Source organism: Serinus canaria, chromosome 3 (genome assembly GCF_022539315.1).
Source record: "Serinus canaria isolate serCan28SL12 chromosome 3, serCan2020, whole genome shotgun sequence".
Lineage (NCBI taxonomy): Eukaryota > Metazoa > Chordata > Aves > Passeriformes > Fringillidae > Serinus > Serinus canaria.
The window spans coordinates 9,853,714-9,911,764 of record NC_066316.1 but is presented as its reverse complement, the minus strand read 5'-3'; the positions used below and the strand labels follow the sequence as shown (position 1 = coordinate 9,911,764).

Genomic DNA, 58,051 nt, shown 5'->3' with positions numbered 1-58,051 from the left:
CGGGGTTCAAAGGCACGCTCATTCTTTTCAGGAACCTGGAAAGAGCCTGGCTGAGTCAGCCCCCAGTTGTGGCTCATCCAGCTTTTTTCCACCAGCTTTTCACGGAGAGCTTTCCCCCTGTCTTCCCAAACCCCAACAAATGCTTGTCATCCCAGTCAGCTAATGGGCTTCGCATTCCTTTCTTGAGCTCTCAGCTTCCACAAGTGCATCCCAACAACAGTGCATCCTGGTGGTGGTGCATCCCGACGTGCTGTGCATCCCAGAGCCAGGGAAAATGTGTCTTTTCCAGGGCAATACCTCCCATCTGCCCACCCTGAGTCTGCTTCCCATACCTGCATGGGAAGCAGACTCAGGCTGGGCAGCAAAATGGGAACAGGGAGATGTGGTGATGATGAGTTGAGCATAATGCAAGGAGGGAAAATGCCTCTCACAAGGATAAAGCCAGGGAGTGGGGTGTCTGCAGACCACCTGTGGTATCCTTTCCATTGCATTCCAGCAGCCCCCTCCAGAGACTGAACTGGGAAGCTGCTCAAGTGGCCAAACCCACCTGGCTGAAGCTTTCTGTGACCTGACAGAGACAATCCAAAATCCAAACAACTGGGCAAGAAGGGTGAGAGGCTGCTGCCACATCTCTTCACTGTTCACACAGCTGTTGGGTTTGGTCTCTTGTGAAAACCCCAGGGAGACACAGGGCATTGAGGGCCACCACCAGCAGTGACTGGTTCCTGGAAGAGGCTGGAGGAGCTCTGACTATGTGAAAGTTTTTGGAAGTCAGAGCCCATGTGAATTTGCTGGTGTCTAAAAAGGTGATATATTTTGAAGCACAGCAGAAACATTCAGAGGGATTAGCTTTCTGTCCATTATTTAACTACTCTTGCAGGATACTCCTGTGATTTCACTGCCCTTGGAACCTCTGCTGCTGGATCAGGCTGGTAGGAGCACACTGCAGTTCCCAGGGAGGAAACACTGGGCAGTAGGACTGCAGGAAACCAAGCAACAAAGAACCCCAAGCTAGACAGTGCAGGCAAAGCTCAGCATCAGAGCTCTCCAGACACTGATGCTCACACAATCACCTTTCCATGTCAGTCTGAGAGCTCAGGGCTCTGCTGGCCACCTTGTAAGAGTGGACATCTCTCCAAGGGGCAGAGATGCTCCCAGACTGCTCCCAGACTGGTGCTGGACCACGTGTAGGGCATATGAGGCACACAGGATCCTGCAGCAGCCCCTTCCCCCAAGCACAGGGCCATGGATACCAGTGGGGAGGATGCTCAGGGGATGCTGCAGTCCAACATCACTGCAGACCTCACAGGGGGACTTTTCCACAGGGAGTGGGACCTCTGGGCTCTGCTCAGGTGGGAACCTGTGGTGATGCTGGGTGCCCCGAGGGAGCGGAGCCACAGTGAATGGGCAGCCAGAGAGACGGGGCTGAGCCGCTGGGGAGAGTGGGAAGGAAGTGGAGCCATCGGTCGAGGAAGACAGGGAGACGCCGGGAGTGGCAGGGGCCGTGGGAGGCAGGGAGACAGGAGCCCGGTGAGTCAGCCTGGTGGGGTGCTTTGAAACGCGACAGCGAAGCACAGGCAGGGCAGGTTCTGCCGCAGCCTGGGGAGGCATCTCCCCCCAGCTGGCACCTTCTCCATCCCTCCCTGCTCAGTCAAGGAAAGCAGATCGCCCTCCAAACTGGGGCAGCCTGCAGAGCCGCTGCTCCCTCCTTCCAAGATAATGCTGGCCCGGAGCCGCTCTGGCTCCTGCCGCTGCGGTGGGGTGTTTCCTCATCTAAGCAGGAGAGCTGCCAAGACCTGGCTTGGAAGCAGGGCTTTCCAGTGGCCAGGCCCCAGAGCTGTCAGCACAGAGGGTGACCGGGGCAGCAGCTTTGCTCTGCCCAACAGGGCTCACATCCCCCTGCTCTCAGCGGGCTGGTGTTCACCCAAAGGCCGTGCTTTAGGTGGGAAGCTGCCCTCGGAGGCAGGAGCAGCCCCTGGGGCGAGGCGAGGCGCGGTGCGGGCGGGCGGGCGCTGCCGAAACCCGGCTGAGTCAGCCCCGCTGCCGCGGGCGGGCGGCGCAGCGCGGGCAGGACCGGAGCATCCCCGGCAGCGCCTCGGCTCTTCACAGACACATGCTGAGCCGCGGCACTCATCTCGGGTTTTGTGTTGCTGAAACGGCTCTCAAGGTATTAAAGAGTCTTTTTTTTCCCAGTCCGGCGACCGAAGAAGAAGTCGAGATTCCTCAGCTCTGGTTTTTATTTTATCTAATTTATTTTCTTTTATCTAATACATTCTTTTTTGGACCTGTGGAAATCTGTCCAGCAGGTCAGGTTGAGGCACACTGACTGCCCTTGGGGCGGTGTTAGTTTTTTATACTAGAAACTACGTGTACTTTATTTAGAATCATTTTCTAATACCTATTATTTACATTAGACAGTCTGTCTCTACCTTAAACCAGTCTAGAAGTGTCACCATCACAGCAGAAGATGGAGGACAAGAAGAAGATGAAGAAAGACAGGACACACCTAGATTCTTTCGTCTTGCCTCTTGAGCCCCTATTCTAAATCCTCAAAATTCTACTTTTTCACTTTGTGATAAACTATCATTCTATTCAGACTTTTGTGGTTTGTAAATCCTCACACAAAGCTGGTAATTTTTTTCCATAGGCTAAAATGGAAGGCACAGGTGTCTTTGGCTCTGTGCCAAGGTCTCTGAGCCCCCTGCCAGGGTCTCGAGCCCTCCAGGGCAGCCAGAGGAGTGTCCTGGGTTCCGACACACAGAGACAACCAGGTGGAAGGAAAGCCAGGGCTGGAAGCAGTGTGTGTCCAAGGAGAGGGTTTGGTGCTTTTCTGTGGGCTTTCAAGACAGTCCTCAGAGGTCCTCACAATCCTGCCTGAAAGACCCCATGGCATGCTTGACCTCCACTGGGTAATCCAAGGAGGCTGGAGGCTGGAAAAGGCTGCACAGGAGATGCTCTCCCTTGCTGTAATCTTGCCTTGGCTGAATGTTCTGTGAGCCTCGCTCTGTGACCCCAGGGCTCCTGGTGGCCTGGCAGTGCCCACTCCTGGGTGCTGCACTGTGCCTTGTGCTCACCATCCCGCCTTGGGGCGTTTCAGGGAACTGATGTCACACCAGGGTGTGTCCTGCAGAGGTCTGGGCAGTGCTTTGACACTCATACTCTTCCCCATCTCTCCCAAAATGCATCCTGAGAGCAGTGTGAGGGCTCACCAGCCAAGGGGGGTCAGCTGGGTTTTTGGGTGACTTGCAGCAGCCCAGGTGTCCCAGCCCTGGTGTGTCAAGGACACTACAGACCCTGAAGATGAAGGTTCATTTTCCCAAGGGTGTGAAGCTGTGGCCTCTCCTGCATGGTCAGTAAACTTGTATAAATCTCCTCACCCAAGTTCTGCTGGGAGCCAGAAACCAAAGGTTGCATGGCCAAACTGCTGTACCAGCCAGGTTCTCATCTCTGCCTGGCCTGGTGGGACTCAAAATAATGAGAAATGGCCAGAAAAGGGGTCCTGAGTGACTGCAGGGCAGAGCAGGTGGACCTGCTGGACTCCCTCCATTCCCATGCCAGAGGAGTGATGGCTGGGGACAAGATGTCACTGAGGGTTGAGCAGGAAGGTCCCTTGGCTGGATTCCATGCTGAAGGCATTGCCCTGGCACTGCTGAGGGACTGTGCCTTTCAACAACACTCAGCTCTGACGGGCTGTGCAATCAAACCCTCATCCCTCCCAGGCCATGTCCCTTTGCAGCCTCACCGTGCTGATCGTGGTGAAACATAGCCCAGGCAAGAAGAAAAACGGACAGGACTCCCTGGGATCACAGCTGAAATATTCCCTGTTCACAGACCAAACTGAGCTGTTGTCCCCTGAGCAGTGCCTTCCCTTCCTGGGCTCCTCTCAAGCCCAGCTCCTTCCCTGGCTCCCTACAGCCAGGTTCTTGCCCCCAGGCACACTGTCCCCACTCTCTCCTGGGTGCCACATCAACAGGGTGATGCTGGCAGTGACATGGGGTCCTCCAGAATGGGGGGCATGAGTCCCCCTGCCCCTTGCACATGGCCAACAATCCAACCCCACCCATGGTTAGTGTGGGAAGTGATTGAGACAGCGACACAGGGCTGGTTCTTTCTTTGATCCCATCTTTCCCTCCTCACTCCCAAGTGATTTGAGTGAAGTGAAACACATTTTAGTAGTCAAATCCATAAGGGTGGGTCCCACTGTGCTTTGACCCTAAGGCACATTTTGTACATTTAATTTGATTTACACCCGAAATATTAATTTAACGTGCTAGATTTTCTCCCACACCCAAGTAATGCTGAAAATTATACAAGATCCTACAGAAATGTTTGTGCCATTACCTCATTAGCATCATTATTTATCAAGTTTAATTACAGCGCTGAAGCTGTACATGCATTGCTCCAGTGGGAGCATGAAGAAGGACATGGCCATCCAGTGATGTGTCTGTGGGCTGCCTTGCTCACAACAAGGATCCCCAAAGATCCCCAAAAATCCCATTTCATGTGCCTCCCTGCAATGGTGGTGGTGGGGTCATGCTGTGAGCACGCTCCTCAGGCTCCTCCAGGTTAGCAAATACCAAGGAATGGTATTTGTAGGAAAGGCAGGATGGTTTTCCTATGGGCTCTGGCCAAGCAACACCAACCATCAACAGTCTGCATTTCCAGCTAGTGGCTCAGCATGTAGGCAGCCCACTACCCCTGGAATGCTCTCCTTCATGGAGCTGGTGCCTCTCCACACAGCTCCTCTTGCCTTGCCAGGGGCTGCAGGACTTTCTCTCCACTCTGTGTCTTCTGTGGTGCTGGGCACACCTCAGCCCTGACCACTCATGTCAAGGCTCCAGAGCTGATGATGATATTATTATTGTTATTGTTGTTACTGTTATTATTCCTGATTCAGCCATGCTTGTAACTGCACGTCTGACTTAGAGCACCCCGTGGAAGTGAAGTGTGTGCTCCAGGACCTCATTAAGTGAGAACCTCAAAGCAGGATTTGAGAAAGCCCAGATGACAGTGAAGTCATCGCAGCAAGCTCTTGGCTTGGGAGCACTCTGATTAATGTCATTTGCTACCTCTTTCGCCTTAAAAGACAAGGAGTCATTAAAATAAAAGAAACCTCAAAGCTGAAAGCACTGAAAAAAAAAATCAATTAAGCCCCACATAGCTGTATTTTGTCCTGGAGCAAAATCTCAGACATAACAGAGAAATTACATAGCCTGAAAGAGAAAGAGAGAAAGGGAAGGTTTTATGTGCGGTCTCGCTGAGGTATTGCCCGAAGCCATGCTGAGGTGCCTTCCCACCTGGTACCTGCGGAAAATGTAAACTCCCCACAGGAGTAGGGGGAGCAAGTAGGTGCTGGGATACCCTGGTGAAAATTCAGACTGCTGGAGGTGCTCTCTGACAGTGCATCACCTGATGTGGGGCTGGAGCTTTGCCCCTGGGGCTCCAGAACACTAACGGGGACATCGGCATCCAGCAGAGCTCTTTCATCTGGCCGTGATCTCGGAAGGCGTGCTCCTTTCAGAGGCTCCAGGTCCAGCCCCTGAAGTTAAATCCTGGTCTCAATGAAACCGACAATGAAACTCCCATCAACCCCCCCCGGTCCGTGCTCTGCCCTGTGGGAGGACAGCGGCTCCCCCAAAAGGAGTGACTCCGTTTGAAAGGCCTCTTCCTTCGCGTGGGGAAACAGGGAAACGGCTCCCGGTGCTCATCCCCGCAGCTGCCCCAGCCCGGTGCCGCCGCTGCCGCAGGGATGAGCTTGGGGACAGAGGCACCAAGTGCTTTCCACAAAAACTCATATTGAACCAGAGACTGGAGAAGGGATCCCTGAATGTTGTTAAATACCCAAGGCCACGCCAGGCGCAGGCTCTGCTCTGCTCGCAGACTTCTTGTGGGTTTTCTTCTGTTTCTTTTGCTTCCTTCCCCAATACCCTAACCTCTTGTCTTTGTTTCATTTCCACTTCGGGAAGAGGGGGAAGACGACAAGAGGCAAATAAAAGAAAAGAAAAAAAACAAGGAGGGGGGAGAGAAAAGGCTGTGACACGTTTTGAATTTTAAATCAATGACTGAAAAAGAATAAATTTATTTTTCCTTTTTCTCTTTTTCTTTCTGAGCAGAAGAAAGGCTAGTCATTAAGAAAAGTAATAAGAACTTTCTCTTCCTGCTGCTGCCCCCAGGACAGCTCGGCCTCTTTCCCGGCTCCTCGGCAAGTCTTCACCTCGACAGGCTGTCCCGGGGGGCTCTCTGCTCGGCCCCCCGTGGGCGGCGGGACCCGCACGAACGGGGAGCAACCTCGGCCCCCATTCCCAGCAGGGCATCCCGGTGCGGCGGCGGAGAGAGGGGCAGCGGGGTCCGGCCCGGCGGGGGCTCCGCTGGCGAGGAGGCGGCAGCGGCGGGGCTCCCTCCCCGCTTGGGTTTTTGGTTTGGTTTGGTTTTTGTTGTTCTTTTTCTTTTTTTTTTTTTTTCTTTTTTTAATTTTCAGACGTTAAATTCTTTTGCAAACATTCATGCCTTAGGAAGGGCTGGAACAAAGCTCAGCTGCTCCAACCGGTCGGACAGGTAAGCAGACTTGTTGACACCGTTATGTTTGCAGCACGCATGCTCCTTCCCAAGTTTCCTGGTGCATTTTTCTATTCCACCTTATGAAACTTTCCTCCCCCCCCCGCCCCCCCCACCCTCTCCCCTCTCCTCCCCTCCCCTTCCCCTCCCCGCGCCTCAGCGGCTCTGCCCGGTGCGTGCGGTCCCGTTCCCCCGGACGGCAGCGCAGCCCCGTCGGGCTGCGGGCGGGCGGCGGGGCTGAAGCGGCCGCTCCGCTCCGTGCCCAGCCGTGCCCCCTGCCCTCGCCATGCCCAGAGCCTTCCTGGTGAAGCGCCGGAGCCCGCAGCCGGCGGTGCGCAGCTGGGATGGGCTGCCCGACGAGGAGAGAGCCGACACCTACATCCCAGGTACGGCCCGGCAGCCGCCGCCCCGCGCCGGGCGCCGCCGGCAGGGACGGAGGGAGCGGGGTCCCGGCGGTCCGCGGAGGGGGCGACTTGGGGAGGGGGATTTGCCGGGCCGGGGGAGCCCCGAGGGGGCGGGCTGCGGCTTTAGAGAGAGCTGTACGAAAAGCGGTGGAGGGGACACGGACGACGCTCGGGGGAAAAGTGCCCGGGCAGCGGCGGGGGTGCCAGCCCCGCCAGGCCGTGCGCCCCCATGCCTGGCAGCGTCTCCCACGCCGGGGATGGCGGGGCGGGAAGCGGACCTGGGGGGGAATGGGTGCGAGTGTGTGTGTGTCCAGGAAGGTGGGAAACCTCGTTTGCATGAGAAAGGTGGCTGGGGGAGGAGAAGGAAGGACCCAGGGCGGAGGGGAGTGGGGGGGGTGATGTACTCCTGGCCTCCCCCTCTCCTCCTCTTCCCGCTCCTCCTGCCCTTGCCCGGGGTATAACGGGAAGGCGGTGGAGCTGGCTTGTTTGAACTTTGGGACCGTTCGTGTTTGAGTTTCCGATTGCAGCGTGAGCCGGGGATCCTCCCCCGCCGCCAGCGGCCCGCCCGCAGGTTAAACACCGGGGCCCGCCGGCTCCCTGCCCTGCCCGGGGTCCCCCCGCTTTATCGCATCCCCACCCCTTTGCAGGCGGGATCGGCTGCGTGCTGCTGGGCTATGAAGACAGCTGCAGCCTGGAGAGCAGCGGCAGCAGCGGGACCCGGGACGCCGAGCCCAGCGACCCCCCGACGCCCCAGCCTGCCCCCGGCGAGCTGGGCACGGGCGGGGCGATGCTGCTGGACCTGGCCGTCAAGCGGCCCATGGTCAGGTCAAAAATCAAGGTAAGCGCCCACAGCCCAGCCATCTCTTCTCTGGTAATGGGGTGACCCCTGTTCAAGGTCAAGGCCTGGCTGCTGCCCGGGGACACCAGGTGACAGGTCCCTCGGGCTCTCTGTGCTGGTGGTGACAGCACCTGTCCCGCACACCGAGGTGAGAGCAGCCAGCTGTAGGGTGGCAGCGGCAGGGAAAGCCTTGTAAGCGATGTGCCATAATCTTCCAGTGCCCTTTGCCTTCTCTTATCCTTGCCTAGGATGTGCTGCCCCTGACCTGCTTGGCTCGGGTCCCACAGGAGCTCTGAACCCAGCCAGGAAGGACCAGCCCTGGCAGCTAGGAGTCATGCCCCATGGTGCGTGGGTGGATCTTGTTCCTTAGCGTGGGGCCTCCTTCAAAGCTACCTTCTAGGCTGTACCCAAGCCTTCTCCAAGGAGGACTGGGGTGACCCTTCACACTGCCCCATTCCCACCATGGCCTATCAAGAAAGCAGCTAAAGGTTCTCCATAGCTGTGAAAGACCATTGCCACCTTGAGGTGGACCTGCGGGCTTGGTGAAATGAAGCAATCATCTCTCCTCTGACTTTGCTGAGGAGCGTCTCTGCTGCAAGGGCAGGAGCTCTGGCTGCTCCCTGGGCAGAGCCAGCAGAGCAGCGCAGAGGTTTCCCTCCCAAGGCTGGGAGAAGGCAAATGGTGCCTTAGGTCCTCTTGGTACCTGAGAATTCAACACCCAGCGAGCTCCCGATCTCTCTTTGAGCATGCAGGGTCCCCTCAGCAGAGGTAGAGCCAGGCCACCCCAGCGCTAGGCAGGAGATGTGTTTACCACTGGTAGTTAACACCTCGTTAAACCCTGGCTACTGCTGTGCTGGATGGAGCTGTAAAGATTACCATTGTCTGTGCCGGGCTGACAGCTTTTCAGTCACCGTGTTCTGAAGTCTCCTGATTAGGTTTCAGCCCGATTATATGCAGCTGCTTGAGGTGGAGTCATAGCCCTGTTGCCCAACAGATTCTTCGCAGATGGCTCCCCCTCCAGTTTCACACCTCGTGGTTTCACAGCTGCCGGATTTTTTTTTTTTAATCTTTCTTTACAATTTCGAGTAGCGTTGCTTCAGTAGTAAGCAGAGGAAGAGAACCGGGAAAAATAACTGGCTCTTCAGGAAAAAGAAACCCCAGACGTATTCCTGTCCTTGTGAAAAGCCTGCCCTGCTGCTGTTTGACTTTAACCCACTTTGTATAATTTAACCTGGGCTATTTGTGACTGTCACAGCAAAACCTTTCACCAGAGCTGGGCTTTTCAGCCCGTGGATGTGTGCACGTTGTCCTGTCTGCTCTGCTGGCTTTCCCTCATCCCTGACGTCTAAAAGGGGGCATGTCCGTGTGTTCCACCAGGAATAATTAAACCAGCAGTGCAGTATTTACATTTTCCAGACATTAAACCTTCCCTCTGAGGAATGTTCTTCCCAGGAGCTGAATCATCAGTGTCTTCTTTAGTCATGTCATGGTGTTGGCACAATGTTTTTGGTGCTAGGAGTGGGAATGAGATTACCCCCTAATGTCACTTTGCTGTTAATTAACAAGTGGGGGGACACCAACGGGGCGAGATTAGGGCCATTGTTTCAGTCTTTGCTGAGTCAGCACAACGTGCCTTGGGCTTATCTCACCAAAACCACTTTTTTTTATCACTGCTGGCTGGTTTTTGAGGGACCTGGGGCAGCTGGAGGTGTGACTGCTGAAGGCAGCACATAAAACAGCTCTGGCAGCAGAGAGGACTTCCCTTCTCCATCCAGGGTATCAGCTGAGTGCAGGAGCAAGAAAGGTGCACATAGCCTAAACCCTTGTGTTCACAGATGTAGCCACACAAGGGTTGCTATCCCTGAAAGGAAACCACTTCCCAGGATTTGTTTTAGCCCCTGAATCCAAGAATGCCTCAGTCCCAAACCGTGCACATGAAATCCCCCACTTGATCGCAAGGAAAGCACGAAGTTTTCATCCAGAGAGAAAATCTTGAATGCTTTCACTTTTCATTTTTAATATATTCCCCCCCCTTTTTTTTTTTTTTTTTAATGCCACAATAATCCCTGCTTGTTTTGCTTGATTCCTTCTGCTGGCTCATGCCAATGCTCACACAGTCCTCTCCCACTCCCCAGTTCACGACGGGCACCTGCAACGATGCTGCCCTGCATAGCTGCGAGCTGTGTGGCAAAGGCTTTCGCCTGCAGAGGATGCTCAACCGTCACATCAAGTGCCACAGCCAGGTGAAGAGACACTTGTGCACCTTCTGTGGAAAAGGCTTCAATGACACCTTTGATCTGAAGAGGCATGTCCGGACCCATACTGGTGAGAATGTGATCCCTGGGGACCGGCGGGAGGCTCCGGGGAGAAGGGGTGGGATGGGACAAGGAGAGGGTGAGGGTAACCTGGTGAGATCATAACACGAAGCCCTGGTTAACATTATTTGCCAAAAATAGTGGGGATGCAGTGGAGAAAAGGGGAAGACAGAGTAAGTGTGTTCTGGACAGAGAAAAGTCCTGGGAATGATGAAGTCTGAGGAGAACTATTGCAATCCCTGTGAAGCACTGAGGATGCAGGACCTGCCATCCACACCTGGTGTAGGCACAGCCCCCTGCTGCCATGCCTGGGGCAGCGAGGCTGCGATAACCCCCGGGATAACCTGCCAGGGATAACCACCCCGGGACAGCAAATCGCTGCAGTTATCCGTGCACAGCGATGTGGATGGAGGCAGGAGCTCTGTGAAAACGCTTTGCCCTCTAGAGGCAACGAGCAGCAGTTTCCTGGGGTTTTTGCTGTTGGGAGCCTTCCAGCTGATGGCTGTTCAGGATGGTTTTTGAGGGACCTGGGGCAGCTGGAGGTGTGACTAGTGAAGGCAGCACATAAAACAACTCTCTGGCAGCAGAGAGGACTTCCCTTCTCCATCCAGGGTATCAGCTGAGTGCAGGAGCAAGAAAGGTGCACATAGCCTAAACCCTTGTGTTCACAGATGTAGCCAGATAAGGGTTGCTATCCCTGGAAGGAAACCACTAAACAGAATTTGTTTTAACCCCTGAATCCAAGCTGGCCACAGATGCCTCAGTCCCAAACCATGCACGTGAAATCCCCCACTTGATTGCAAGGAGACTGTGAAGGTTTCACCCAGCAGGAAAATCTTGAATGCTTTCATTCTTGAATGCTTTCATCCCATCAGGATGGGATTCTGGCTTGATTTTGGAAATGTCGGAGGGAGCAGAGTGTGGTTCATGCTGTGCCTCCTCCAGGCTGCAGGATGTGCTGTCTGTGACCACTGCTGTGGGGTCAGTTCCTGAGTCCATCCCAAATCACAATGGTTGTGTTCCTGTTGCCCCAAATCCAACTCACTTTTCCCAAAACTTCTTACCCCAGCCTGGAGCAGGGAGAAGGCTGCCAGTTTGTTTGGCTTTCTTTTTTCCTTGGTGGAAGCAATGGCTTAAATAAACATCAACCCCATCCTCTCCAAGGGCGATAGTTCCTGGTAGCCAGGCTGGCTGTGCTCAGCAGGCTTTGACTTTGCACTGTTAGGCATCCAAAAGGTGCATCCACCACATCTCACAGGCGCTTCCCATCTTTCCAGAGGTGTGGTCACCCAATGGGAGCTAGAGATTATTTGGGCTTGCTCTGCAGAGCCCCAGTAACCAGGTGAACTGTTAGATGTGACACAAGGATGTTGGTAGGCAGGAGCTGTTTCTTAGTAGTAGAGCCCCCCAAAACAATGACACCTGTTTGGATGGGAAGGCACTGTCTGGAGTCAATGTTTTGGGCTGTTTGGGTTTGTTTGCAAAGCTTTTATGTGGGAAGGAGAGCTGCCACTGGGGTATGGCTGGAGTGTGGAGTCAGTGCTTCCAAAAGAAGTGATTTTTCAAGCTGTCTCCTCATCAGAGAGTCAAAAAATAAACCCAGGAGGGTCTCTGGTCAGAATAATTTAAAATGATTCCTAAATGATTTTAAATGATTCCTAAGTGATGAAGAGGTTCCCACAGCCCTAATGGGCTGTGCCATCCTGGCACTGCTCTTTCTGTGCTTGTGTTCCTGCCTGTGGAGGGCTGGAGCAGGCACCAAGGATGGTGGAGGTTTAAATTGCCTTCAAATGAGCACGAAACTGCTTTTTGTGTGTGAATTCTAATGAAGGTTTGGGCTTTCTCTCCAACTGCAGTTTAATGGAAATGAAGCAATTTCACAGCAGCAGGCATTAGGAAACCTCTGTCTTGATAGTTCTGTCTGGTGGGATAGAGCTATCTGGGATAACCTCTTTTAACTAAACAAAAATACAGTTGAGATGCTGCTTATTGGAACTTCTAATTGGCTTGGATTTCTGGTAGATAGATCAGGTCCTGACTGGTAACTTAATGCAATCACAAAGTTACAGCTGTCTGAGCAGACCAGTCTGGTTTACCCATTTCTGCCTGACTCACTGTAGGATCTTCCAGACCCTGGCATTCCACCTTCCCTGGGGAAAAAAGGGGATTAGGTGACTCCTTATATCAGTTTTAAGGGTGGTCTTTGCTTGGAAACTTGCTGATCTAGTCTAGTAAGCAGAATTCCTTCTGGTTAGGTTCTTTCAAGTGTTGCTAAATCCTCAGCTCTTTAAGCACTGGGGGAGTTGTTGTTAAATCAGTGTTGATTGGTGGTAAAATTGATTTTTGTGGTGTTGGTTGTCTGGGCTTTCAAATCACAAGCCAGTTTCTTCTCCCTCCTCTGGAAACACACAGTTATTTCTTTCATCTTCCTGCACTTCTCTAGAATTTGTAATCTCAGTCATCAAAACTGTGTGGTATGAAAGCATTTGGGATCCCTGGACATTCACTGCTGTTCACTGAAGCCTCATTAAACAAAAGAGAAAAATTAAAATCTTACCAAGACAGAAGTTTTCATTCATTGTAAAAGCTGAAACTGATAGTTTTACCTAATCACAGGATTTCAAACAGTCAGGGGTGTAAAATAAGTTTTGCAGGAGTTGATAATGGCTGCCTTAGGACCAAACCACTGATGGGCATCTGTTATCCTTAGCAGTTGCTGAGGATAACATTCCTAGGTTTTCTATGCCTAAATATATGAACCCATAGCCCGAAAGGAGGATGTTTTGTTTAGACAGGCAGCTCCTTGGGCTGCTGGATACCATCTCAGCAGCTGATGTGCCAGAGCCTTGCTCTTGGTTGGCTGTAGGAAACAAGACACAGGTGACACAACAGGTGACACAACCTATTGTATTTGCATGGACCCTCGTGGCAGGGAGGAATGATGCATCTGACCCCATGTTCTCAGAAGGATGATTTATTACTATATTCATATCATATCATATCATACTATATCCTATCATACTGCACTATACTGCACTACATTGCATTACATTATACAGAAAGGATATTTACTGAATGCTAAAAAGATAATAATAAAAACTTGTGACTCTCTCCAGAGTCCCGACACAGCTTGGCCCCAGCTGGCCAAAGAGTGGAAACAACTCACAGCAGAATCCAATGGAACACTCACCTGTGGGTAAACAATCCCCAAACACATTCCACAGTGAGGACAACACAAGAAAAGCAAATGAAACAATTGTTTTCTTTTTCTCTGAGGCTTCTCAGCTTCCTAGGAGAAAAATCCTGAGCGTGAATGCCACAGTAACCTCTGTTCTTTCCTCTCCCCCTGCAGGCATTCGTCCCTACAAGTGTGAGGTTTGCAACAAGGCCTTCACGCAGCGCTGCTCGCTGGAGTCTCACCTGAAGAAGATCCACGGTGTGCAGCAGCAGTACGCCTACAAGCAGAGGAGGGACAAGCTCTACGTGTGCGAGGACTGCGGCTACACAGGCCCCACGCAGGAGGACCTGTACCTGCACGTCAGCGGCGTCCACCCCGGCAGCGCCTTCCTGAAGAAAACCTCCAAAAAACTCGCAGCTGTTCTGCAAACCAAACTCAGCCCCGTCCTGCAGAGGAACTCCAAAGAGGAGGGCAAGGACGAGTGACGCTCACCGATGCTCGGTGCTCGGCAGGAATGAAGTTTACATGTAGGACTACATATCTAATTTTTTTAAGAACAATTTTGAAAGAAATTAAAGGGATGCTTTTGTTAACGGGACTCTCTTGATGTTGGTAAAGGCTCAGCTTGACAGAAATACTCCCGTTTGTGATGGAAACATCAGACTTTTTTTTTTTTTATCTGGCCAATAAAAACGGAATGCTTGCAAAGGCTGTCACCTCTCGGATGGAGTATTTACTGAACCGACATTTGGGCAACCTGTTTTCTGTCAGGTCTGAACACCCCTGACAAATGAGTTCACCTTTCCCCAGGTGTATTTGTATTTTGTAAAGTGAATAACTGCTACCTCCCATGCAAATTACTTATGAGAGGTTTGGGTGAAAAGTGTTGGGTAAGAGCGCTACTGGTACTGGGTTCTATGCAACGTTAATTGAAGTGCCTTAAGAACAGGAGTGCCTTGTATCATCCAATGAGTTACAAAGTGCAAACACCCTCAGCTCTGCCCCCCGTGCAGCCTGCTAACAATGTATGGAAGTGTGATCCAAGGCGAGTCGAAACTCTTCCCAAAGGATGGAGAATGTTTTCATCTCAAAGTTTCTCCACTAGCAAATGACATTATTCTATGGCAGACTTTTGGTTGTGTATTAAGTGCTCGAAGCCACGAACTTACTTTTATCATGTTGATATACAAGTGAAATCTTAGCTCTGGTGTTCCTGGACTTGCTGTGCTCACTTGGAGGATTATTACCACATCTTTTTAACATACACCAATAGCAACCCAGAAACCCAAAGAAAGCACTGTAATGACTTGAAATTAAGTATTTTCTGTCATGATGAAATGCAATTTTGTGCATATTTTATTGTGTGTGTGTGTGTTTGGTTTTTTGGGGTTTTTTTGTCTTTTGTATTCAAGTGCCTGTTCATTAATACAACAATGCAGTGGAAAGGGGGACTGAGTCTGTGTCTGCTTCAGGAGAACAGTGCAAAGCTGCAGGCACCAATCTGGCTCTCCTCTGTGACCACTGTAAGTGTAGAAGGCTCCTTCCACCAAAAATACAAAGTCAGGCTTAGCCAGGACTTTCACAGTCAGTGCTGCTAAAATGAAACATTTTGAGCAACTTTGCAAGAATTGTAAAAAAATCTTTTCAACTTGCTTCAGGTTTTTTACAGGCACCTGCTTGGGTTTTTGTGGGGAAAAGATTCTAGGGGTCTTAAAGCATTCCTAAGGATGTTAATGCTTCATTCAGCACAACTGTTGGTGCTCAAGACCTTGAAAATGAGGATAATAAAGTCATGCTACTGTGTTAAGAACAAACTAATCCTATGTAGCCGGAAGTTTGTAGAATACTTTAATAAATGGGAAGTTGGTGGGGGAAAAAAAAAAAATCATCTGAGATAAATGAGAAGATCCTGACTTTGCAGAAAGCTAAAGCTTCTATACACTGACCCCCAGGTCTTATAACTGAGCAGCGTAAAGGGAAGGTTGCTCTGCAATGGGATTAATGTTCACCTGACTGCAGGGGATTCATGTGCTCAGCTCTGCTGAAACCTCAGCCCTTCCCTTGCACAGCAGAGCTGGGGCTGAACCCTTCCTCTCCAGCCAGAGACATGTTTTGTTTGTGTACCTGCGTGCATGGGTTGTTTTTTTATCCTTCCAGCACCACATGTTGCTTTTGCTCTCCCTTCAGTGTCACTGTCACAGCACATCCCTGCTGACAGAACCACAGGCACGGTGAGCTGGGCACAGAAAGGATTCACAGCAAAAGAGAAAGGGAGCAGCTAGCAGGCTCCAGGGAAAAAGCCATCCTGGTTGGAGAGTGAAGCTCTGGATGTCAGAGCTAGGTAACTGCCCTGGCTGCCCAGCAAGTTTTTCTGCAGAGGACAGACAGTGCCTGTAGCAGTGCCCTGGGTGTATCACTTTAACAGTCTGGCAGCTTAATTGAAACTGGTCACAGAGTGTGTTTGGGTTTGTGTGACACTGGTGACAGCCACCTGCCAGTCCTGTTACAGGACAAACCAGCTTGTGCTGCTCCAGCAATGCTCCACAGCTCAGCCAGGGGTGCCCAAGGCAGCAGCCAGGCTTTCAGAAGTGCCAGACACAGTGACTCCCACCACTGCTGTCTTTTGAAGGCTGTCTGCCTCCTCCTGGCTCTCTGAGGTACAGACTCAGCTGGGACTTGTGTTTACAAACTGGCTTTGCTGGCAGCCTTCCCCAGGCAAGGGGTTCTGGCTGATTTTCTTGAAGCTCAGGGGTTGGTCAAAAATTTATTTGTAAGCTGCATTGTTATTGTGAAAACTCACACATACAAGTCATAGAAGACAAAGAGAATGAGGAAAAAAAATTTCCAGAACAATACTGCCTGACATGATCAAGGCTTATTCTCTGCTTTACAGACTTGATTTTATGTGCTTCAAAAGTAAAAATTCAGTTTCAAAACATTAATTCACAAACTTATTTGGAAAAAAAAACCCAAACCAAAAAACAAAGAGAAACCCATAAAAAACAGCCCCCAAAACCCAACCAGCAGCTCTTCACCCCTCAGAAGGCCCAGCTTCACAGCCACAGGCCTGCTTTGATACAGAAACTCATTCATGTGGCACTGAGGATTGTTCCACAGGGCGTGCTCAGGCCCACAGCAGAGTCAGGAGAGCTCCCAAGCCAAGGCACACAGCCCATCTCACAATGCTTTTCTGTGGGCTGGGCGCTAAAACACCTGCAGGAGGAGCCACCAGCAGCAGCCAACATTCCCACCTCTCAGAACACTCGCTGGAAATTTCTGGGAGTGTTGGCTCCAATTCTGCTCCTCTCTTGCTGAGCCACTTCTGCTAAGTGGCCACTTTGCTGTGCTGTTCTAAATGAGAACTAATGAGGACTTTCATTGTAGCTCTCAGCACAGGTTTTCCAGTTGTAGCTCTAAGAAAAACCACAAATTATAACATTTCAGTCAGTTCTTGCTCATGCCTGATGATGGCATGAGCAAGAACTGACTGAAACCCAGTCTACTATACCCACTTCTTTATCATTTGCATTTCTCTCAGCTCATACATCACAGATGGTTTTTTGCTTCAGTTCACAAACGTCATTTTTAAAGACTCAGTTCTGCAACTTTCATTTGTGATTTTTAAAGGGAAAAAAAAAGATTATTTGATCAAGCAGTTTTACTTGATAGTAGAAACTTTTCTATCAACCCCTGGCTGTATAAACTGTGTGGGATAAAAAAGAGAGGCCAAATAAGTTGGTTTTTTTCTGCCTGGACCACTGAGGTCACCTACAATATAAGGAAATAGAGGGGAGAGAAGGGAGCCCTGCTAGTAAGAAATTAGCCAAAGTTACTCAAAAAAAGAACATGAAAGTGGTACATTTAAACAAAAGGTTCTTCCTTTGTCTCTGGCCACTTGCTTGTGCTCAGCCTGGGTCAGTTTTTGTCCATGTACTCCTCCAGGCGCAAGAGCCACTTATTCCAGTACTGAGAGCACAGGTCAGGATCCATGAAATGCGGATGTGCTGGGGAGCCGTCCTTGTAGGCAACCACGACGAGCCCACAGCGAACCTGCAGCACAAACAGGGGCGGTCACAGACCCAACAGCTGTGTGCAAGCCTAAGAGCTAAACCTCACTGCAAAACATCTTCCCAACACACACATCTCACATGAGGAATGGGGAATAAAAAGGGGCAATAGCTCACCATAAAACACTTGGAGACTTAACATTCAAATCCTCCAAAAACCCCGAGCTCAAAGCTCTGGGTACCTCCAGTGAAAACCAGGGGACATGAACTCTGAGGATGAGTGATATTTAAACCCTGCAGATGCCAGGAAAATTGCCAGAGACTGAGGAGTTTTTGCCTGGGGCCATACAACCAGACTGATGCCACCCTCCAGCTTCAGTCTGGATAGAAATGGTTACTTAGGTATGTTCTGACATCTTTCATACCTGACAAATCCCAAATCCCAAACAGCCACTGGCAGTGGGGGGCAGGAAGCTACTAGCAGAATTCCAGCCCATATTTCACTCTGTCAGGATCATGTCTGTGGAGTGCTTGTGCTCACTGAACTCTACAGTATTCTAAAAGTCCTTGGCACAGCATACAAATTACCCTGCTCACTTCTGCTTCATATTTTCCCCCTTCAATATCTGTACTGAGGTAAAACTCCTTCAGGCCAAGCAGGCAGGCTAGAATTGCTTTTGGAGTCTTTAAAAACATTATTCCACAGTTTTCTGATAAAGTGACTCCCAACACACTACTTTTCCCAGAGGAAACACAGTACAGCTCCCAGACACCAAGTGCACCACTTAGTCCCTCATTTGCTAATGGGACACAGCAAGACAGGATGCAGACAAGACCCTCCCACACCATTTTCTTGTTTGCAGGTTATTTTGCTCTATTTCCTCTCCTGCCCCTTCCTACTCTTGACACAAACAAAAACCACACAGGAGATTGCCCCCATGCCAAGTACATGGGAGTTCATCTGAGCATCCCTTGGTCCCACTGAGCACTTGCTTAAAACCACTGAAAATTCACTACTGGCAGCCAAGGCCAGCAGGATTAGCAGGAGCAGTGGAATTATTTCACAGTATGACATCTTAACCTGATCTCAGACTGGGCTCCTTTGTTACAAATCCTGCCAACACTTCCACGGTGGGCAGCAGGTTCTAAAGGCAGGAAGAAATGAAGATCACACAGGCATTGCTACTTGTTTTGGCATGCAGCAGGCCTACTGACCTGGAAGTCATAATTGGCATCATGATTTATGGCTCCAATATATGCTGCAACCTGTAACGGGTTGTCATAAGTATTCTGCAGAAGTGGCTTTGGCTTCTCTGAAGTTTTCCAGTCTATCACACACAGTTGGCCCCTGCACAGGAGAACAAGACAGGACAATGGTTTAAACTTAAGTTTAGTCTCAAGTAAGAAATAAGGGAGACAGCACATAAAGACTTTTCACTCTCAGCCTGTTTCTCCCTGATGTCACGTTGCTCATTATTATGACTAAACAAGTCTTTTTCACACTGGCAGTTTAGATCCTAAAAACCAAACTAAAACTAACTTACTAAAACCTGCTGCAGTTCCTGGAAAATGCTGACAATTGCTTAAACCTGTCCCTTCTCCAGTAGGGAGCTCCTCACCAGGAAAACCAGCACTTCTGCCCTGAGGATCATCCAAGGGAGTTCCTTGAGCCTGTCAGTCCTAGAGATCTGTCCAGCTTCCCCCAACCACTCAATCACACCCTGGCCCCCATGGCATCACATGACAGGGGTTTTGGGGAAAGGGCACTCACTGATACTTGGCCACGCAGTCAACCAGGCCCAGGTACTGCAGGGTCTCATGGTGAACTCCACTCTCCAGAGCCTTCACCTCGCTGATGTCTTGCAAGACACGCTCCACACTGGATAAGTAGCCAGCCACGACATCATCCTCACCCTGGTCCCTAGCTGCTGTCTCTTCAGACAGGAATATCGATTCCAAAGCTGAATGGAAGAGCTCTCCTTGGAGAAAAAGATCTAAGAAAAATGGGAAAACCCCCTTATTGTATTTGCAGGGAATGCCCCAACAAAGGCAGGAATGATGCATCTGACTCCACGTTCTCAGAAGTCTAATTTATTACTTTATTATACTATATTACTATACTATATATTATACTAATTTATTACTATATTATATTAAAAAATACTACTAAACTATACTAAAGAATACAGAAAAGATACTCAATACTAAGATAATAATGAAAACTTGTGACTCTCTGGAGTCTCAACACAGCTTGGCCCCAATTGGCCAATGAGTCAGAACGACTCACACCAGAATCCAATCAAGCAATTACCTGTGGGTAAACAATCCCCAAACACATTCCACATGAGCAAAACAGAGGAGTAGCAAATGAGATAAGAATTGTTTTCCTTTTCTCTGAGGCTTCTCAGCTTCCCAGAAGAAAAATCCTGGGTGAAGGGGTTTTTTCAGAGAACGTGAATGCCACACCCCCTCACATTTTAGACTACTTTGGATTAGTGTCCTACATATTCCACAATGTAGCTCTTAAACCAGTCCCAATTTTTGTACTGAAAGTCTGAGGGTGTGGGGAGAAGGGAAAGAAACAGAAATAAATTGTCAGTAGTGAAATTGGTATCCCTTATAGTAATGCTTCCTTTACTTTTTTAGTCTCAGTGATTACTCATACATACACACACTGGACAAGCCAAACAGTTACTGAAAAACCTCACCATAAACAGCAGGACACATGGGGTTTTAAAGGCTCAGGACTATATGAGTTTAAAATGCCTATTTCCATCTTGTTACAAAGTAGCTTTGTAACTGCAAAGAGGCTCAGTAACATCATCTGTCAAATACCTATTTCTAATTAGATACTGGCAAATCAAGAACTAAAGGAAAAGTCAGACAGGATTGAGCGAAGTATGCCTACAGTATGACTCTCATTTTCCACAAATTTCTAAATCCATTTTAGTGGTCCCAGAATAAAGACCAGAGCTTAGGCTCACTGGTAACAGGTACACTCACAACATGCCCTCATAAAATAGAAACAACTTCATGGATTTCACTTGGCCCATTGTACCTGCCAGCAATCCAAACTACTGCTTCTACTCTGCAATCCCACTGTGGCTAGACTTACTTTTGGTATACTCTTCAAATCCCTCTTTTCCAAGCTCCTCTATCATTTTCTGCTTCCATCTTTCCAGATAGAAGACTTGCTGAGGAGAGAGGGTTTGCTGAAGGATGCGGGTAACGCTGGGCATCTTCGTTCTTTGCAACCTGATCTTCATGGGCACGTTGGAGTCACTCCTGACAGGAAGAATTCTCTTGCTGGGGTTTATTAAAGGAACCCAATTCCTGGGAGTTCTTGTCCCAGCTTTAATTGGAGGTGTGTGTTTAGTTGGTGGCCCATATAACAAATGGTCTTCCTCAAGTATTGTCTCTGGTGTTTGGGCGCTGGTTTTGTAAGATATAACAGAGTGGACCAAGTTCTTGTATTTTTCTTGGTCAACTTGGTCATAACTGTTTCCTTTTTTTTTTTGCTATAAACACATGCAGAGGTAGACAGACATGTGTATGGGAATTGCTTTTGGCAAAATGGTATTTGAAAAAGCACTTCCAGGCTCCCTGGTTTCCTGGACAGGATCTGTAGGAATTGCATCCCGACAAGAAGTGTTTGTGAGCAGTTAGAGTCTACTTCCTTCTGTCACCAAGAGTCTGTGGTTACCATATTTTTTTCCTCCTGTGGAAAAAGAAATTTGTGATTTACAGAGTCATAAAACTCTGCCAACTATCCCATTCTTGCCCTTTGCCAAACAAAGAATTGCTATGACCAAAGTGTCTTCATTTACCTTGTACCACCTTTATTCTTCAGATCAATAAAGTAAAAAAACAATGAGCAAGGAAAACAGGAAATGCTCCTGAAAAGAACAGCTGCCGGGCTGCTGAATATGAAATCTGAATCACTTGGAAGATTTGTTGCAAGTAGCCAAAGTTGCGTCACAGGACATCCCTACAGCAACGGTATCAGAACTGCCGTGGAGGTAGGGACAAAAACCAGATTTGCCATGAAAAACCCCCAACAGGGGGAGGGGGAAAAAAAAGCTACACAGAGGACATTGAAGCCAATCTACTGCTGTGAGGTATTAAAACTCTTAAGTTTATAGAGAATGACCAACTTAAGGGGATTGTGGGGTACCTCAGAGGGTATAAACACACCATTTTCTTTCGTATCACTAGGAGAAAACAGACAGCAGCAGTATATACAGTTGTGAGACTTGAGGCTAGAAAAGGTAGAGAGGAACCAGATGCACTGCAAAAAATATTTTCAGATTCAAAGAAATTTTTTTAAAGTTCAGAATAAAATATAAACACATTTTTCCAAACCAAGTTTCAAACATAGTCGTGCTCAAAGCCACTTAGGAAATTTAAAAGCAAGAACGGCATACATCAATACCAGGCTCAGCACATCTTCCAGAGCTGCAATGGAAGCCCTGGGAAGTTTCTTGCACATGGATAAATATAACACTTCCACAGTGGCACTTCCCATGAAGAGCTGAGGCCCTAGTCTCCTACTGGAGTTTACCATTCCAAAGCTCCCTCCATCCACTGCAAAGACAGAACCCCTGCTCACTGCCAGCCAACAGCAGCATCCTGTTCCTGACAATCCCTTTCATGCTGCTCTCCTCCTTCCCCAGTCTGATTGGAACAAGGCACCTTGAGCAGCAGGCTGAGACCTTGGACTGGGGATCCATAAGTGCTGTCCTTCACCAGAGCAGAAAAATGGATCCCTTCCCTCTTGGGGCTTCCCTCTTACTAGAGGTGCCAGAGCTGGGATTGAAAATAAAAGAGGAAAAATTTATTCTTATTCCTGTGTGACAGTATCCAAGCTTGTGGATTCCCAGGCTGCTGTTTGATGATTATTAACAGGCTCATTAATGGTCACTGTGGACATGCACTAATCAGAACAGAGCAAATTTTGGGCCAGTGGCTGTGGCTTTGTTACATAAAGCCACAGCACAAAAGAAAAAGTTTATTCTGGCTTTGAGCCACTGGAGGAAGCAAGAGGATGCCTGATTCAGCATAAATTCACTTGTAGTAAGCTGCTCCCTCAACACTTCCCAAGGAATAAAATTTATACCAGATCAGTGCTTTGAATCATGGAGCTATTGAGATATGGAATATTACGAGCTCCAGAGTTAAATTTAGTGCAACACAATGCTTCAGTGACTAGCAGGAATTTTGATTTAACAGCCTTTGTTGTGCTGGGGAATATACCTGTGGAATTTCCAGTACTTGTGGAAATGTTTGTGTGGTGTATGAACAGAACCACCAGGAAAGGAAGAGTTTGCCAGGTGCTGTCCTGTTTTACAAAAGGAAAGAGGTTCTAGGATTGCTAAGAAATAAGGAACCCTTGTGCCCTGCTGAATAAAGAATCATGTGGTTTTCAATAAATCACTAAAGTGGCATTTCTGTGCAGATAACTTACAAAAACAGAGTGGTCGGGATCTACTCTTGTACACAAAGAACAGAATTTAATTGAGATTTCCCTCTGGGGAAGTGTCTCCCTTCTCTCTAAAAGCATTTGTGGTTGAAGACTGGCAGAACTGCTCCAAGTGTTGCATGATGAGCCACAATGGAGAACTGAAAAAAATTAAAAAAACTTGGAGCTAAAAACAAAAAAAAAAAAACCCAAGAGGACTTTACTGTCCCAAGCAAGTTGACTTTGCAGCTCCAACAATAACTGAGCTAACACAACTGAGGAATTTTTTTTCCAGTATAGGAATGAGAGGCTTCTCAGAAAGAAATAGAAAGGATTACTTAAGGAAAAGTTCGCATTTATAAAAACCTACCTCCAGCTGTGTTTTTGCATAATAACCAGTATGGCTTTTTCTCCACAGAAACTAGCAAAAAAACCCCAAAACACTGGCTTATTTCAGAGATAACAAAAAAGAGCACTTCTAAACACACCTACAGACCTGTTGCCCCTTGTCCCTAATATGAGCAGAACAAATCCACGGAGGAAGGCATAACTGTGAGTTCCTCACAGTTTTCAAAATACATTAGTGAACCTATCCAAAATACATTATTGAACCTATTAAAAAAAAAGCCTCCCTCTTTTGGGATGTTTAGAGCACAAAAAGAGACAACTCAGCAAACCCGTTTAAAGCACAAGCCCACAGCTGTGAGCTTTACCTTTACCTCAGGGTAGCTTCAACAGGCATCAGTTCCCAGTTCAAGCTCCATTCCCAGATCAGCACTGGGAATTAGTGGGGAATAGGGCTGTAACACGAAGTCAGCGGTTTTTGCGATCTGTGAAAGAGCTGGGCCAACACCAGTGATCACCAAGTGCCCTCGGGCAAATAAACTTTCTGCATGTGCCTGAAAATCCCAGTTCCGGACAGCCCGCCCTTGTGCAGAGGGGGAAAACCCACTCTGGACAAGGAGCCCCGCCGGACGCGAGCATGCCCAGCCACGGCAGCCCGGCCATGCAGCCCGCTCGCTGACGGACCCGAGGGCAGCGTGGGCGAGGGGAGCACCAGCACCTTCCCTCTGTCCTCTTTCCCCTCCCTTGTCCGTCCCTCACCTTCAGGCCCGCCCGGCCCTCACGACCCGCGGCTCCGCGCTACCTCAGCCGCGCTTCCCGCCACCACCGCGGGCGCCACCGCGCAGGCGCGCCCCGCGAGCCGCCTCTGCCTCGCCTATCACGCATGGGCCGCCCGCTGCCTCATGGGACTTGTAGTTCCTCGGCACTGCCAGCGCCCAGCCCTTTCTCCTTCTCTGGAACGCCCCGAAAGGTGGCGAAAGGGGCGTCCGTGCTCCATATCGCTCTCTTTTGGTATTTTTTTAAAGGCTCTAAGGGAAGACAACCCAAATCTTTAAATGCAAGCCGAAAAATAAAGCGTTGCGGTGCCGTATTGGATGAAGGCAAGCAGCGCCCTGCCCTCACCAAAGATGGCGAGTGCCCCTCAGGGGGTGTGGCGGCGGCGGCTCCTCCCGGGTTATATGAGGAGGAGGTGGCGGGGAGGAGCAGAAAGAGAAAGGTGCAGGGTGGTTGTCTGCGCCCGGAGATATGGCTCTGCTCCATGGGGACTCGCAGGACAAGGTGAGGGTGGCGGCCCGAGTCCGGCTGGGGCGGGCGGTGAGGGCGCAGCCGAGCTGGCCCCGCGGCGTGAGAGGGAGCTCCCTGCTCCCTCTGCCCCCGGCAGCGCTGGGACAGTGACAGGGTTTGGCTTTTGCTCAGTTTAGGACTTTTTTAGAGAAGATAAATCGCCTTAGCCCTCGTTCCTTTGGCGCGCCGAGGTCCCCCGAGGGCAGGGGGTCAGAGTGGCCGGGGCAAGCGTGGGGAGCAGCCCTGGAAGGGAGAGGTGCTCGGGGAAAGGTGAGCGGGTGGGAGGATTAAAGCCGGAGTGGGAAGGAGGAAGAGGAGGGAAAGGCAGGGCTGTGCAGCCGCCGTGAGGCAGTGCGGGCTGCGCTCTGTGCCGAGGCGGGAGCAGGTGATAACGCGGCCCTGGAGCTGCGGGAGCCGGGCCTGGCAGGTGATGGATGCAGGAGCGGGACCTGGCCCCGGGCACTGCGGGCAAAGTGCTGCAGGGGGTTAAACTTGCTCTTCCCCGGTGGGCCAGCTGCCCTGCTGGGTCTGTGACCGGCCTTCCTGGGTGTGCTCCGCGTTAATTGGGCTGTCAGCTGTCACTTCACCTGCGGTGCCCCTTTGCCTTGGCTGTCACATCAGCAGCTCGCTTGGTTCTCCTTTCTCCGGAGAAGTGTTGAAGCTGTAAGTGCCAAGGAGCTTCATGTCTTCTCTTTAAAGCAGCACAGGGGATTTCCTAGTGTTAAGACTCTCAGCTTCTCAGAGGAAATGCAAGTGAAATGCTGAAGCAGGAACTTTGTGAATTAATGTTTATGTAGTGTAGACAGTGATTGGAATTCTCTCTTCTGCAGGACGAGCTGCTTGGGTTAACCTACCTAAACTCCCTGGTTTAATAACTACCCTCAACACACCTTGAGAAGAAGGCAAGGCAGTCCTGTAAGAGTCAGCAAGTTGCCTATTTGCCTTTCATATTGTCACAGCTGCATGTGGTTTTGCATTGTGACTAAGCTTCACTGGCAGGAAGATGACTTTGCTTTAAGCTGTTAGGTGTGCTGAAAGCCTCTCCAGTCTGTGTTTTCTCCAGCTTTTTGGAGCATATATATTAACTAACTTGGGGGCTAGAAATACACCAGCCTTTATTGACTTCTGGATAATTTCCTTTTCTCTGCTTCTTTTCCATATGAATCTAGTTTTGAAATAATCCTGAGTCAGTAAGACAGGCAAGAGTTTGTAGAAGAAGCATTTTCAAGTAGCTTGCTGTGAGCTGGCCAGTGCTTTCTTTTCTGCTGCTTGTAAAACTCTTTTGTATTAAAGTGTCTGCCCTTGGAGAATGCTGGAGGGGAAGGTCAAATATCAACTCTCTTGCAACATTTGGTAACTTTTGAGTGTTTATGTGCCTTTCTAACTCAGAGAGGAATACTGGGGGGAGGGGAAAATGGGGGCTGGAGTAGCTTTAAACTCTGATGCTCAATGGACAAAGATTAGCTTGTTTTAGGTTGTAGGGCTGCCTCGGGATTCCAGCAGCCTGGGGGAGGATAGAAATGCTCCTATCTTGTCTGCTCCTGTTTAGGCAAAGAAACAGCAACATGGAACTGGTGTGTGACCAGTAGATAAAACTCATGAAACTCATGCCTGTAAAGGAAACTTCATTAGGAATTAAACTAAATAGGAGCCACTGTTAAGTATAAACTAAAAACTGACCCTGAGGTGGCAAAGCAGGAGAGGATCAGGATATGTAGGAAGAGGAAGGGAGGGTAGGATAAAGGTGATTGAAAGTGCAGTGGAAAATAAGGTGTAATCTGTCATGGGGGAGGAAAAGGCACTTCAAAGGTTGAAGTGAGTGGTGGGCCTTCCAAGCTAAGCTTGAGTAAATACCTTGGTATTTCGTAATGTCAGTGGCTTCATGCTGTTTGAAGGCTTCAGTCTGCAGCTGAAATGCTCTAGATCAAAATGCTGAGAGCATGTATTGTAGCACCCCTTTCACAAAGCAATCAGTGGAAGACAAAATGTTGTGTCATGGCCTGGGACTTGCTGTTATCACTCACAAATGGTGATTCTGCTGGACAAATTCTGCTGCACATTCTGGAAGGAATGAGACCATACTGGATCTTGTGCTTAGCAAAAAAACTACTTCTGCATGCTGCTGAGCCTGAAATCAAGCAGGGGAGGTGAGCTGCTACAAGGTGCCAGCTCCTGGACAGGGATGATGCCCTCTCAAGGACACGCAGCCTCCACGAAGCTGGCCCAGTTAGTGGAAGATGAAGCCAGCATGGTGAGGCTGCCCTGCTCCTGACATCCCTGCCACCAGCTCTGGCCTCACTGTAGGAGGTCAGCAAAGCATTCTTGGGGAACGCTGACTGTGGCTTGGGGTTTGCTGCAGTTGCACAATTCCCATTTGAGCTGGGCCAGGAGTGCTCAGCCCCAGGCTGTGCTCTGCAAGCACACAGGGGGCTTCCCCTGCACGGCCAAAGCTGTGCTTGACCCCTCCAGCTGAAGAATCCATTGCTTGGGTGGAGGTGTCCTGTGTGCTGCTGGTGGAACAGGGTGAGCCAGCAAGGCTTTTGCTCGGAATGTGGCATCCTTGAATGTTTATAGAGTCCTTCCCTCTGTCAGGAGGCATGTGACCTGCAAGTTCCTGCAGAGAGTGATGCAGAGATCCCTCTGGCAGGAGAGGGCCACTTTATTGCACAGCCCAGGCAACAGGTGCTCTGGGCCTTCTGCTTCTTTGGCAAGCACAGCACTTGCTGAGGAGTGCCATTTCAGTGTGACTACACTGAGCTGTTGTTCCCACTTTATCGGTGTTTTAAGCAAAATAATGAAACCTTTGCATCCCTGGAATTGTTCAGTTTGAAGTCACGAATTTGGGGGAGCATTTTCCATAGAGTAAGTAAGCAGTGCTTCAGTTTTTGTGGTTGTGTGTAACCAGACCACTTCAGGACTGTTCAGCTCAGTGTCAGAGTGGTGACAGCAAACTGCCATAAAGGCTACAAAATCCAAGCTTCACATGTGCTCTGTAGTGCTGCATGCTTGCAGTGCACTTTCAGATGTCCTTTTAGTATCCAGATTAAAAGGAAACTTAAGCTGCTTGTGCTGAATATGACTAAAAAGTAGTTCCAGCAGCTAATGCTGCTGATATCTGCTGGCCAGATCCTCTGGTGGCTAATTCCTGGGTGTCAAAACAAGGCCCTCTGGAACTGAGGGCTCTGTATAAACTGCCAGAAAACACCATGATCTTTTAGTGCTCTCTGGAGAGCACCTAAACAGCTTTAATTGGAAAGTCTGCTCTGTAAAAAGTAATGGGTTTTAGGTAGTGGCAGATGTAATTACTTCTGAAGTCTTGTTTGTGGGTTGTTGCTTGAATGACAGCAGGGAGGTGATCAGTAAGGCGAGAAGGTTTTTAAAAGGTAGCTGACGATAAGCAGAAAACTCTGACATGTGAGCCCTTGTGGAAGGGTTCCTTGCTCCTTCCAAGCGCCTGTTTACGTGGAAAACCCCTGGATTAATCTGTCTTTGATAACAAATACATATTTCACTAGCAGTCAGAAGTTGCACACAGTTGCTTGCACTGGCAGATTCTTTTGTTGGAATGCAGAAGTGACACCGAGTCACCCAGAGCTGATGCTAAAACTGCAAAGGGTGGAACTGTAAAAGCAGCAGCTCAGGCCTCTCACCAGAACTGAGAGACTTTGGTGGCTGAGGGCATTTCCTCCCTCTGGGTGTCTGCAAGCATCAAGATGTGTTTGCACATCAGAAATGTAATGTCTGTCAGGCAGAAGTCTGGGTAGCTGATGGTCATCATTGCCTTGTATTTAAGTGATCCAACTTTTTTTTTCCCCTAGCATCTCTAACAAATAGAAAAAAAGCAAATGTTCTAAAATTCTACCTGGATTGGGCACAGTAATGATCTCTGCTGTTTCCTGGACTTCTAGATCAGGTGTTTATCATGGTGTCCTAATTAGTACCATAATATCTATTTATAGTCTTTTAGTCCTGAAACCTAGAAATGTTAACCAGTATGATGTCCATGTTATTGTGAAGGGCTCTGCTTTGTTCTGATTTACCAGTTGGACAGGTAAACTGTACTGAACAGGGAGTGGTTTTGCTTGAATCCTCAAGAAACCCTAGGAATCCTGAAACAAGTCTCTGATGAGACCTGAGTTTAGAAGTGGGAGGTGTCAGAGAAGCTGTAACAGTTTCTGGAGTCACTGCAAACCAGAAGCTGCTTCTGGGGAAGAGAAATGAGAGTTGAAAGTGAGAGCACTGCTGGCTCTGGGTGGGTGTTTCAGTTTGCAGCTCAACCCAGCTGTTTCCATTCTGTGTGTCCTCTGTACCTATTTGGGCATCTGCTACCAGTGAGGAATAATCCCTTCCCAGCTGCTGAGCTTGGATTATCTCCCTTGAGGGTATGGAGTGACAGACTGGTTTCTGGTAACTGGATGGGGAACTTTCAGTTCTCTTTTCCCACTGCTTGGAGTCCAGGGAGGAAGCAATGGTGTCCTAGCAGAGAAATGCCTCTGGATATGAAGGAGCTGCCAGGGAGTGAAGATGGCGGGGTGACCTGGGAAAGCCTTGGGTTGGATGCCTGCTGTGGTAAAAGGACAAGCCTGGGGCCTGGAGATGGATGTTTAATTCCTTTGCTCTGCACAGCCTTCATGTGCCCATGGGGAGGTTGGTCCCCATTCCTGCTTGTAGGGTGGGTGCAGGAGAGATGGGGGCCCAAAAGGTACTGCGTGCAGAGGTGCTTGTGTGGGTCAGGGGTTGGTGTGAGACATCTGCCATGGGTGCTCCCTGAGTAAGTGCTTTACAGAGCTGTGCTGACAGGAGTGGGGCTTCCTGCTTCCCCCATTCAGGGGACAAATGCTACTCCAGCACTTTTTGTCAGGAAACAAAGCACTCTCTCCTCCTGAAGTCGGACAGTGTGAATGTTCCCTTTGTAGTCTGAGCCATGATTCTGTAATCCTAAAGGTCTCTGGCTTGGAGTTAGGAGCCCACAGTGACCTTCACAGGACTAGAGCAGACTGGGGTCGTATAAGCCTTGGTTTCATATAGCTCCAGATCCTATTTACAGTTTGTGCAGGGTGCCAGGAGACACATGCTTGTGACATGTTAACTGCTTTAATCTAACCAAGCAGGACCACCTAATATTTGTGCTTGTCTGTCTCCTGTGTAGGCAACTACTAAGCATGGAGGGGCCTAGACAGCATCTAATCACGGGTTACTTTCTCCACAAGAAAGCAAGCAAGCAAGCTCACAAATTCAGGACTGTCTGATTTGTGTAATCCTTTCCTTAGTTTAGCTGAGAGGAAATGGTTTCCTTTGGCTTATCATACTTTCCAGACTCAGCAGTTCATATTGTTAGTGCTGCTGATCCTGTTTGGACAGCAAATAGAAGTAAGCAGGATGTAAAACACTGGGGTCTGCATCTTGCTGCTTTGGCTGGTGGTGTTATCTGGCTGGGAAATGGAAAACACCAACCAACTTGCCTTTCATTTGGCAACAGACAGTGAGCTGTGCTCCCAGTGAAACTAGTGCCTGACTGGTGGCCTTCTACCTGCAGTGCCTGGGGTGAGCAGCTGCTGCTCAAGCCTGTGTCAGTGACCTCTAAACCATGCACCTCTGTTTGGTCTGTGCCTTCCTAGCAAGGACCAGAATTGCCTGCCTGTATGGGAACATAATAGTCTGTCCTAAGTGGTGACTGCAGGGAAGTGATTACTGTTGGAGTCCCTGTAGAGTTTGGAGTCCCACCATGTCCTGTGGGATGTGAACAGGGCCTGGGACTGGTAGGAATTGTGTTCCAGGGCATGCTCTGTAAGTGTGCTCACTGCCAAGGTAATGCCCAGGATGGGCTGAAAGTCTTCTTCTTTCCCATCTTCATGTGCTGTATGCAGGGCCATTCCATAGTTGTAAGGCTTAAAAAGTTTTATCTATTACTTATCTCCTTTTAACTCTAGTTAACAGTGAGGATGCAGCAGAAGAGTTTTTAGCATGGCTGGAGGGTGCAGTGGCTGGGGTATCCCTCACTTATGCATGGCAGTCTGATCATAGGGGAGAGCAGTGGCAGGGCAGATGCTCTCTGTCCTGGCAGCTGTGTCCTCTGCAGGCAGCCAGAGACACTTGTCACATACCAGATCTGGGCTGCAGATGGCCAGCCTAGGGGGAGCCATCTTCCAGAGCCTTTTGGAAGCAAACTTCACCTTATAACAGGCAGCCTATCAATGGTTCTTAGGCAGCTTTGCAGAGGCTTGAGGTAGTATTTAGCCCTCTGTGATATGATAGGATTGCTCAGATCCTGACAGCATTTGCCTGTGGGCTTGGGTGCTGAAGCTTAGTGTGCACTGCAAAGGTAGGAACAGGCTCCTGGCTAGTGTGGTCTGTGCTGCAGGGTGCTGAGATAGCAGTCCTGGTGCAGTTCTCTAGCCTGCTTTTCTGAGAAGGCCTTCAGAATTATCTCCAGAGGGTAACTTCAGCATTCCTCCTGGCTTTGATGGTCACTCCTCAGCAAACTTCCTGTGTTGTGACCTTGATCTCTGGTTTCTCCCTTATGCAGAAAATAGCAATGATTTGTCAGGCTGCAGCAAGGGAAGGCCTCTTAGAAGATAGTCTTCATGTGTAAGCTGGAGGATCTTCTACTGAGAAAGCTATTCCACTGCTCTTTAAAAGTTTGAGTAGTCTTGAAATGATGTTCTAGGTCTAGGCTGTTGGAATAAATGAAGAAATAAGCCCCCAAAGGAATGCTGGCTCAGTTTATGGGTCTTTGAAGCACTGGGAAAGGAATTCTGCTCATAAGTGTGTACCTGAAGGCAGGTGTGTAGTGAAGTGTGGTTCTTATTCATGGCTGATGATCAGTCAGCTTCACTAAACCTACTTGATACTTGATCAAGGATTATTCTGTAAATTCTCTTGCAGCTGAGGTCTGTATCTGTAGACCTGAATGTTGATCCTTCTCTCCAAATTGATATCCCTGATGCCCTAAGTGAAAAGGACAGAGTGAAGTTCACTGTGCATACTAAGGTAAGGTCATGGGCAAAAAGGATGTGCAAGTAACAGATGTATTTGCAGTACACATACTTGCAAAGATGGGCTTGGCAATGAAGAAAATCTAATTCGATGGAGGTTTTCCACTTAAAGGTGGCCTGAGGATGTGTACATGCAGAAACTTCAGATTTCCTAGGATCTGAACTCTAAACAGAGGCAAGCAGCTGAAGGCTTTGCTAAGGAATCCTAGCTAGACACCAGAAGGCTTGGGGCTGGAAGGGAGCTACTGTGAAATGCCACAAAACAAACTGCATTATTGCTGTTCTACAACAGTACTTTTTTTTCCTAACAGTCTTCTTAGTGGTGCTGTTGAATAAGTGCCAGCTCAGCTAAAAGGGAGTGGGCAAGGCTCTTAGTAAGCAGAATAGCTTCCTTTGGAAATGGACAGAACTGTTTCTAAAAGCACTGATTTACAAAACAGTAGGGCTTCTATATATTCTCTTCCAGACTACACTGCCAGCTTTTCAAAGCCCTGAGTTTTCAGTTACAAGGCAGCATGAAGACTTTGTGTGGTTACATGATACACTCACTGAAACTGAAGAGTATGCAGGACTCATTGTAAGTACTTCCTAAAGAATGTGATTCTTAGTGAAAAACTGTAGCAATCTAAAGTGCCTTCTAATAAGGGCATGAAGTATGTTTTACCAGTGTTACTGGTGTTCTGTGACTTGGGTGTTCCCTATGCTTCCTGTTGTCTTAATTCCTGAACAGCTTGAGTGGTATGGCATTTGTGGTAACTTTGCATATAGCTTGGAGCAGCAAAAGGTGCTGTGAGAGTCCTTGACTCTGTGGTGGTATTAATATCTGCCTGAAGGTGGCACACTGAAATAATCTAATAAATGTGGGCTTTCCTTCCCGTCATGATTCTTTTAGAGATGGCTGTCAATGGGGTAGATTACAGCTGTTTCTCTGGGTTGGTTTCCCTCCTGGGGAGGGATAACACAAACCAGGAACCTAGAATTCCTGGATCATGCACTCTTTACCACACTTTCCTATGACCAGGCAAAAGAGCCTCCTTCTAGAGAAGGCTAGAAGTAATCTTGGACACCTTTATTTGCTAATATCCATGACTAACCAATTCCCTGCCTAGATACCTCCAGCACCTTCAAAGCCTGACTTTGATGGTCCCAGAGAGAAGATGCAGAAGCTGGGGGAAGGAGAAGTGTCCATGACAAAAGAAGAGTTTGCCAAAATGAAGCAAGAGCTGGAAGCGTAAGTAAAATGAGTCTACTGCCAAAAGCTGCATTTAGAGAAGCCTCCTGGGAGAGCAACTTATTTGGTGATAACTGATCTTGAGTGTCTCTGTTTTGAAGGGTGTCTTGAAAACCCTGGAGCTGGGGAGTGGCCCAGCTTTTCCAGCTTTCAAGCTGGAAAACTTCCTAGGTAAAGAGAATGAAGGTGGCTTGACTGTCACAAGCTGGCTATTTCAGAAGTCTGCAGTTGAATATTTTCATGGGCTAAATAAAAGCAATTCTTTGTATACTGAAGAGGGTAGTACAAAGAGGATCTCAGTCTGTTGTTTCCTTGCAGTGAATACCTCGCTGTCTTCAAGAAGACTGTCTCATCACATGAGATCTTCCTGCAGCGGATTGCTTCTCATCCTGTGCTCAGCAAAGATCGCAATTTCCATGTTTTCCTGGAGTATGACCAGGACGTGAGACTTTTTTTCCTTGTTTCCCTTTCCAAGTGAGGTAAACTGTTAGGAGTGCTGTTGTTTTTGCTGGACACAGTCAGAATGTTCTGTGGATCTATGTGCAGCATCAGCAAGCAGATATTGCAAGTATTTCTGTGAGACGGCTGAAGGGTGAAAGCCTGACCCTTACACCTTTCTCTGTTTTAAATCTCACTGTGTTTCTAAATCCTTGTCAAGTTGGTTAGGAAGCCACCTTTGCATGTCTTTATCTTGGGAACGTGTATGGCTATGGTGTACCTGTGCTGTGTTGCATAGTCTTAAAGTGGAGGAATGGAGGTGTATTAAAGTCACTCCTGCATGTGTTTAATCACACCTAATTGTGAGTGATAGATGCTGAGCCAAGATATGCAAGGAGAAACAGTTGTTTATGGGAAGGTAAAATCCATGGTAGGAACAGTTGAACTACTTGTTGCCAAGCCACATGTTACATGTTACATTTTTATATGGGTATTATGGAGGACTTGGAAATCAACCTGCTCTGACATATGCTAAGTGTAAAGGATGTTACTAACACTGTAAGTGTCAAAACAGTCACTTTTCTCCCTCCATGGGTATAACTAAAGCTGCTTTGGCCTCTCTATTGCAGCTGAGTGTGCGGAGGAAAAACACTAAAGAGATGTTTGGTGGCTTTTTAAAAAGCGTAGTAAAGAGTGCTGATGAGGTCCTCTTCTCTGGAGTCAAGGTAAGGTTGTTGCTTTGTTTTACCTTTATCTTGAGTGTTTCTTGCTTCCTGCTCCAGGGAACTTACTCCTGTCTGCTTCAGGCTTGCTGTGCATGAGGCTCAGCTACTGACATACCTGCCTTGTTACTGCTCTCCCATTTGAGGGGAGTAGCATGTATTAATTCTGATTTCTATAGAAATAAGACATTGTAGCTTTAGACTGATCAATTTCAGTGTATAATCCAAGTTTCTGGATGCAGAAGACCTGCCTTAATACCTGATACTGGAGAGGAAGGAATTATACCTTCAGGAAATATCCTTGTGGCTTTTGTCTACTTTGGAGCTCTGAACAGACATGATTTATGGATTTCTGCTTATACTAGACAAGATCAAATACCAAAGACTCCTGTAACTGGTCTTGCTCTAGCTTTTGTGTTGTGTTGCCATGGCAGCACTTCCCAAAAAGCTAGTTGTGCTATGTGCAGTGTCCTGAAATATTTCAATATGTATCATGTTTGGTGTGAATGAGAAACAAGCTTGTAAACTGCTTAGTCCTTAGCTACAGTGTTGCAGCAGGCCTAGGAAATAAAATTCCAGCTGTTGGAAGTCCTGAGGGCTGTCCATAACTTACTGCTGCTTCAGACGACAACCTTCATCAGTATTTGAGTGCCAACTTCATCTTCACTGCATAGTGAGGAAGAAGTTTCCCATGTGGTTTGGGATTTCAAACCCTTGGCTCACATCTTGTCTTGAACAGTTTTTCCATAGGGATTGATGGGCCTCAAGCTCAATCCCAGGCTATGGTTGTTTCTTTGGCCCTTCCTAAAATAGGGAAGAGCTTGTATTCTGCAATTACTGATTAACAGGTCATATTCTTTTTCAGGAAGTAGAAGATTTTTTTGAGCAAGAGAAGACTTTTCTTGTGAACTACTACAACAGAATCAAGGATGCATGTGCAAAAGCAGATAAGATGACAAGATCTCATAAAAGTGAATCTTTTCAAAGCCCTTTCGAGAGATGATGCAGTTTTGATGATTTCAGCCTGAAAACCTTGTCTTGTTCTTGCAGATGTTGCAGATGACTATATTTATACTTCAGCTTGTTTGAACAGCCTGGCATTAGAAGAGCCTACAGTTATCAAAAAGTAAGCAATTCCAACTGTTCTTAAACATATCCTGAGTCTGGGAATACCAAATTTCTTCTGTAAAATCCAGAGGATTGAGTCATAGGTGGTTTGAGGTTCTTGAATTGCATGCAAGTGGCATTAAAACTTTCCTTTTTCTGGCACCCCTGCTCTGGCAGACCTAATGTCATCAATTGCACCTAACTCAGAACTAGTTGAGCACTTGCCAGTTGTGGCCTAGATGTTACTAAACAAAAACCAAAAAACTAAACTAACTTCTAAACAAAAAACTCCTGGATTCTCTTTAGGTCACAAACTGCTGGAGACCCCTGAAGAAAGGGTTTGTGTGTGTGCTCTAATGTGCTGTTAAACATAACTGCACTAAGTCAGCTTATGCTAGGTCTGTACTATCTTCTGGACCTTTGCACTTCCAGGATAGTAGGGGATTTTTAAGCTGGGGGAACTCAGTTGCCTTTTTTGAGGTGACTTCTTCCACTTTTGTGTTTGCTATCAATTTACCAAGACCTTGTAAAACCAGAGTGTATAGCTGAATAAACAAGTCAGCTCATCCCTCTTGGATAGCAGCAGGGAAATTCTCCACAAGACCTTTATACCTTTATGCTCTGGAGATCAGCATTGTTACATTAAATGGTGTTGAGCTGCTCAGCTGTACTGTTCTGGTAGGCTGGAATCCAGCACATTGAACCTTTTCTCCAGGTCTTTGCTTAAATGAGTTTTTTTCAAGCCCTTGTTTGGATTTGTATACAGGAAACTCCAGCCTTCAGCTTTTTGGTTTCCTGCTGATTGATCCTGGCATTTATCAGACTAAGAAGTATCTCAAACTTATTTATGCTTTTTTTTTTTTTCCTCCAATAGGTACTTGTTGAAAGTTGCAGAGCTCTTTGAGAAACTCAGGGTAAGAAGCTTTGCTGGGGGCAGGTGTGGTGGAGAAGAATCTCTGACTCTGTATGTGACTGTTCTGTTACACACCAACTGATTTTTTTTTTTCCCTTCTGCAGAAGGTAGAGAGTAGAGTTTCATCTGATGAAGACTTAAAGCTCTCTGAACTGTTGAGATACTACATGCTCAATATAGAGGCTGCTAAGGTGAGAAGAGTTTTCTTTTTGAAGCTTCGTTTTGTTATGGGCAACATGACTCATTCATGGTGTTCTTTGTGCTTTAAGAAGACAGGTAAGTGGACCCTTGTTTTGCCTAAGAAACCTGAGACTCTTAAACCACAGCAGAATATAGAAGCTATATATTAGCTAGCTGGAGTCCAGCCACTTACAGAAGACTTGGACCAATTTTTCTTTGGTAAAGTGGAAGAACTCTTTAAATTTCTGTAAGTTAGAGCAAACTGAATTTAAGTCTGCAGCAGTTTCTTTCCTGTTCCCTGCCTGAGTAGTCACGGTCTTGCCAATAAAATCAATGATGACTAATTAGTAGTTGGGATTGATTTCAGGATTTTTAGAGTGCCCTAGCACAAATACATGGTAACTTGTGAAGGCTTTTGGAGTCTGAGCTTCCAAGAGGGCTTTGGTAGATTGATGTGACTGCAAAAGCCTTGCTGGCAACCCTTTTCCTAATAAAAACTTGATTTGACAGGGATGACCATGCTGCAAAATGTTATCTAGGTACAACCTACTGGTCCTCTTCATCTAGTGTCTTACCTGTGATGTCAGGTACTCCAGAACACCCACTACAGCCCCCCTCAGTGGGGTGTACTGTTATTTAGACATCACAACTGTACTCCTGCTGCATTAGGAAGGGATTGGCTCACAGACCTCTACTACTCCTGTCTAGGTTAATACAGTGCTTCAGTCAAGCTGTCAGATCTCCAACAAATTAAATGGCTGCTGGAAGGTAGACTGAGGGAATTCAGAAAGTCAAAAAGTGCTTTTTGCTCTTAGTGGAGAGCAGGAGAAACCACTTTACTTTCTCCACCTTACAGCAGGAGAAACTACTATAAGGGAAAAAATGATGCCTATAGTAGCCCTCATACTTTCTTCACTAAGGCATAACTGGCTGTCCTGAAAATGTAGTGCTGCACTGTGAAAGGCTGCCAAGAGCAGGCTGTAATAGCTTGTTTGAAAAAGCAGAATCTGGTGCTGAAAGAAGTGAAACCTCCTGCTGCTAAGGTGGTTGTAACCTCACTTTGGGAAGTAGTCCTGCTAAGGCTCTGGTGTGCTATTTCTGTCTCTTCAGGATCTTTTGTACAGACGAACCCGGGCTCTTGTTGACTATGAGAACTCGAACAAAGCTCTAGACAAAGCCAGACTTAAGAGCAAGGATGTCAGACTGGCTGAGGCACATCAACAGGATTGCTGTCAGAAGTTTGAAAAGATTTCAGAATCTGCTAAACAAGGTAAAACAGGCTTTGCTGTACTTATGCTTAAAGGAGAGCTTAATGCAGTCGAGGTCTCCATCTGACCTTCAGCTACTGAAGGCTCCTGAACAAACAGTCTGCATGTCCCAAGGACAGTAGAGATAAGTGCTGTAAAACTAATGCAGCTAAACATATTTTTTTAAAGCAATTTTCTCTAGCAGAACAGTGTCAGTACTACACCAACCTTATTTACAAGCCCCTAGTATTTGCTTTTTGGACTGAACTCAGCCTCCATGTGAATGTAACTACTAGAGGATAACTAATTACCTCAGTCAAAGCTGTGCAAACAGGCTTTTGCTCCCTCCCAATACAGCTGAGTGCCTTATACAGAGTTTCAAACACAGGTTCTCAGTAGAAGAGTATATGTGTGTATATTTATATTTATTATATACTTTCATGGTATACATGCTGCTCCTTCAGTGTATCTGGCTTTTAAATGATCCAGGCTTTCACAGAACTAGTGTGGCTTGTTTCTGGTTTGTTCCAGCTGTCTTCCTACAAAGCTATTCTGTCTTAAGCTGTCTGTGTATCATGTGATGACTGCATCTCTGTCTAAAACCAGCATGACAAACTCTTGAACCTTTTTTTGATCAAATACTGTAATCTGAGCTGCACAACAGACTCCTGAAATATGAGGGGCATTGCTTATCACACTTTGTCTATCTCTTACCTTTGTTTTTTCCTTCTCTACAGAACTGATGAGCTTCAAACAGAAGAGAATAGCAGCATTCCGTAAAAACTTAATTGAAATGGCAGAACTGGAAATAAAACATGCAAAGGTGTGTTCTCTTTGGAATTTAACAGGCATGGGTTGAGAGAAATATGAGTAGTGTGTAACTGGGAGGATTTGCTGGGGCATCTGACTTCCCATCAGGCAGCCTCATCTGTGGGGTTTGACCCCTACTGTGTCTAGAGGCAGCTGCTGCTTCCAGTGCTCCTGGAGCACTGGCACAGGAGCACATCCTGCAGCTTGTGAGCAGGCTGTCAATCCTTGTCACTTGGCTTGTCAGTGGAGGGGATGCTGGCTTTATAGCAGCCTCTGCCAAGATTTCCTAGGCAGGCTTGAAGGGTCTGTTAACTTAGTGCAGAGAACAAAGCAGTAACTGTGCATCCTCAGCTTCCTTTGAAGAAGGAAAGTCTAATGTCCCACTCCCTGAGAGTACTGGACTTTAGCACCGGCAGCTACTTCAGTGCTGAACTGGAATGTGACACAAAGCCTTGACAACACTGCTCAGTCTGGCCTACTTTAAAAGCTTCCTGTTGACTCTTGTCCCTCTCTTAGCACAAACTGATTAATGGTTGCAGGCCTGCAGGAAGAGGCAGATTGCAGAATGTGTGATCTGGCTTTGGTTCTTTACTGCTTGAATGCTTGTCTTTGCAGTAGGAGATCTATAGCATTGGCACAGGCTACAAAATCCTGTGACAGACCCTCTATTTGGGAAGCTACTTCATCATGAAAGGCAGGATTGGAATTATCAGTCATCCTCATCTGAAACTAATTCTCTTCCTTTGCAGAACAATGTGTCTCTCCTGCAGAGCTGTATTGACTTGTTCAAGAACTGAGGAGTCTTACTCTGAAAATGTGACAAAAGCATCAATTGCACTCAATAGCCAGGGGCAACTTATTGGCTTGACTTCATTAGCTTAAAATAATAATGTCACTGAGATTGTTTCACTAATACTTAGGTATGTTGATAGTGATTATTGGTATAAATGGGAGCTGAATTGTGTATGAATTGTCTGGATGTAGCTAACATCCTGTTGGCTGATAACTCAAAATGAGTCAAATGTAAGAAATTAATTTGCTGTTGACTGACTTCATCTAGCAGAAAAAGTTTACTGAGAACTCCTTTTTTGCAGGATCATAATCTGTCTCTTCATGGCCCTGATGTATTTAAAACTTGCCAAGTGAGAGTGACTTAAGGGTAATAATTTTATAAAGTGAATATCTTAGCATTCCACTTCCCAGACAGATTTCTACTACAATATATTTTGAATTTCTATAACTACATTCACTATTTGTACACTTGGGCAACACAGCAAATAAAGATGTCTGACACAACAAGCTGTTGTATGGCAAGAATTTGTGTGGGATGTAAAATGACAGAGGCTTCAGACACCGAACTATCATGAATTACTCATCACCTGGAGCTCTTCGGAGCACTAGAGAGAAATATTTGACTCAAGAGGATTGTTCTTGGAATAGGTGTTGAAATGAAATGTGTGGACTTCAAGTGACATTGCTGTTTGAGTGGCTGGCTGCAACTTTTAATTCCCCTGTGCTGCATGTACAGCATTGTAAAGTAATTTTATACCTCTTAGTAGCAGCAAGAGGCTTTTAAATCTTCAGGGCTTCTGGAAGCATAGGCCTGGACAGCCTATGTAAGGTATAAACCTCTTGAAACAGCTGGGCTCACAGTGCCACAGTTGAGGTGGCTCAGCCCATAGGCCTCAGGGCCACTGTTGGACAGTTTACTATCAGTTGGCATACATGGATATAGGTCAGTGAGTCAGACCCTCTTAAAGGCAGCTTTTGGGTGAGATGACTGTCTCAGCCTTGCTTAATTTCATGTGACTAAACTCCTAATCATGCTCAAAGTGGGCTCTGTGGCTGTGCTCTGGGCAGACTGCCTGAAGCAGCTTCAGCCAGAGAAGCTCTGAGAATGGGCAGCTCTGTGGCAGTTTCTAAGGGTTTACTTTCCTGTGATCTACTGCTTTTTCTTCTTGATACTCCATAAAAACTGAGCAGCTTGTGCCAGCCACACCATCCTGCAGCAGAGTAGCTGAAGAATGTGTGAACTCCTTTTTCCTTTGTTTGGCAGGAATAGTTTCAACCTGGGGTTGTTTGCCATAAGCACATTGTTTGTGCATGTGTGGCCTCTATTTAGCTGATAGGTGACAGTGATGCTTCCTATGACAGATGTCAGATAAGCTCCTAGCACTTGTCCTGGAGCCATCAGTGGTCCCAAACTGGATGGTTCATGCTGGCAAATGTTTTTTCCTAAAAAAGCATACTATTTATCCTAAAATAGTTCAACCTAGTTCAAAGGCTCTTCTCATTATCTCCAAAGAAAGGATGCAGTTGTTTTTGCCATGGTAAGCAACACTTTGTCCCAACCCCAGAAGTGGCCCAGGCTATGGCGAGTTTCATGCAGTGTTGGAAGCTAAGTGAGAGACCCTTTTTCTGTTTTAAATACTCTTTTGGAGCTTTTCCAGAAGATGTTTGTTCTTGTGTGGTTGGCACTCTAAATTCTTGACATACCTTAATCCAAGTCAATATATTAATGTGAACAGATTAAAAGTATGTTAGACACTTCACATGGCTGTAATGGTGGCTTTATACTGATGTTGCAGCTACTGTAGCTGCAGTTAATTTACACTAACTGCAAGAAAGCTGTAAAGCAGTCTCTGCCAATGCCACTGTTGCTCTGGAGGAAGCTGCTGTGTGTCAGCTGCTGCCAGCAGAGTGCATTGCAGTCAGTTTCAGGGCTTTGACTTGGAAAATAAGCCCCAGCACAGTTCACACCTCTGGAGGCCAGTGGGTGGCAGGCTGCAACAGCCACTGCTTACCTGTTCCCACGTTTCCCTTCAGGCTGAGTTGAGATGAAGTCCTGAAAAGGCTGCTGCATCCCCCAGTTTCTTACCTGGTAGCTGGACAGATGTTGATACATAAGAGAAATTCGCTGTGTATGTAGGCAGCCTGCTCATAAGGAAGGACAGAAATATTCCTTTAAGGCATGTGTCACTGGACCTGCCCTTTCTTATAGCAGGGCCTTGAATAAAGCCTTAGCAGAATGAAGATCAGCTTGGGCAAATCAGTGTGATAAGGGAGGTTATCATCAATATGAAAATAAGGTTTTTAGAAATATTGCTGAGACTTAATTTAAAAGGCTGGTTGGGGTGGATGAGAGCAGAGTCTCAGAGATGTGCCAAGCAAGGATTGACTAATGTATATTTACTGATCCCATCTGTAAAGCAGGTTAACTTTAACTTTAAAAGCTTGTTCCTCTAGTTTATGAGTTAAAAATTGGCTTTTGAGAACAGGCACAGGCCTTATCACTGTGAAATAACTGCTGTGAAAAGCCACATGCTGCAGATGTCATTTCTTCTCCCCCTGTTTGAATGAGGGCAGAGGAAAATCTACTGTTTGGTCAAATTTACTAAGGTGTGTTAAACATTCAGCTGTAGAAAAACTGCAGATGGGAGCCGAGCTGGTCCCATAAAAGAGGCTCAAAAACGTGTCCTCTTGCACAAGGCTGTGATTCCAGGTGCTGCAATAAAATGGGTTTGTAGCCAGAGAAAGAGAATGATTAAGGATCAAATGTACTTCAGGAAGGAACTGGTTTGCCCTGACGTGTGCAAGCAGTCATGATTCTAGGAAGACACATCACTGATGCTGAGGCTGGTAAAAAAAAACAGAGAACATTTTGTGTGCCTTTGGAATACATAAAGCCTGGAAGAGCTGTGGGCATGTACTCTTTGTGCTCTTTATCCCAATTTATTCTGCTTTTCTCCATTCCATTCTCTTTCTTCTGGTTTACATACTCTGTAGAGGAGCTCTGATCTGAGGCCCTCATGCTACACTTGTGATAGCAAATGTGAATTTCTCAAAACATAGACTTGGGAAGGTTTTCTCAGCAGGTATTAAGTTTCTGACTTGCTATCTCTTTCAACAGACTGGGAGAAGCTGCTTGTTTGTGCTGTGAAGCAGAGAGCTCTGCAGAGTTCCTGCTCTTAGATGGAGTTTTCAGTTCTTCCCTGCTCTCCCAGCACTTGCTGCTATGGTTGAGAGCACAGTTAAGAGTGATTTCGGTTTGTCCTCCCGAACACCTGCGTCACTGCTTGCTGAGAGTGGAACATCTGAAATGGGTTTGAAGTTGGTCCATTGGTGGGTCACTGCTCACCAGTGAATGAGTGCAGCCACTGGTGATCCACGTAATCCCTCAGTTTGTTGGCTGGCTGCAGCTTTGGATTTGCAGCTCACTGTTTACCAAAAGTTGTGTTTCATCTGCTATCAAAATGCTGCCCCATGGCTGAGCTCTGGTGTGGGCTCAGCTTTGCTTTTTGTTTACTTTTAATATTACAAAGCCAATGAGAAGGCCCAGCTGAGATCAGAGTCCAGCTCAGCTGGGTTGTCATGCTTGCAAGCTAAAAATAATCCCTGCTAGGAGTGCTTCTTGACTTAAACAGAGCAGCAGGAACGGTGCCTGTTTTACAGGACAGGGAATTCAGGTGGTGTGCAGAAAAGGGGACTTGCCTGTGGTTCCATGGGGAGTTTTTGTCAGATCCAGGAAATTAACTTGAATCTGAAATTCCACTCCAGGACTCCTGTCATCTTGATCAGCTGCTCTTGGAAGCAGTCAAATGAGTGCTGGTGGTTTTGAGTTTGGCTGTCCCTTGGTCATGGTTTGCTGCTCCTCTGTGCAGATGTGGCAGCTGCCAATGTCACTGTTCTGCCTCCACTCCAATGCAGTGAAGCATTTCAGTCAGTTTAAATGACTTTTAGTGCTCTCTTCTGTGGGTCTGTTTTACTTGGCAGTAGAATTGCAAGGTCACTTTCTGCAAGAGAGGCTGTTGGGGTCCAGGACAGGTAGAAATGTGTTGTGAGAGCTCCTGTGCCGGTGCTTTGGCTTGTGAGCACTCAAAGCTAGAGAGCAGTGGACTGTGTGCTCTCACTGCTTGCAGCACCTTAACCTCTCTTAGGTAAGACTGTAGAAGTCTTCCCTATCAGTTAAGAGATTCTCATTCCCTTTTTGTTCCTTGTGTTTAATGTTGCTTTGCTGTTACCCAAAAACTTTCCTGTTTTGTTTGAGGAAAAGGCCCCTGAGAGTCTGACTCACTGAAATAAAACAGGAGGGAAAAAGAACTTTAGGGTTCCTGTTTAATGCTAGTCTACTGCCTGCTTTGAAAACAATGTCCTGCTTTATTATGTCTGGTTTAGTTAAGATCGAGTTTGTTCTCCTCCCTTGCCAAGGGATTTTAAAAGAAAAAAGGAGAAAGAAGAGAGCTGACTATGAAACAGGAGAGGGAGTTTAGATTGCACCTGTGACTCAGCCCAAAAATGTAACTCAGGTTTAGTACAATTTAGTCAGGAGCTTCCAGCTCTTTCTTGAACTGCTCCTCCTTGAAGGCCTTGCTAAACAAAACCTTTTTAAGTGCAAGAGGTTAATGAGAGATGTTCTAGTACAGTAAAGCTTGAGACAGCAATGGATGTAGTTTCATCACAGTTCACTGTCACTGAAAAGGGATGGCCTCACTTCCCCTCCTATTTTGTTCTTACTGCATGCCTTGGGCTGGTCCTGATGTTCGTGTGGCCTCAGTCCAAGCTGATGTAACTCGCTAAAATGGTGTGAGATGGGCCAAAACAAAACAAAGGCTTTTTGCCAAGTCACTGCACTGAATCTGTGTCCCTGGAGCTGAGAAGCACTCAGATCTAAGCAAGGGCAGCTCAGAGGGGGTAGAAAAGGACACCTTGCTGCCGAGGCTTAGTTTGGCTCAGCTCTGTTTTGGAACTGTTGGGCCAGCACTGGTCCAGTGAGTGGTTCCTTTCCAGGAAAGAGTGGCAAGAATACTTCTAAACCTGTATAAAAGGAAGACCTGGGCCAACAAAGTCCAGGGCTGAATTCATGACAGGGACTGTCTTCAAACTGGGAGCTGTGCCTTGTTGGAAAAAGCAAAACCCCTGTCCTGTGGAAGGTGCACAGACAGCTCTTGCTGGGAGGTGCTGGTGGTTGGTGACTTCTTCAGAAAGCCTTGCGTCACCAGTGTTTGAGAAACTCCCTCTGCATGGGCACTGGAGATTTGCCCCCACTGGCAACACTTTTAAGGAGGGTAGAAGAATGCACTGGGACCATGGGTGTGGAAAACATCAGCAAGTTAAATCCAGGAGCTAACAGGCAGTGCCACTTTAAAAATTTTCATTCTGCTGTGGAGATTATTGGCACAGTCTCCTTCAGTAAATGCAAAGTGGTTGCCATGGAGGACAGGAAATCCCTCGTCTGCACAGAGAAAGAAAACATTGGAAACTGTCCTACTGTAAAGCACAGCTGCCTCTGTGCAGGGAGAGGGGTGCTGCTTCTACTGAGTGTTTTCCAAAGGTCTCTGTTTTTGTCTGCAAATCTTTGCACATATTTGCTCTGTTTCTTAGTGGGCTGCTTGTGCGTTTAAGAAGAGCTGGACAAAGGAAGTGGGAGCAGCTGGTTAGGACTAGTTTTAAGTGCCCTGATTAATGTGAGAAGCAGGAGGGATTTTCACTTGGAAGTTAGATACTTAGCAAACTTTCAGTGTATGCCTCTCCATTTAACTCTGCAGCTCCTCTCATTCCTATTTCCCTCTGCCTTCCCTCTCTGCCTTTTCTTGCCTTGGACCTCTTGGAGCTGCAGGCCTCTGCTGTGCTGGCTCTGTGTTTTCTACCTGGAATCTTTCACATATCCCGGCTGCTGCTGTTGGAGGTGGGAACACCAGTTTGGGCCACGTGTGCAGATCGAGCAGCTGGCCATCTGTCCCTGCAAATACCCAGATGTTCAGGCCTGTCCTTATGAGATGGGTGACAGGTGAGACTGAAGGCAGATCTTTCAGGACATGCTGGTGCCACCTTTCCACTGCAGGCTCTGTGGGAGGATGCAGTTCCCTCAGGAGCTGAGATCAGACAAGCCTGTCGCCTGTCGTGGGTTAACTAACTTTGTCAAGCCATCACTGTCAATTAACATCATCAAGCTGTATAAAGGCTGAGCTGCCTGGATTCTGCCAACACGTGAATACCTCACCTATCACCAGGATTGTCATTCTTGCTTATGGACTGCTTCAGAGGCCGGATAAGCAGGTTACCACTGATGTACACCAGTGATTATTGATCACCTGTAGATACTGATCACCACTGGATCAGGAATTTCCCTTCTTCCAGAGACAGGTTTGTCAGTTGTTTAGTTCAGGTCTGGTTCTGTCCCACTGCTGTCCACACCATTGCAACCCCAAGCTGTGCTTGGAACAGAAAGAGAAGGCCATGTCTGACTTGGTGAGCTTTAGCCTTTGCTTGGCAGTGTTTTCTGGGTCACGTTTTTGAGCTGATGCTCATGAAACTGGACTTGTTTTAAGGCTCCAGAGGATCTTCCTGCAAGTAGACTGTGGTGTTCTGGGAGTTCTGTCTGGAAAGGGAGCTGTGCTTATCAGCTTCTCTTTGTACACCAGTCACTGCTTTCAACATGATGTGTTAAATCAGCAGCAAGGTCTCTGGGGACCCCTCCTGGAATTGCTCATAGGGACACTGTGGGTGCATTTAAGGTACCTTTGGCGCCCAGTGTGATGGGAATGGTGTCAAAACCCCAGAATTCCTGTATCCTTCCTGAAGCTGCTCCATGATTTCCCTTGCAGCTGTTCCCAGCCTTGCCACAGCCCAGCTTTGATGCAGTGCAGAATGTTCAAACAACCCTCTTGCTCTGCTTCTTCTCACATTGGGATAGAGACTTTTGATGTCACCTGGCATGGCTGTACTGCCTTGAGTCAAGGCAAGACTGATTTACACCAGCAGGGCTCCCTGGCTGTGTTTGCCCAGCCCTGAATAAGGCAGGTTGTGACGTCCGTCTGGAGTCACCACAAGGCCACCTGATCCATGTCTTCCTTTTATGACTGACCACAAAGTGCCACCTCCTGCTTTCCACCACCAGCCCTCCCTAGGTATATTTGCACAAGTCAAGTCCCACTCTCTGTGCTGCCTTATTTTCCCATCAATAGCTGGAAATCATGTCTGTTTTAGGTGTCTTCACCTTGCTGGGATGGGGTTCCTCTTCCCTGATGGGAGGCTGGGCTTTTTAAGCTTCACATCCATCTGTTGCAGAATGCCTGCTTAACTCTTAATTCTGGGGCTGAACTGGCACTGTTTGGCCCATTGGTGTAGGGCCTGGCTGGGTTCCTTTAGGGCCACCTGATTCTCAGAGTTTTTCTAGTCCTTTGGTCTGTAAAATGTGCAAGGTGACACGGAAACCACTCACTGATATCAACAAGACCATGTGAAAAAGAAACCCCCTGCCCGTCCCTTAGGTGTGTGCAAAAGGAGGAATAAAAGGCAATAAATGAAAACAGAGATGGTCTTGCTCATCTTCAATTTGGTTGTCAATGACAACCATTCTGGAAACTGTGTGTTGCATGGAGCCTGTTCTTTTAATTTTCTAGAGGACCAGGACATCCTTTTGTTAAAAGAAGGGGCTAAAGAACTTGGTTGGGGGTAAACAAATCTCTTGCCTTAGACCTCGTGACAGCATCTTCCTCCTTTGTGGCAAAAAGACATCGAGAGCTTGGTGTTCTGCAGCAGAAAGGTAGGAGGCAATGCTGATGGAACCAGTGCTGGGTGGTTGTGTGTCTGTCCATCTTTTATACACACACACCATCTCTTTATGTCAGACATTTCAAGGGGCCCTGGAGAGGATGACTTAGAAAATCCTTGGGCTGCAAAAAGCCAAGTGCAAAATGTAATGTGGCACCTGGGTGCTGTGCATGGCTCAGCCTTCACTTGAGTAGAAGAGGGGAAAATGAAAGATTTATTTGCTCTCCTTGGGACTGTGAGCATGGTATTTGTGTGCTTCAGTGAAATGGCAAGCTGAAGGATGTGCTCTGGAGGGAGAAACACAACGCTTGGCTGAAAAGCTTTCCTCAGGCAGGGTAATTTGGTCTACAGAAACTAGTTAATCATAAAAGCCGTGTGGTGTGTGAGGACACAAGGCTTAAAGTGCCAAAGCTTCCTTGGTGCACACAACAAGCAGGGGGAGGTACAGTGCAAACAGGGAGTTCTTGTGGGAGACAGGCATCCCTGTGCCTTAGTGGAGAGACCTTTGTAAATAAACCACCTGGCTCTGTTTGGTTTTTGAGCAGCTAAAAAAGGAGCAAGGACACCAGGAGGACACTGCTGACTGATGGCTGGTGAGAGATGGATTGCTCTGGGGAAAGATGGAGGTGCTGACAGCTTCCTGCCCTCTTTCCTGCCCCGACTTCAGCCCCAGCAGGAAGGATGTAGGATTGGTGTTATCGCCTGTTGGCACTGTGCTGTTAGATATTCCTGCTTGCTGTTCAGTGACCCGCTCCAGAGTGGGTGGTGCAGATAAGAAGGGGCCTGCAAGAGTGGCCTGGGGAGCGGGCTCAGCTGATAGCCCCAGATCCATTCCTTGCTGCTGGAACAATGGATCTGGGGTCTTCTGTGGGCTGGACAGGTAGAGCACTTCTGGGGACACTGCTGGAGGTATAAAAAGGGACTATTTATTTTAAAAGCACAACAGAGAGAAGGAAATGGGAGCTCTGAGTGCACCCCTGTCCTCTGCCTGCCCCTCTATGCCAGTGTGTGCATATCCTGTGCCTACCAAAGCCACAAGATAAGGCAGCCCTGGAAGGAGACTGGTTTTCTGGGTGAGTGACTGAGCTCTGGGCTGAAGTTACACAACCCTTGTTTAAGTGGCTGTCCTGCAGCTCTGCAGAGGCCTGACAAAGCAGGCAGGGGAGAGGTGGGGAGGTGTCTGTCCCCCAGGGGGTTGCAAAGGGACATCCAGGATGGTGGGGTGCTGATTCCTCACTAATTTCACCAGAGGTGTGGCAGCACTCCTCAGCTCCAGCACTCCCCAGCAGCACAGTCCTGTGACTTTGCAGTGCTCAGAGAGGGTTTCCCTTGCTCTTCCAAGGAGGTGAGAAGGATGCTATGTTGGATGGACACATGGAGCTGCTTTGCCCAGGGCTTGCCATGGGGAATTGGTCAGCTAGTCAATCAACACCCTGGGCTGCACCGTGGGTTTGGGAGCAGGTCAGATCCTGCTGAGCTCTATGGAAGAGGCATTTTCTGTCCCTATAATGTCAGGATGCACTGCAGAGTATGGATACATCATGAGTACATTGGCTTTACAGAAACCTGCTTCTCAGCATTCTGCAAAGCTGCTCAAGGCAGGACCTTTAGTAGTGTTTGTGTAACACCTCGTGTACAGGAGTCCCAATCCCAGCTCTAAGGGATCAGCCCAGGAGCAGGTGCTCCCTGAGTCTTCTGAACCTTTGGGGCTCTTTGCTCTGCAGAGCTGAACCTGAGAAAAACCCAAGGCTCCATCCCCTTGGCCTGGAATTGTAGGAATGCTTAAAGGGAAGGGTTGTAATGCTGCAGTGAACAAGAACAGATCAAAGCACAAATATGGAGGGGAGAGACAGTGCTGGGATAAATCAAGGATCCCCTGGCTGCAGGAATAATGTGTCTTCAGTGTTCTCATGCAGGCCCAGAGAGGTGTATCCCTCCACATCCGTGCCTGCTGTGTTTGCTGATGAGGAGTGTCCCTGTGCCAGCCACCCGGTTCCCAGATGGAGCACAAGCTGTTTGCCTGGTGGAAGGAGAGGCTAAAGAAGACCTTTGTTCTGCCCTGAACCTCCCTTTGGTCTCCACCTTTCCTTGTATCCCTGCCTGGCCACTCCATTAGGCCTCCTGTGCCTCCTGGATGTGTTCCTGCCATATGGGTATTGTTGTGGTGAAGGATGGAGCCCAGAAATCTGATCCATGAAAGCAATTTCACAGCTGATTTCCTGGAGCCAGTAAGGACAGGGACTGGAAAAATAACCTGGCATGTTTCAGTGAGGTGCTTCTTGTAGTGTAGCACTAGGCTGGGGAATGAGCAGCAGAAAGTGGAGGGTGATGAGCTGTGACAAGGACACCACAGCAGGTTTCTTAATGTATGTGTTTCCATACTACAGGGTCCTGCTGAAAATTTGGGAGCAATAGGATCTTCCACTGAGGTAATCCTGAGTCAAATCCTCCCTGTAAGCATCAAAGGCAGGCTGTACTTCCCTGACAAATGCAACTTGCTTTCCAGCCTCAGAAAAAGGAGAAACCCCAGGAAAACAGGGTTGCAAAGGTCAGACCAAAGAGGAACCAATAAATGTCCCTGCAAAAACTGCAATGAGAGAGATTCCACCCACCCCAGGGTACTTGTACTTTTGGTCTCCTAATGGAGAAAGGACCATGCAGGGGCCTACACTGCTGTAAAGAAGTTAAAGGTATGTAAGGGTGTTTTGTGGTCAGGTCTGGCCAAGTCTGTGTGCCATTCAATTATCTCCTGCTGCTGCTGGAAGTGCTGTCTGACCCATGCTGTCTCACAGATCTTGGATACCTGCAGAATGAAGCTCCTTGGCATGGGCTGAAGCCACACCAGGTACCATCCTTACAGTCATGGTTCCAACTCCCAGCCAATCCAGAATCTACCTCCTCCTCACTTGGATCCAGTGGGAGGCTGGCTTGTCCCAGCTGATCTGTGTAAGGACAGGGGAATAGTCAAACTCCAGGTCTACACGGACAAGGAAAAAGACTGAACTAAAGGAAGGTCTTTTGGGGCATTTGTTGGGAGGTGGTGCTGGGATTCCTGTGGCTGCTCATCTTTCTTGCAATGGTGCCAGTTTTTCTGCTGGGCAGCAGGCTCCTTGAGGCCCCAGTGCCTGATGTGGGGTGTTGTGGTGAGGCTCCTTTGCTGGAGAACCTCGTGTATCACTAGGACCTGTCATTGTTTGGCACATTAATGGGATTGTTTTCCCACTTCAGCTGTGTTCAGATCAGCTTTAAACCAAATGCTCTGAAATCAGCCCAAGAAAAGAATATTTGTTGCTGAATTTGGGGTGTGCCAGGTCTGTCTGTGCAGCAGGCACAGGCCACAGGTACCCTGGCAGCTCTGTTTGCTGCCCAGCTGCAGCCACAAGCACAATACATGGCACAGCTCCCACCCTCACCTTGTCTGTAAATATTTGTATCCTTCTCTGGTCAACCAACAGCCTGGTATTTGCACAGGGAGAAGGCAACAGACATTTGAAGAATTAATTTTCTGTGCAGCCCGTTCACAGGAGCTGTGCAGGAAGGATTCTTGGTGGGACTGAGGGATAACAAAGCAGAGGGGGCAGCAATGATTCTTTCTGCTGTGTAACGATGCCAAGGGGCACAGTCTCAGCAATGTTCCTTTGGGGATTTATGGAGCACTGAGCTTATCACCTGCCTGCAAACCAGGAGCTGCTTTAGGCTTGAAGTACCAGGGTTTGTAGGCAGCTGCAAAGAGCAGGGCTCTTGCTAATGACGTGTCTAATCTCCCATCTCCTGGTGCTTTCCTGAGTCAGCCAGTCCCAGTGGTTACAGATTTACAGCTTCTTTTTCTGAGCCTCACCGTGGGGCTGTGGTAGCCCAGCTGCCCAGGGGCAGGATAAGGTGGGCAGACAGCCCTTGCCAGCATTCCTGCAGAGCCATGGCCCCTCTGGGATCAGCAACATTCAGCTTTCTGCTGCCATGTGGAGCAGAGGAAGAGAGTGGGACTCTGATTTGAGGCTCAGCAGCCTTGACTTTGTGGGAACCTTGCTTGGCAGTTCCTGCCTGGATACCACCCTCCCTTCCATGTGTGTGGATAAATCAGCACTACCTTGGATCCACAGCATGAGGGCTGTCACCCATGTGATTTTCTGCCCAGCCTTGCCCCATCAGTGGCTGTATGGTGGATTGCATCAGGGATCTGCTCCAGTTTAAAACCCTCTTCCCTCATGATGGATCCTTCACCATCCTCACAAAACCCAAAACCCAGACATGCCTTGTTCCATCCTACCAAAAAAATGTCTGATAGTTTTCAAACTGTCCTGGTGTCTTCATCCCACTCAGAGATGAAAGAAGGGAGAGGGATAAGGAGACAAGCCAGGCACAATGAAAATCATTACCCTAATTTCTTCATCTCTAAACTGCTGCAATCACTGTAGGAGGTGTAACATGCACCTTTAGGGCACATCTCCATTGCAGCCTTTGGTGTGTGCACTGCTAATGTCACCCTTGCAGCAGCCTGGAGCATGCCAGGCATCCCAAGCAGGATGGCTGCTTCCGTGAGGAAGCAAAGGGGAGCATCCCTGGGTGTTCATGCATTGCTCACCTCTGCTGGGGTCAAGATTTAATTTCCAGCCTTTTTCCTGGTGCTGTTCAGGAATACCCACCCTCTCCCTGCTCAAACAAAAGAAGCTTTTGGGGAAAGATTTGCCAAATGTTTCTCTTTGCATCAACACAATCTTAACTCCTTCTTGCCTCACTTTTATCCACAATACCAGTTTGTGAGGCCAGGAGTGAAACAGGGAAATGATCCAGGCTAAAATTAACCTGGTGAAACGGATGGTTTAGGTGTCAGTCCACTGGAGAGATTGTGGCCATGGCCAGAGACATTAGGTGGACCTCCTAAGAACTGCTCTAGGCTTTTGGATACAGGCATATTTTGCCAGAAAAGCCACAAATATGGTCTCAGAGAAGGCCTTGTAAAATATGCAGCTGTCTCTATTTGTATGTCAGATTTTGAAGGTAGTGACAGCATATCTCAAGGCAAAAAAGCTCCAATCCCTAAATTACACCCAGAATTGGCCAAAATGGGTGTGAATGATGCACCAGGTGGAGTCTGGCACTGTTCCATTTTCTGATTGTCCTGTTGGGAAGCTGTTTGCCCTGGTTGGAGGGGTATGACCCTGTCACAGAGTCCAAAACTCTATTTTGACCCAGTGAAGGGGAAGGCAGCAGCAGAAGGGGCTGGCCTGTGTGAGGAGGCAAGGAGGCAGCTGGTGTTCTTACTGGTAAGGCTCTGCCTCCTCCACTTGCATGTTTTTACCCAGTGTATTCCCACTTCCTCAGAAAGTGCTCATTCTTTTGAGTGTAGAAGAAGTTTTATTAATGGCTTTTCTGGGTTGAAAGGAGGGATGCTGCTCTTTCAGAAATGGCTGGTCACCTTTTTCTCCTCAGTGCAGAACAGCTGATGGCCCTGCCTTGGCAAGTCCAGCCACACTCTGCCCATATGTTTTGCCGGTCTTAGGGCACTGGGTGGAAGAATTTTTGGGTATTTTTTCCTTTAGTTCTCCCCTTTTGTCACCTTCCTTGTGGGTTCACCTTGGGATGATCCAGATGAGGAACTGGCTTTCTTTTCCTGGGTGTGAGCAGGGACAGCCTGGCCTGTGGGAGAAAGGTCAGGTCTGCATGTCCTGCTAAACAAGGCAAGGCCAGCACTTCTCCAGCCTGGTTGCCCTTGTGGCTTGGTTTGTAGCCCAGTGAAGCCCAGCAGTGCTCTGCCAGTCACAGCTGGGGTGTGACTGGAGGTGGTGGCACCCAGCAGGGCAGTGGCACATGTGTGACAGCCACAGGGTGACAACCACCCCACACCAGGGCAATCAAACCTGCTTGCAAGAAGGGCTGCAGCCCTCCCATGATTTGAGGAGTGGGTAATGAGGGCCATAGCAGCACAGTGGGGGGCTCAGGGCAATTCCTGCCTGCTGGAACATGCAGCTACAGCCACATCTTTGCCTCTGCCAGAGATGGGTCTCCAGCCTCTCTTTAGTTAGAACTAAAGAAACCCCTGAGAAGAGCTGGAAGTGCTGTTGCTGTTCTCTAGCAGGTTTTCCTCTTCCAGAGGAGATTCCAGAGTATGCTGGAGGTCACATTTTCCTCCTCTTGTTCTCTTTGGTTGCTGGGTGCCCATCCCTGACAAATGGTGGCTACTGGGGAGGTACAAACCTGTTGGGTCCTTGCATCTCCCATCACTGGTTCAGTGTTTATAGGACACCTGTTTTATTCCTGAAAGGGCAAGTGCTGGGAAAGCTCCTTCCCTCAGCACACCACACTTCAGTGTCCCTTCAGAGGAGTCCTGGCCTTGGGCTGGTGAAGCTGTTAAGGGAAACAGACTATTCTTGTCCTTTTGGCCACCTGCAGAAACCACCACAACTGCAGAGGTCTGGTCAGCTTAGAAGTGTTTTACACAGCTGCTGTCCTGCCATCTTGGGGATCCCTAACCTTGTGAGTGTTTTTTCCTGCTGTTTCTTTTTTTACTGTTTTAAGTTTCTTAGGCTCTTCTGGAAGCACGTTGGAGGAGCTGAAATCTGGTTGTTCATCTGTGTGGTCCCCCCTAACTGTATTCCAAGGCTCTGCCCTCCAGGATGAAGTGAGGGCAGCCGTGCTGTTTTGTCACATGGTGAATCCTTTGCCACGCTCCTTCCCTGAGCTGCAGGCTGTGGTTCCTGAGAACCACATCAGAAAATATCCCAGCCTTGTGATGCAAGGCACTAATGACCCATGCAAACTCACTTTTCTGGTTCAGATTTGTTGAATATTTTTGTCTGACTGGAAGGCTCTGTGCCACATCAGGAGCTGCCTGTCTCTGTGTCCCACTGACTGCACCATGGCTTGCCTGTTTCCCTGCACAGAGGCAACATAAACTCCATGAACCACAGCTAATTGGGTAGAAATTGGGTGTTCTGCTTGTGCAAAACTGAGATGAAATGTATGCTCTTGAGTGGACTGGTGCACAGATGCTGTGTTCCTGATGGAGGACAGTCAGCCCTGGCACTTGGATGCTATCCCTGAGTCCTGGCACTGCTTGCTGGGATGGGACAGTGGTTGTGACCATGTCTCACTGTTGCTCCATCCCTGGGTGTTCCCCACTGCTGGGAGTGCAGGTGCAGATGCTGATGTGGCACAGCTGAGATGTGAGAATTCTTTAAGTCCCTACAGCTTGCAGCATCTGACATCAACTGTTTCTTTCACTGTATAACTGTTGCTACAGTTTCGCTTTGCAGCCTTTCAGACAGGCACATCTGTCAGATTTCATGTTGTCAGTGCTTTGTCATGTGGGATTTTCTATTTATTAAGAGCAGGGCTTTTACCAAACAAGCATCTCAGTCACCATCTCGGTTACAAAAGCTTACCTGAAGTCATCTTGGGGAATGCTTTAACTTAAGGATGGTGTACAACCCCCCCGGAATCTATGATTATAGAATGTGGCCAGCTTTTAGGCCCCATCAGAGAGATGTGATCTGCTTTGTTTTCACCCTTAATTTTGCTTGTATGCATAATTTAACATCTGCTTGAACACCAGGAAAAAAATTCTATCTTTATCTATCTATATCTATATCTATATCTATATCTATATCTATATCTATATCTATATCTATATCTATATCTATATCTATATCTATATCTATATCTATATCTATATCTATCTATATCATCTATATATATATATCTATGTCTAATAAAAAATTGTATGGGAGCCCCACAACTGGTGCTCTGCCCTTCCCTGTGCTCTCCAGCCCAGACTTTTGGCATGGCACTCCATCCCATGGGAGCGTGAGGAGGAGAAAAGGGTGAGGGAATCTCTTAGTAATGCTATGGTCATCACAAAGTCGGTCCCTGCAGCCAAACTTAAACCCAGGAGCTCTGCCAGCCATGTGGGCAGGCTTAAAGCCTGGGTCATGTGGTGTGGATGCAAATTTAGTGCTCTTGAAAACCGAGCTAAGCCTGAGGGCTCTACAGTAAGCCCGTGGAGAGCAGCTGTTGTGGCAGCGCATAAACGAGTGGGAAGGGAAAAACACTCTTTCCTTGTTTCAGAGAGAGAAGAATCTCTCTTGCCTGGGGCCCTGCTGTGCAAGGAACTGCGGGGCTGCATGTCAGGCTGTGGCTGGAATGGCAGGATCAAGATGGGGACAACTGTCTTGGCTACAGACCTGGAAGGATGGAGAGCCCCATACCTTTGCTTGCCAGAGTGGCTGAGCTGTGTGCCAGGCTTTCAGACCAGGAGGAAAAGGGACAGCCAGGGGCTCCAGAGCCATCGGAGCAGCAGCTGAGGACTGCTAGGATATGGGAAGAGTTAAGAAGTCTGGACATGAGGAATGAGCTGTGGTGTTCATTCTGTGATTTAAAGAGGGAAAAATGCACCCTCCCTCTCAGATGCTTCCTTCTGTCCAAAAAAGGCTAAAGAGGCTCAGTGAAAAACCAGCAGAGGCATTCCTCATATTCTCTGGAGTAACTGGATGTAAAAGCCTGGATTTAAAGGGGTAGCTTGCAGCAGATTAAATGTAACTCTGAAAGGAATTCACCTCCTGCAGGAAAGCTGGCTGTGGTTTCCATAGGGAAGGGTGATCTGGGTGCTAGCAAGAGAAAGATGAGTCTGTGTATGAGATGGGTCTTAACAAACATAGATGATTCATAAGTCAGCACAGATTATTAAACACAGGTGGCCAGTTTGTCTTTATTTTATTAGGGACAGCTTACATGCACAGTAATAACCCCAGGACCCAGCTGGGCTCAGCAGCTACCAAACACCCTGGTTAATGGAATTAACCCTGATCCAAACCCTGTTCATGTCAATGGGAGACTCTCTCCTGACTTTCAACATGCTTTGGAGTGTGACCAAAGTGAGTTTAATGAGCTCTTTGGATATATTCTGTCATCCTTCTGCAGCCAGCCAGGCTGTGCTGTCCTCTCTGGGCCAGGACTGCAGGCACTCACTGCACTCTTTGCTGGTGCCTGTCGGCCACTTGCAGAACACGTGTGAGGGCTGGTTGGCAAAATTACCTCCACAAAGGAAAAAGCCACCTCTGGCACCCAGCAATGGGTCACAGAGGCAATCTGGAGCTTGAAGGAAGGGCAGGGAGGGGCGGGAGAGAAATCTTTAAAAGTGAAAGGAAAATGAAGGTATTTAAGGTAGGGGGAAGGGGGGCTGAGGATGATTGCCAGTGTCAGCGTGATGGGGAAGGGAAGGATCCCTGGCAGAGAGACACTGTGGTCCTTCCTTCCCATCTCCAGCCAGCCAGAGATGAGAGCAGCATGGGGCACACCTTCATGGTGGGTGGAGCACTGCCTCACCCTCCCAAGTGGATCAGAGCTGGACAGAGGTCCACCCTGCTCTGCTCATTGCCCAACAGCAGGACTTCCAGGAGGATTTCTTGTCCTAGGGGATGGGCAGGAAGGTGTCTGTAGGCCAAGGAACCTCATCAGGCAGCACACACCAGCTACTCTGAAAAACACTGAACTCTTGCCCCGTCATACTCCACACCCCTGTGGGGGGCTTGTGGCTTCTTTTCAGATCCTGGTCCTGTTTAAGGTGGAGTTTCCCACTCCCATGGGAGTGGTTAGCCAGAGCATCCCTAGTGAGCATGGCTGAGACTATGTGAAAAGTGAAGGTTAGGGGATAAAGTGGGGAAGAAGGAAAACAATTGATATGGGGGTGGAGGAGGGGATCTGGAAGAATGTTTCAGTCACTTTGGGTGGAAGTTTCTTATCTCCCTTGGGCAGAATTTCTGGGACTTTCTGTGACCCTCTAAGTGAGTGAGATGCAGAAGACCAAGTGTCTTCATCCATGAAGTCAGGGCTGCTTTTGCTTGGACCTTTATACTAGGGAAAGGGCTTCAGGAAAGTCTCCTGAAGAGAAACTGGGGAGGCAGAGGTGGAGCAGTGTCACTCCTTAGCTGCCTTTACAGGGTAAGGATTAAGCTCTTCATCTCAGCACCTTCTGCAAATGCCAAGCCTGGCACTTGCCAGGTCTCATTCTCTTGCAGTGCCTTGACAGGAATTTTGCAGTTTCTCCAAATCATCCCTGTGCCTGTTGGTGGCTCTTACCCTGCAAAACTCACTCACGTGTGGGAAGCCAAAGCTGCAGGTCCTTGCTCACTGCCTGCTGGCAAAGTACAGCTTTTAGGGGGGTGTGACAGGACAGGGTCTTCTTGCTGAAGGGCCTTGCTGGAGCCCCTCCTGGAGGTCACAGTGCCTTGGTCCCTGTGCAGGAGCAGACTGCACCCAGCCATCTGGGCAGTGCTCTCTGCCCTGGATGCTGCATGCTCACTAATTGGTCCTGGCACCCTGAGGAGGGCTCTGTGCAGGGCTGTCAGGAGCAGTTCCTGATGCTTGGCAGGGCTTCCATGCAGCTGCTGGATGGAGGCTGCAGGTCAGGCCCTTACAAGGGGGCTCAGCCAGGCCAGGACTTTGTGCACATCAGTGCCTGGAGGTTCCCTGAGCAGGTTCCTGTCTGATTTGTGTGTTTATTGTGTGCCTGGAATGGAATACATATTCAAGCTCTTTTCTAAGGAAAGCTGTTCAAAGTTACTGCCATGAGCAGCAGGGTTGGCTTCCCTTTTTATGGCTGGGGAAAGGAAAGGATTGCCACCAAAATCAAGTAGCTTTTAATGTAAACTTGATGGCCAAGTGCTGACCTGCAGCAAGCTGGAACCAACTGAGAAACCACCCTCTGTCCCTCTCTCTCTCTCTCTCTCTTCCCCACCAAGTGTCTGGCTCTCAGCAGCACAGACCACCCCAGAAAATCTCACACATCTCCTGTTGGGTGAAGCACTGCCCAGAGGTGGGAATACCCACATGGATTTTCTGTGGAGCACAGCCAGCCCCAGCAAGGCTATGAAGTTAAACAGGAGTGTGTTTAAAGAAAGGGAGAGGATATGGTTGGCCTGGGCTTTTCCTTGAAAGGAAATGCCCTTTGAGAGGAGGCCTGGGAGAGGTGGATGCCAGGGCTCAGGGAGCAGGATGCAGTGACTTCCAGAAGCTGCAGAGGGGGAAGGACTGCAGTGAGGTTAATCTGGACCTCTGGCAAATGGAGGGTGGCAGGGAGTGACTCAGCTGGTTGTTCTGCCCTTGACTGTCTGCAGCTCTGTGCCCTGCTGTCAGAGGAGCTCAATGAATGCAAATCCAGCTTTGGTCCACCTGAAAGGATCCAGCTTGGATTCAGCAGATGTGTTTCAGGGGAGACCATTCCTGGCTGGCTGAGATGGAAGGCCTAAGGGATCTTCAGGCAGACTTGTTGGCATGGCTACCAGCCAGGGCCAGTATCCCCAGGGCTCTGAGCAGAGAGTGGAGCTGGGGGATGAGCCAAGAGCTGCTGGGAGTCCTGGATGGTCCAGTGGCTTCCCAGCCCTCCCCCTCCACTGTGCCTCAGTGCTCCAGTGCATTGTGGGCTGTGTGGGCAGAGCATCCTCCTGGGAGGAGGGAATTGCTGACCACTGGGAAGC

General features: G+C 48.2%; 3 protein-coding genes across 3 annotated transcripts; 2 read left to right on the top strand and 1 right to left on the bottom strand.

Moving 5' to 3' along the window:
- Positions 1 to 6,774: 6,774 nt before the first annotated feature.
- Positions 6,775 to 14,649, top strand: OVOL2 (ovo like zinc finger 2). The gene is made up of 4 exons (XM_009093691.4): positions 6,775 to 6,941; positions 7,607 to 7,797; positions 9,933 to 10,122; positions 13,465 to 14,649. The coding sequence occupies exons 1-4, from the start codon at positions 6,842 to 6,844 to the stop codon at positions 13,773 to 13,775; spliced, it is 792 nt and encodes a 263-aa protein (XP_009091939.1). The 5' UTR covers positions 6,775 to 6,841; the 3' UTR covers positions 13,776 to 14,649.
- A 595-nt stretch (positions 14,650 to 15,244) lies between these two features.
- MGME1 (mitochondrial genome maintenance exonuclease 1) lies at positions 15,245 to 23,952 on the bottom strand. Its single transcript, XM_050972312.1, is given in 7 exon segments — positions 15,245 to 17,340; positions 18,513 to 18,645; positions 19,069 to 19,291; positions 20,413 to 20,814; positions 20,817 to 21,015; positions 23,469 to 23,596; positions 23,860 to 23,952. Coding segments are annotated over 5 exon segments (1,011 nt in total). The 5' UTR covers positions 20,935 to 21,015; positions 23,469 to 23,596; positions 23,860 to 23,952; the 3' UTR covers positions 15,245 to 17,205.
- A 298-nt stretch (positions 23,953 to 24,250) lies between these two features.
- On the top strand, positions 24,251 to 39,326 carry SNX5 (sorting nexin 5). The gene is made up of 13 exons (XM_009093693.4): positions 24,251 to 24,378; positions 31,270 to 31,374; positions 31,846 to 31,956; positions 32,489 to 32,610; positions 32,929 to 33,052; positions 33,678 to 33,773; positions 34,636 to 34,741; positions 34,821 to 34,896; positions 35,752 to 35,791; positions 35,895 to 35,981; positions 37,081 to 37,240; positions 37,955 to 38,040; positions 38,777 to 39,326. Exons 1-13 carry the CDS (start codon positions 24,346 to 24,348, stop codon positions 38,822 to 38,824), a joined length of 1,194 nt encoding a protein of 397 aa, XP_009091941.1. The 5' UTR covers positions 24,251 to 24,345; the 3' UTR covers positions 38,825 to 39,326.
- The last annotated feature ends 18,725 nt before the right edge of the window (positions 39,327 to 58,051 follow it).

Bases quoted from the DNA above. Each gene is read 5' to 3' on its own strand.
- OVOL2 (XM_009093691.4), top strand. From the start codon at position 6,842: ATGCCCAGAGCCTTCCTGGTGAAGCGCCGGAGCCCGCAGCCGGCGGTG. The intron at 6,942-7,606 runs GTACGGCCCGGC...ACCCCTTTGCAG, and splicing joins AGCCGACACCTACATCCCAG to GCGGGATCGGCTGCGTGCTG. The intron at 7,798-9,932 runs GTAAGCGCCCAC...CCCACTCCCCAG, and splicing joins TGGTCAGGTCAAAAATCAAG to TTCACGACGGGCACCTGCAA.
- SNX5 (XM_009093693.4), top strand. From the start codon at position 24,346: ATGGCTCTGCTCCATGGGGACTCGCAGGACAAG. The intron at 32,611-32,928 runs GTAAGTAAAATG...GTTTCCTTGCAG, and splicing joins ATGAAGCAAGAGCTGGAAGC to TGAATACCTCGCTGTCTTCA. The intron at 33,053-33,677 runs GTGAGACTTTTT...TCTCTATTGCAG, and splicing joins TCCTGGAGTATGACCAGGAC to CTGAGTGTGCGGAGGAAAAA.